Source organism: Brassica napus, chromosome C3, assembly GCF_020379485.1.
Source record: "Brassica napus cultivar Da-Ae chromosome C3, Da-Ae, whole genome shotgun sequence".
Lineage (NCBI taxonomy): Eukaryota > Viridiplantae > Streptophyta > Magnoliopsida > Brassicales > Brassicaceae > Brassica > Brassica napus.
Window position 1 is genome coordinate 61,818,592 of NC_063446.1, and position 72,089 is coordinate 61,890,680.

Consider the following 72,089-nt stretch of genomic DNA (forward strand, 5'->3'; position numbering starts at 1 on the left):
CAGTTAGAAAAAAACAAATGCAATGAGCCACATGACTTCTTTTGGAAAAAAGATTTGTATCCTAACATGAACACTCCTCTTTGTAAAATTAAATATAAAAAAATGTAATATTATTAATTTCTTATATTGTATATTTTCTTATTCTAATTTTTGAGTTTATTTATTTAACTTAATATTATCATTTCTTATATTGTATATTTTCTTATTTTAATTTTCAAGTTTATTTCTTTAACCTTTTTGTAAACTAAACGTAAAAAAATGTAATATTGTATATTTTCTTATATTGTATATTTTCATATTCTAATTTTCGAATTTATTTATTTAATTTTTTATATGAAATGGTAATATTATATTAAGGACAGTTACAAAAAAAAAATGCCACGTGTCATTTTTTGGAAGAAGTTTTTTTCGCTGAAGTGGACGCTCTCTCGAGCCTCAAAATGTTCATTTTATTAGTATAGACTAGGAGTTAATCCGCGCTACGCGCGTAGCTATTTTGATTTTTAAATGTTAACTATATAGCTATTCATTTGGACGTTGTATTTTGAACAACAACAAAATTATAAATTGTATGTTTGTGTGAATAGTTATTTCTTTTGAAAAAAACAGAAAACTATACATTTTTCATATAGATGTTTCATATAATTTTCCATTTTTTATATTATATATTTACTTATTAATTAATTTTTTTTAATTTGTAGGGCAATTCTTTCAAATAGTCGTTTTTCAGTTTTTGTCACAAAATAGTCATCAATAAGGAAATGACCAAAATAGCCCATTTTATTTTAAAAATTTTAATATTTCATTTTTATTTTTAAAAATTTGAAATCATATCCACAAAACTACACCCCATAACTCTAAACTCCAAGTCTAACTTAACCTTATAGCATAAATGTATTTTTACTCTTTAAAAATGTTTAATTCAGATAAATGTTTAATTTAGTTTTTCTATTTTTTATATTTTATATTTACTTACTGTTTATCTTCTCTTATTTTGTATAGTTATTTATTCTAAATTTCTTGCTTTTATATCAATCATAATATTACGATATATATTTAATATAATATTTTATTTCTTATATACTATATTTACTTCTTATTTATTTTTCTTATATTTTATATTTACTTATTATAATATATAACATTTCTATATGATTAATATTACTAACAATAATATTAAAATATTACATAATATTAAATTATAAATCTATTATAATATTAGAATAAAAATAAAATATCTTAATAATATTACTTATTATTTATTTTTATACTAATATTTTTATGTCTTTTTTTTACATCAATCATTTACAGACTCATGCTGACTCTGTAAACCAAACCGGTAACTCTGTCCATGCGAAAGACGGTTGTTTCCTAGCATTGTGTGCTAAACTATCCGCCTTTTGATTTTCCGTATGAGGTACATGAACGATCTCTGAGTTTAGAAAGCTTCTTTTCAGCAGCTTAATGTCTTCCTGATAATTGTCAAACACTGGCCATTCTTCTGGTTCCGAAACAATCTTTACCAATTGAGAACAGTCTGTCGCAAATGTGACATGAAATTGCCGTAAATTCCTCATGCATTCCATTTCCCATATTAGCGCTTCTACCTCCGAATGAAGAGGTGAAAGACTTGCCCGGACAATCTGTGCCCCTAGCAATCCATCAAAACCCGCTAAAGTGATGTACCAACCTTGTCATGAAAATTGTTCTTTATCTTTCCATGAGCAATCTATGAAACACCATTTTTCTGGTATTGTTGGTACAATTCTTTTATGTACTTGATTTGCAACCCTCTGATTATTTGTTACATGTGCCTCCGTCCAAAGTGTTGATTATAATTCCGCTAGTTTAAGCGTATCTCTTGGATCAACATCCAAATTGCTAAAAACTTTGTTGTTTTGACCTTTACAATAATTACATTTTAAGATAGATGTTTAATATTTAACGTACTCTTTCCATATTTTAAAAATTGTGCATTTACTTATTATTGTATATATAATTCATATATTTATATATTTATAATATTTAATTATTATTTATTTTTCTATATATTGATGATTTCTCTTTCTTATACTTTATATTTAGTTAATATCTATATTTTATATTTTAAGATAGACTTTTAAATCTTAATGTTTTTTTCTTCTTTTAATGTAAAACAGCAATGTTTATTGAAGAAACTTGGACAAATAGTCAAATAGTTATATTTATGTTTTTTTTCTTTTTTTATAAAATGGTAATGTTACATTATGGAGATAAACCGTTTTTTTTTAGTGAAAAATAGTAATCTTACATATGTTTTATGTAGTTTTTCCATTTTTTTTATGTTGTATGTTTACATATTATTGTTATTTTTAAATGTAAAATGGCAAACTTACATATGTTTAATGTAGTATTTCCATTTTTTATGTTGTATGTTTACATATTATTTATTATTTTTGAAATTATATATAATGTTTTTTTTTTCAAAATAGTAATGTTACATTATGGAGATAAGCCGTCTTTTTTTTAGTGAAAAATGGTAATCTTACATATGTTTAATGTTGTTTTTTTATTTTTTATGTTGTATGTTTACATATTATTTTTTAAAAATAAAAATGTAAAATGGTAATCTTACATATGTTTAATGTAGTATTTCCATTTTTTATGTTGTATGTTTACGTATATTTATTATTTTCGAAATTATATATAATATTTTGTTTTTTTATTATAAAACGGTAATGTTACATTATGTAGATAAACCGTCCTTTTTTTAAGTGAAAAATAGTAATTTAACATATGTTTAATGTAGTTTTTCCATTTTTATGCTGTATGTTTACATATTATTTATAATTTTCGAAAATTAGTAATATTAAAATGTAAAATTATATTTTATGCCACGTGTCATATTTCGGGAGAAGTTTTTAAAAGGTCCCTTTTATTAGTAAAGTTTAAGATAGATGTTTAAATCTTAATGTTTTTTTCCTTTTTTCATGTAAAACATCAATGTTTAATAGAAGAAACTTGGACAAATAGTCAAATAGTTATATTTATGTTTTTTTTTTATATAAAATGGTAATGTTACATTATGGAGATAAGCCGTTTTTTTTAGTGAAAAATGGTAATCTTACATATATTTAATGTAGTTTTTCTATTTTTTTATGTTGTATGTTTACATATTATTGTTATTTTTAAATGTAAAATGGTAATCTTACGTATGTTTAATGTAGTATTTCCATTTTTATGTTGTATGTTTACATATTATTTATTATTTTCGAAATTATATATAATGTTTTTTCTTACAAAATAGTAATGTTAGTGAAAAAAGGTAATCTTACATATGTTTAATGTTGTTTTTCCATTTTTTATGTTGTATGTTTACTTATTATTTTTTTTAAATAAAAATGTATAATGGTAATCTTACATATGTTTAATGTAGTATTTCCATTTTTTATGTTGTATGTTTACGTATATTTATTATTTTCGAAATTATATATAATATTTTGTTTTTTCATTATAAAACGGTAATGTTACATTATGTAGATAAGCCGTCTTTTTTTAAAGTGAAAATAGTAATTTTACATATGCTTAATGTAGTTTAAATTATTATATTATATATTTGTGTATTTACTTATTATTATATATATAATTCATATATTATATATTTACATTATTTACTTATTATTTATTTTTCTGTATATGTATTTCCATTTTTTGTACTTTTTATTTACTTAATATCTCTATTTTACATATTAAGATAGATGTTTAAATCTTAATGTACATTTTCCGTTTTCTTTAAATTGTATATTTCCATTTGTTATACTATCTATTTACGTAATATCTTTATTTTAAGATATATTTTTAAATTTTAATGTAATTTTCCATTTTTGAATTGTGTATTTACTTATATCATATATTTACTTATTATTTATTTTTCTTTATATTGTGTATTTCTATTTCTTATACTTTCTATTTACTAATAATTTTATATTTTAAAATAGATATTTAAATACTAATGTACTTTTTTCATATTTTTAAATTGTGTATTTCCTTTTCTTATACTTTCTATTTGCGTAATATTTATATTTTACATTTTAAGATAGATGTTTAAATATTAATATATTTTTTCCATTGTTTTTAAGTTATGTATTTCTTTTTCTTATACTTTCTATTTACTTAATATCTATATTTTACATTTTAAGATAGATTTTTAATATTTAATGTACTCTTTCCATATTTTAAAAACTGTGCATTTACTTATTATTGTATATATAATTCATATATTTATAATATTTACTTATTATTTATTTTTCTACATATTGAGTATTTATCTTTCTTATACTTTATATTTAGTTAATATCTATATTTTATATTTTAAGATAGATGTTTAAATCTTAATGTTTTTTTCCATTTTTAATGTAAAACAACATTGTTTAATAGAAGAGCTTTGACAAATAGTCAAATAGTTATATTTATGTTTTTTTCGTTTTTTATAAACTGGTAAGGTTACATTATGGAGATAAGTCGTTTTTTTAGTGAAAAATAGTAATCTTACATATGTTTAATGTAGTTTTTCCATTTTTTTATGTTATATGTTTACAAATTATTGTTATTTTTAAATGTAAAATGATAATCTTACATATGTTTAATGTAGTATTTATGTTTTCTATGTTGTATGTTTACATATTATTTATTATTTTCGAAATTATATATAATGTTTTTTTTACAAAATAGTAATGTTACATTATGGAGATAAGACGTCTTTTTTTTAGTGAAAAATAGTAATCTTACATGTGTTTAATGTAGTTTTTCCATTTTTTATGTTGTATGTTTACATATTATTTTTAAAAAATAAAAATGTAAAATGTTAATCTTACATATGTTTAATGTAGTATTTTCATTTTTTATGTTGTATGTTTACATATATTTATTAATTTCGAAATTATATATAATGTTTTTTGTTTTTTTTTATAAAACGGTAATGTTACATTATGGAGATAGGCCGTCTTTTTTTTAAGTGAAAAATGGTAATATTACATATGTTTAATGTAATTTTTCCATTTTTATGTTGTTTGTTTACATATTATTTATAATTTTCGAAAATTAGTAATATTAAAATGTAAAATTATATTTTATGTCACGTGTCATCTTTCGGGAGAATTTTTTTCGCTGATGTGGACGCTCTATGGAGCCTCAAAAGGTCTCTTTTATTAGTAAGGATATCATTATTATTTTCAAAATTATATATAATGTTTTTTGTTTTTTTTTTATAAAACGGTAATGTTACATTATGGAGATAAACCGTCTTTTTTTTAAGTGAAAAATGGTAATTTTACATATGTTTAATGTAGTTTTTCCATTTTTTATGCGGTATGTTTACATATTATTTAAAAATTAGTAATATTAAAATGTAAAACTAAATTTTATGCCAATAAAATGTAAAACTAAATTTTATGCCACGTGTCATCTTTCGATAGAAGTTCTTTTTGCTGATGTGGACGCTCTATGGAGCCTCAAAAGGTCTCTTTTATTAGTATAGATGTTTATCTTTTCTTATTTTGTACACTAGGGATTAACCCGGGCTACGCCCGAGATTTTTTTTTTCCTAATTTAAGTTGTTAAATTATTTATATTAAGGTTATGATATATATTTATATAAATGATAAGATGCTTGTCATAATTAAAATTTACTTTTAAATTTTAACACGTTAAATTAACATATTTTTTACTATTTAAATATATTTTTTGTAATTTTGTTGGCTATCTATTTATCATATTTAGCAAAACTATATGTTGAGTGTTGGAATAAATGTTTTAAATATTTAATTAAACTGCAGAGTATTTTCGGATCGACCACATGCTCAACAATCGATCGATCCGTAAAAAGATGGTCGATCTCCTTGGCTAGGTAAGTATAATTTTAGCAAAAATATCTTTGATTTTCATATATTAAGTATATAACTATTCTTTTGAATATTGTTTTTTTTAAATGTATTTTTTGATTAAATTATTATATTATAATGTTTATGTAAATATTTTTTGTGATGTTTGAATTTGTGTTGTTAGTATAAAATGGTAATCTTACATATGTTTAATGTAGTTTTTTCATTTTTTATGTTGTATGTTTACATATTATTTTTAAAAATAAAAATGTAATATGGTAATCTTACATATGTTTAATGTAGTATTTCCATTTTTTATGTTGTATGTTTACATATATTTATTTTTTTCAAAATTATATATAATGTTTTTTGTTTTTTTTTTATAAAACGGTAATGTTACATTATGGAGATAAGCCGTCTTTTTTTTAAGTGAAAAATAGTAATTTTACATATGTTTAATATAGTTTTTTCATTTTTTATGCTGTATGTTTGCATATTATTTATAATTTTCGAAAATTAGTAATATTAAAATGTAAAACTATATTTTATGCCACGTGTCATCCTTTTGAAGAAGTTTTTTTTGCTGATGTGGACGCTCTATTGAGCCTCAAAAAGTCTCTATTATTTATTTTTCTATATATTGAGTATTTCTCTTTCTTATACTTTATATTTAGTTAATATCTATATTTTATATTTTAATATAGATGTTTAAATCTTAATGTATTTTTCCTTTTTTTATGTAAAACGGCAATGTTTAATAGAAGAACTTGTACAAATAGTCAAATAATTATATTTATGTTTTTTTTCTTCTTTTATAAAATGGTAATGTTTAATTATGGAGATAAGCCATTTTTTTAAGTTAAAAATGGTAATCTTTCATGTGTTTAATGTAGTTTTTCCATTTTTATGTTGTATGTTTACATATTATTTATTATTTTCGAAATTATATATAATGTTTTTTTTTACAAAATAGTTTTGTTACATTATGGAGATAAGCCGTTTTTTTTTAGTGAAAAATGATAATCTTACATATGTTTAATGTAGTATTTCTATTTTTTATGTTGTATGTTTACATATATTTAATATTTTCGAAATTATATATAATGTTTTTTGTTTTTTTTATAAAACGGTAATATTACATTATGGAGATAAGCCGTCGTTTTTTTTAAGTGAAAAATGGTAATTTTACATATGTTTAATGTAGTTTTTCCATTTTTTATGCTGTATGTTTACATAATATTTATAATTTTCGAAAATTAGTAATATTAAAATATAAAACTATATTTTATGCCACGTGTCATCTTTCGGGAGAAGTTTTTTTGCTGATGTGTACGCTCTATGGAGCCTCAAAATGTATTAATGTTAGAACCAATGCAAGTAAATTTGTCTAGGGATTAACCCGGGCTACGCCCGAGATTTTTATTTTTTTCTAATTTAAGTTGTTAAATTATTTATATTTAGGTTATGATATGTATTTATATAAATGTTAAGATGCATGTCATAATTAAAATTTATTTTTAAATTTTAACACATTAAATTAACATATTTTTTACTATTTAAATATGTTTTTGTAATTTTTTTGGATATCTAGTTATCATATTTAGCAAAACTATATGTTGAGTGTTGGAATAAATGTTTTAGATATTTAAATAAACTGCAGAGTATTTTCGGATCGACCACATGCTCAACAATCGATCGATCCGTAAAAAGATAGTCGATCTCCTTGGCCAGGTAAGTACAATTTTAGCAAAAATATCTTTGATTTTCAAATATTAAGTATATAACTATTCTTTTGAATATAGTTTTTTTGAATTGTATTTTTTGATTAAATTATTAAATTATAATGTTTATGTAAATGTTTTATGTGATGTTTGAATTTGTGCTGTTAGTATACTTAACCTAGACGATATTGTTTAACAATTTATTTTTTCAGAAAATAGAAAATATTGATATATCAAAACGTATCTAATACTTGTTAAATGATAGTATAATGTAAATTACATCTATTATTTGAAAATAGCCATTTTTTGTTTTTATTTTTTTTAAAACAGAAATTATTTTTATTTAAAAACATTACACATATAATATAATAGTTTAAGTTTGGAAGATTAATCTATATATATAAATTATGTATATTTTTTAAAAAATAATTTAAGATATTATATATTGAGTAACTGAATAAAAGCTGAATTTTTTATCTTGAAAATGAAATATTTATATTTTTGTCTTCATGTTATACTCCCCAATCCAGCATTGATATTTATAACTCAGTATGTTTTTTAAAAAATTTAGTTTTAAGTAATAAACAAATTAAATAAATTAAATTCATCACCTATAATGTTCTGTAAGCTATATTTGAAAACTCTCTAAAATTATATTTTAAGCATAATATTACTATTATTTAATTTAAGTTATTTAAAGCATAATATATGCTAAACCAACTTAAATTATATTTACAATAGGACCATCCTAAACCGGTTAATAAACCAAAAACAATACTAAACCAATATGAACCAATACCTGATTCGGCGAGGAAAGAAGTGTTTACTTATATTATATATTTTACATTTTAAGATAGATGTTTAATCCTTAATGAACTTTTTCCATTTTTTTAAAAAAATTGTGTATTTACTTATTATTATATATATAGTTCATATATTATATATTTACATTATTTACTTATTATTTATTTTCCTGTATATGTATTTCCATTTCTTGTACTTTTTATTTACTTAATATCTATTTTACATTTTAAGATAGATGTTTAAATCTTAATGTACATTTTCCATTTTCTTTAAATTTTATATTTCCATTTGTTATTCTTTCTATTTACGTAATATCTATATTTTAAATTTTAAGATATATTTTTAAATCTTAATGTAATTTTCCATTTTTAAATTGCGTATTTACTTATATTATATATTTACTTATTATTTATTTTTCTTTATATCGTGTATTTCTTTTTTTATACTTTCTATTTACTAATAATTTTATATTTTAAGATAGATTTACATTTTAAGATAGATGTTTAAATACTAATGTACTTTTTCCATTTTTTTAAATTGTGTATTTCCTTTTCTTATACTTTCTATTTGTGTAATATCTATATTTTACATTTTAAGATATATGTTTAAATATTAATATACTTTTTCCATTGTTTTTAAGTTGTGTATTTCTTTTTCTTTTTCTTTCTATTTACTTAATATCTATATTTTACATTTTAAGATAGATGTTTGATATTTAATGTACTCTTTCCATATTTTAAAATTTGTGCATTTACTTATTATTGTATATATAATTCATATATTTATATTTTATAATATTTACTTATTATTTAGTTTTCTATATATTGAGTATTTCTCTTTCTTATACTTTATATTTAGTTAATATCTATATTTTATATTTTAAGATAGATGTTTAAATCTTAATATTTTTTTCCATTTTTAATGTAAAACGGGAATGTTTAATAGAAGAAACTTGGACAAATAGTCAAATAGTTATATTTATGTTTTTTTATCATTTTTTATAAAGTGGTAATGTTACATTATGGAGATAAGCCATTTTTTTAGTAAAAAATGGTAATATTACATATGTTTAATGTAGTTTTTCCATTTTTTTTTATGCTGTATGTTTACATATTATTGTTATTTTTAAATGTAAAATGGTAATCTTACTTATGTTTAATGTAGTATTTCCATTTTTTATGTTGTATGTTTACATATTATTTATTATTTTCGAAATTATATATAATGTTTTTTTTTACAAAATAGTTTTGTTACATTATGGAGATAAGCCGTTTTTTTTTAGTGAAAAATGATAATCTTACATATGTTTAATGTAGTTTTTCCAATTTTTATGTTGTATGTTTACATATTATTTTTTAAAAATAAAAATGTAAAATTGTAATCTTACATATGTTTAATGTAGTATTTCCATTTTTTATGTTGTATGTTTACGTATATTTATTATTTTTGAAATTATATATAATATATTTTTTTTAATAAAACGACAATGTTACATTATGGTGATAAGCCGTCTTTTTTTTTAAGTGAAAAATTGTAATTTTACGTATGTTTAATGTAGTTTTTTCATTTTTTATGCTGTATGTTTACATATTATTTATAATTTTAGAAAATTAATAATATTAAAATGTAAAACTATATTTTATGCCACGTGTCATCTTTCGGGAGAAGTTTTTTTTTGCTGATGTGGACGCTCTATGGAGCCTCAAAAGGTCCCTTTTATTAGTAAGGATTTGTCTATTCTAAATTTCTTGCTTTTATATCACTGATAATATTACGATATATATCTAATGTAATATTTTTATTTCCTATATACTATATTTACTTATTATTTATTTTTTTCTTATATTTTATAGTTATTTATTGTAATATTACGATAAATATTTAATATAATATTTCTATTTCTTATATTGTGTATTTAGTTATTATTTATTCTACTATACATTTTTCATATATATGTTTAATTTAGTTTTTTTATTTATTAATTGTATATTTACTTATAATTTATTTTCTTTACATTGTATATTTACTTATTAGTTTAATGCAATGTTTCTGTTTATTTATTTACTTATTATTTATTTTTTCTTATATTGCAAATTTACTTATTATTTATTTTCTATTTTTTTAAATAATAATGACATGTGTCATCTTTCGGGAGAATTGTTTTTGCTGATGTGGACGCTCTATGGAGCCTCAAAAGGTCTCTTTTATTAGTATAGATTTTACAATGAAAATGTTATACTATCTCAGACATCTTTGTTTCTAAATGACTATAAAAATTTAGTATCACTATATATTTTAAACAAAATGTATAGAATGATCGGAAAGCAAAAAAATAAATATCACATCTCTATACAAATTATAAACACATAGAAAATACCAACCTCGTGAGGTTACATCTTCATATAGACAGTAGACATGAGTGTTTCTAATTGCCTTTATCATTTGAGTTTCTGAAATCCTATTTGTTGTCTTCTAGTTATCATCACCTCTTTTTTTCTTGTGCTGCAGTGCGTCTCGGGTGTTTTTCTGGTGTAAAGTGCGTCTCGGGTTTCTTAAGAGTCTTCTTGTACGTTTGCTTTGAGGCGAGCCTTTCTTACTCCTGAAATATCACCATCACACAAATAATTAAGCATATTACAGCAAACTGAATATTGATTTAGTTTATTTTCAAAACGTTATATTTACGTCCGTTTTTTCACGATGCTATGTAGCTTTTGACTGTAAATATAAAATCAAAAGCAAAAAATCTATAAGTAGAGTAGAAGAGGGAAATGTTTATGAAAAAAGAAAGTCAACATGAAGCAAATTATGGTTTGAGCAAGGAGATTTTAGGTGTTTCTGGAGTTACCAACCTGGACTTTAATGTTCATATACCAATTTTTGGAGTACGCTCCGCCTAGCCATCCTCAACAGATTTGTGTTTTTCTCAAGTCTTTGAAATGATTTTTTTGAAGATTATTGTTATGCCAGTGTTCAGCCAGAAACTATGTCGATGTGGATCCATAATTGTAGATTCAACATTGTAGATACAATCGTTCAATCTATCTAGTTAGAAATTAAAATTTCATCATACCTCGGAGAAAGTTAAGAGCAGTTAGAAATAAAAAAATTACGAAATTTACAGTTTCTAAAAGCAAAGTAGAGGTGAATTTAAGCTAATGGTATCATAAGTTAAACCTTATCTATAGAAAAAGATTAACTGCTCTAAAAAAATCGTGGAATCATAGGTGTTTTGGAATTGTTATTAGAGCATCTTTATCCAGGGATACTAGAGGGTTCTTAGCGTTGGTTCCGCGTAGGATCCATTTTTTTTTTAAGAAACCGGTTACCAAAACTACCAAATAATAGTCGGTCCTTAAAGGTTTTTTTATACTGTTTGCGGACTCCACTGACACGTGGCGGTCAGCTATTGGTCCGTTTTTATTTTTTTTTCTTGTAAATTCGAAAAAGTAAAAAAAAAAAAATTAAGAAACCTCAAATGGGTTTATGGGATAATGATGCTCTTAGAGATTTTTTATTTTATTTGTATAGAAAAATATGAACTATGCAAGGGATATGAAACTTTTTCTTTTGCCTTTAGTTTTTTTGCATTTAAAAAAATTATTAAATATGTGATTTGTCGAAATTTGACACGCGAGTGGACTTGCGTTTTAATATATAAAAGATTAAACATTTTTTATTAATTAGTTAAAACTACAGGGATATTAAACAAACATAATTAGTAAGGAAAATAGAATCTGTGAGATAAGATTCCTTCCTTCTTCTTCGATCGCAATTCTTCCTTCTTCTTCGATCGCATTCCTTTGTCGATCTAAACCCTAAATCCCCAAATCCTCTCCTCATTGAATCTGAAGAAAAACCGAAGCTCTGTGTTGCTTAAAAATTGAAGCTTTGATAGGAAAAAAATCGCGATGCATCGCAGTTTTTCGGCAGCCGCGACGCCGCCGCTCTCTTCCTCCTCCTCTCCTCCCCCATCCTCCGGCGACTTACCCGAGATCCCCGATGCCTGGTACGGCAACATCCAGTACCTCCTCAACATCTCCATGATCGGCCTCCTATGCTGCGTCTCCATCTTCCTCTTCCTCAAGCTCCGCAGCGACCACCGCCGCATGCCCGGTCCCTCCGCTCTCCTCTCCAAGCTCCTCGCCGTCTGGTCCGCCACGTGCCGCGAGATCGCTCGCCACTGCGGCGCCGACGCCGCTCAGTTCCTCTTGATCGAAGGCGGGAGCTTCGTGCTTCTCTTCTCCATCGCCCTTTTGGCTCTCTCCGTTATGCTTCCTTTGAATCTGTACGCGGGGACTGCTGTGTTGAGCGACGAGCTTTCGAAGACGATGATCACGCATATCAAGAAAGGCTCGGCCTTGCTCTGGCTGCATTTTGTTTTTGTGGTTGTTGTTGTGGTGATTTCGCATTTTGGGATCTCGGCGATTGAAGCTAGGTTGAAGTTTACTAGGTTTAGAGATGGGAATGGGAATGTGAGTGACCCCAATGCGGATTCTACTGCTGTGTTTACTGTAATGGTGCAGGGCTTGCCTAAGAATCTAGGGTCTGATAGAGTAGAGTTTGAAGAGTGTTTTCGGCACAAGTATCCTGGCAAGGTTTATAAGATTATTGTTCCTATGGATCTGTGTGCGTTGGATGATCTAGCAACGGAGTTGGTTCGTGTTCGGGACGAGATCACTTGGTTAGTTGCCAAGATGGACTCTAGGCTGTTACCGGATGAGTATGAGAATGAAGGAGCTGAAGGAGTATTGTCTTATGTGTTTGCTTTGTGGGTTAAGGTGAAGGTTTTGTGGGCTCGAGTTACGGAGAGGTTTGGATTTACAGATGATGAGAAGCTGAGGAAGCTGCAAGAGTTGAGAGCTGATTTAGAGTCTCAGTTAGCTTTCTATAAAGAAGGACGTGCACAAGGCGCTGGTGTTGCGTTTGTGGTGTTTAAAGATGTTTACACAGCTAACAAGGCTGTTCAGGATTTCAGAAACGAGAGGTCGAGGCGGACTGGGAAGTTCTTCTCTGTCACAGAGCTGCGGCTTCAGAGAAACCAGTGGAAAGTAGAGAGAGCACCCTTGGCAACTGATATTTACTGGAATCATCTGGGGTTGACTAAGATCGCTCTTATCGTAAGAAGAGTGATTGTTAATACTATTCTTCTGTTGATTCTTGTGTTTTTCAGCTCTCCACTGGCCTTGATAAGTGCATTGGTGAGTGCCGGGAGGATCTTTAATGCTGAAGCGTTGGATAGTGCTCAGTCTTGGCTCACTTGGGTGCAAACCTCTGGCTGGATCGGTTCTCTGATTTTTCAGTTCATGCCCAACGTGTTCATATTCGTTAGCATGTACATTATCATCCCTTCTGCTCTCTCCTACCTTTCCAAGTTCGAGCGGCACCTAACTGTCTCAGGTGAACAAAGAGCAGCTCTCTTGAAGATGGTTTGCTTCTTCCTCGTGAACCTCATCGTGCTAAAGGCTCTCGTCGAGTCGTCGCTTGAAAGCGCGTTCTTGAAAATGAGCCGCTGCTATTTAGACGGTGAGGATTGCAAGAGGATTGAGGAATACGTGAGCCCTTCCTTCTTATCAAGGTCATGCGTCTCTGCTCTAGCTTTCCTCATCACGAGCACGTTCTTGGGAATCTCCTTTGATCTACTCGCTCCAATCCCTTGGATCAAGAAAAAAATCCAGAAGTTCAGGAAGAACGATATGCTTCAGCTAGTCCCCGAGCAAAACGAAGAGTACCCTTTGGAAAATCAAAGTAACCTTGAGACGCCGCTTCTCCCTGAAAACATGTTCGAGTCTCCAAGATTCGGCGACGTTGAACCTATGAGCCAAGACCTCGCTGAGTACCCTATCAGCCGAACCTCACCGATTCCAAAACAAAAGTTCGACTTTGCACAATACTACGCCTTCAACCTCACCATCTTTGCCTTAACAATGATATACTCTTCGTTCGCTCCACTCGTGGTCCCTGTAGGCGCGGTTTACTTTGGTTACAGATACATTGTTGACAAATACAACTTCCTATACGTGTACAGAGTCCGCGGCTTCCCTGCAGGGAACGAAGGGAAGCTCATGGACACGGTTTTGTGCATCATGCGGTTCTGCATCGACCTGTACATCGTCTCCATGCTGTTTTTCTTCTCTGTCAAAGGAGATTCCACGAAGCTTCAAGCGATTTTCACGCTTGGGTTGCTTGTGATGTACAAGCTTTTGCCTTCGGATACAGAACGGTATCACCCGGCTCTACTCAGGAGTATTCAGACCGTCGATAGCATCGTCGACGGGCCAGTTGATTACGAAGCTTATTCTCAACCCAACTTTGATTGGGACACTTACAACAGATGATGTTTCTGTAACCTTATGACTTATTAGTTTTGGTCTTTGACCACCATATCGAGTTTTGGAATCTGTTTCTCTAAGTTACGGATTCTCTTTGTAAGTTTGTATATCCCTTTTTGTGTATAATCCATCTTTTGAGAGAATTACGTTTCTTGCAGTCACTACTATCTCTTGCAATTTATAAACGGGATTTTTTATTTATGCATTAGTTAATATCCCATTTTTTTTCTGTTTAAATGTGATTAAGAGGTCAGAAGAAACAAAAATTAGCAATTGCCTCTACATGGTGTCTTTCTTATGTCTGCTCAGATTTCGACTTTGGTATTCTTATGCACTTAACAACCGAATATAAGAATCCAGAGCGTGTTGAGGCATGTGTCACATTCGGGGTTAGTAGCAATTAGCATCTCTTCACTTTATACTTCTTGTGTGCTCAGTTTATTTTCTTGACTGTAAGTTTCCTCTCTTATGTTTACTAAATCACTTTGCACAGTCGTTGTGTTCTGACTTATGAATTCTGTGAATGTCTCTAACGCAGGCTATGATATGGAAGAGACAAAGACAACTCTTGCCGGAGCAAACATAACAGAGGCCACGGTGCTCCGGGCTCATAATAGTTCCTCGGAGCCACACAAAACAAACCAAACCAGATCATCTCCAAAGAGTAGCTCTTCCTCTAACCAAAGATGTAAAACAGTAGAGCCGCATAGACTTTTCAGAAATGTGCTAATACTACTACGACTTAGCAAAAAAAAAAAAAAACTTCTACTACGGTATCATAACGAGACTATAGAGAACGGTTCCGTCTGTTCAGGATATGTATGTTCTTCCACTCAAATCACTATCAAGTTAACTCTAGTTCTGGCAAATTATAACCTTTTTTATGTATACTAGGTAGTTGTCCGCGCGTACATCATTTTCGTTTTAAGTTTAGTATAAATACAGTTACATCATTTGATAACATTGTAATAAAAACTTACAAAGTTTGAGCTTGGAAAGTAGCTAGAGAACTTGGTGTCCACTTATTAATATTCTGCTGATGATCTTCTTTGACTATAAGCTGTATCAAAGTTCAATATTTGCACAATAAATTTCAGAGGTAAATTAGAGTTTGGCATTTTAAATATAATAAGGGAGTGAGAAAGAAATCATGCATATTGATCCGAGGGGTTTATGGTTTATTTGGAAAAATATAAGAAAGCATGCAAGCCAGAATAACTTTAAAAGAAGATGAATGAGATGAAATCACGTGAAAGGAATATAAAAAGCATTCAGCTTAATACTACAACCAACAATCGAGGGTTACTTTCTGTTGTTCTTCCCCTCTCAGGATTCAGGAAGTAATGTTAGTGTTTGAAATATACCTGATGTTTTTGAGTCTCGAAGGCTCTGGTTCGGTGATGAAGCTTCTATAATTTGGGAGCTCCTAGAATCACTCTCTCCAATGGATTCGATACTGATTGTCTTATCTCTCACATCTTCTTCTGCGCTTTGTAATGAGCTTATAAGATGTTTTATCTTTTATAATCACGTGAGTAACTTAAATCAGAAAAATTCCAACACATTGCAACATTTTTGCTGCCTTTTTCATCACGACCTGATTGATCTTCACATTGTTTATGCTCGGCGAAAATCTTTCCAAGGTCATTTACTTTCATTTTCAACTTGTCAATTTGTCATTTTAAATTCAGGTAAAATAAAGTCCCTAGAATAAATGATAACTTGTATATTTTTGTTTTAGTCAAAAAACTTTAATCCTTTTAGATAGGGAAAAAACAGTTGTCACTTATTAAGTTGATTTTTGAAAATTATTCATATCACATAAACAATATTTGAGAATAAAGATACAATTTAGGTTTCATATATATATATATATATTAAGTTATATCTTTTAGGTAACATGTTACTATTTATTTCATAACATTTTGGAGTGAATTATTTGCATATTTTTTCTATATTATTTAAAATTTTAAAATTATTTGATTAATTGTTCTTTGTGGCAAATCGAACTAATGATTCCATTTAGCTTCTTTTTACTATATTTACGTTGCCTAAATATTAGTACATTTTCCATTAAAATTATACGCCACATCATTTAAATTTGGACCATATTTATAAGAAGTTGCTTTGGTAAACAACTTTTTTTCAAAAAAAAATCGCAATTGTTTTATTTCCACATAAAGGAAATAAACAAACAATTTGTTCACAGTAATTTGTTTTGGCGATATATGAATAAAAAATATGACACTCTATTTAATTATTATATGAATAAAAAATATGACACTCTATCTAATTATTCCCTATCGCTAAATCAATATACTTATAGAACACAATTAAAGGGACTTTTTATTGTATCCTTGAAGTTGAATTTGGTTTCTTCGAGATTATCTCGGTTTTACACAGAAAGATTTTGAATCAAGAGGGACCATGATTAACCTCAGTCTCTTAATTGAGGTTCTTAGCTTTGGCTAAGAGACGATTCTTATATTTTCTTAGATTTTAACTAAGAAGAACTAAAAACTGTCTCTTAAATAAGAGATATAAGAATCGTTTCTTAGCCGAAAAATGTTAAAAAAAGTATCAAATCATGAGTTAAGAACTCCGGTCATGCCCTATTGTTTCAAGAAGCCATATGGAGTTCTCCTTTAGCTACAAACACTTTTTATTCTGGTTTAAAATACATTGTCCACAATTTAGTTTTATTTGGATGTCGTAATCTTTACACTGTTTAAGAAATTTTTAGGTACAAAAAAGAACTTAGGTTTCAAATGAAGTGGCCAACATGGCCACCACTTAAAAAATCATTTCCATTTCTCAAATTCCATTAAAAAAGCTCAAATCCCATTAGCCAATTTTTTTTTTTTTTTGGTAAAACCCATTAGCCATTTTTTATAAAATAATTATGCTTATTGCATCTTGTGTGTGCTTTTGTAAACTCCCACATTCACAGCTGGTTTGGATTAAGCTGGAGGTTGTCAAAACAGCTAAAGCTTTCTTTTTTTTTGAATGAATCAACTAAAGCTCTTTATTGTCTGCTTTATAACTTGGCCGCCCAATTGATGTGCTTCTATACCAAAATTTGCATTCAAACACTTTATTGGCTTGTTTCAACCTGCTCACGCCACATTGCAAGCATGCTGAATCATTTTAAAATTTTAGTAACTCTTACTATCCTCAGCAAGGACTTTGGGATGAATCTTATAGGGAAATACTTGCTGAAGTTGAAATACTTGATTTCTCTATTGATGTCGGACTCCTTAGATAGATTAAGATCCATGGAAAATGCAGCTTTCAATGGTAACCTTTAGTAGATTCTACTTATTTTGAATGTTCTCTCATCTCATCTTACGCCCTGCCCCTTTCTAATGCTGCAGGTTCTCAATGTCTTTTACTCTAAGCAATCATAAATGTTTTTTAGTCTCAATTGGAATAGTACTTGTTGGCTCTGATAGCCCATTAGTTTGGACTGTTTTTGGAGTTAGAGATCACATTTATGCAGCACACTCTGTTGTGTAAGTACTTGAACTAATATAGTATTGGCCCTGATTCTATCCGACTACCAACATTATTTAATTCTGCTTAATTAATGTTTTTTTGTTGAAAAACATTTTTCTTTGGTTTAGGGAAACCTAACAGTTATTGTTATCTTTGCTCTAAAATGTCAATTTAAACTCATCCAGATTCATCATCTGAATTTCATGCTCAAACTCTTTCTTAAACACAATCTTTCTCTTACAGACATAAGTATCATGTATCCCCCAACTATTTATGTCCTTAGTCATACTCATAATTTTTTTGCAGCCCAGATCAGATTAATGCTAGGTGCATCATCCAACCATGGCTTCACCTATACTTCTGCTTCATAAAGCTTCTCTAGCCAGCCTTGATGATCTACAACTTGATATGCCAGAGTCCGGTAATGCAGCGTTCCCTCTACAACTTGTTCTTTCTGATGTTCAGAGTTTTCAAGGCTCCTAAGACAAATGTTGTAGTATAAATGATTTTCGAACCAGTTCTGAGGGATATCAAAGCACCGAAAATGCAAGTACTTACTTAATCTAAGTGCAACCGATGATTTAAAGGGGTTTTAAACTACTACTAATACTAGAAAGCAATTACAGAATGATACTTTCTTGACTAAGGGAAAATAGAACTCATGGGCATAGGGATTAGACCTTGGGTGATCAAGTATCGAACTAAGGATGGCAAATGATCAATCAAACTATCGACCTTAAGCCTAGACACAATTCTAAGCAAGCTCTATGTCTAGATGAATGCTCATTTGCTAACATATCTCAAACATCAAATGTCTTTGGTTGAATAATATGAAGGCAATCATTACTAATAAGTCTATTAGCTATCTTAGCACCTTTAACAACAAATGTCTTTGGCAAAGTATATTAAAAGCCTAGGAGAGTTGTCTCAGGCATTTCATCAAACACCTTTTGGGTGAGAAATGCTTATTGATCAACTTTTGAGTGGCCAACTCAGAAGATGCATTATGAATACTCTACTAGCAAGGAACAAGAATGATCTACACTAAAACATCCTAGAACTAACATAATCACCCTTAATCTCCCTAACCCAAGAATTCAAAAAGTGATTACTCACTAATCTTCATGATTCCTCTTAAACCCATATTGTATTTCATATTAATCATGTAGAGAAATAGACAAGAAATCAACAAGAACACAAGATCAAAGCAATGAAATCTGAATCAAAAGAAGTTTTACAAGTTGTTCTTCTCTAGAAAAGAGATCTGGTCTCTGGTGGCTACAAAAGGTACTTAAAACATAGGTTTTGAAAAGTAAAAACGTGCATAATGAAATGACCAAAAGGCCCTTGAAAAAACATGAATTCGGCCAAACAAATAGACGCGGAGCGACCTCGGCACGTCGCTGCGAGAGGTAGTTCCCGGGTCATTTCTCCTAGAGCGACCTGGCTGTGTCGCTCCGAAGACGTCGCTCCCGGGTCGTCTCCTCGCGAGTGACCTGGCTGTGTTGCTCTGAAGACCTCGCTCTGAAGACGTTGCTCCCGGCTTGCTCAGAAACCATAAACGCGAGCGACCTTAGGGTGTCGCTCCCGGCTTGTTCGTCGCTCTCAAATCGACACAACTCGAGCGACCTCTGGGTGTCGCTGTGGTGAGGTCGCTCTAGGAGCTGGAGCGACTTCGCCTTGTCGCTCTAGGAGGTCGTTCCGAAGCGTAAATGGCGAGTGAGTTCATGGCGTCGCTCCGGTAGGTCGCTCTGGCTGGAGCGACTTGCGATAGTCGCTCTGGGCTTGTCGCTCTGGCTGGGTGCGACCTTGGTAGGTCGATCTGAGAGGTCGCTCCAGGCAGTGCTCGTCCAAAGATCACTCTAATCACCTCCTTTGAGCTCCAAATGCACCCAAATGTCTCCAGGAATTCCATGTGGTACTCCAATACCTAATAGAGACATATGTATGCAAAATGCAACCTAGACATGGCTAAATCCTAATCTATATGATGAAAATGCACATGAATAAATGGATAAAACAATGTAAATATGCAAGATATCAACTCCCCCAAACTTATTCTTTTACTTGTCCTCAAGTGAATTTTCCAGAACTCATAGGGAGAGAGGTTTGAAGGTGGGAGCTCATAGCCAAAAGAAACACACAAGCACTCAAATCAACATCTAAATTCAGCATTAGTACACCCTCTCTTATTATACTCTAACTTCTCTAGGCCTATCTCAACTCTTTTCATCCCTACACTCATCATCATGCATTCACACATGCAAATCAGCCAAGTCTCAAGTTCATTAAGCATAGCATCAAGTGAATTCTTGCAAATGGTCAATTGGTCCATATCATTTGGGTAAAGGGAAGCTTTTTAATCAAGTGAGTCAAGGGGTTCAAGATATATGATATTTAAGATGGTATACTCTCAAGACAAGTAGCCTTGACATTGCACATAATATATCTAAGAAATGGATCAACTCATGCATACAATGCTCAATCCCCATTGTTCTACCCTTTTCCCAAACATATATGATACACATTCATTTCCCCATTCCAAACCCAACTCACATCTCTCACCCAAGGACTCCAAAAGCATTTCCCAACATAAAACTCTTCTTTTTTTTACAAGGGATTTCTTACACTTTTTGAACACCTCTTAGCTCATACTGATTTTGCTAGCCCCTTTTTCTTTATTTTATTTTTTATTTTTTAATATATATATTTTTTTATATTTTTGGGGAGCCAAGACTTTTCACAAATTTAGTTAGAAGTTTCTCTACTTATCCCATAAAGACTAGTCAATTAAACACAAGAGTTCACTCTTTTCCTTCAACTTTCTCATACTCCCAAATCACACTTTACAACACTCACCCCCCATCCTATGGCTAGACAATAATGTGCCTAATCTAGCAAGAATGAAGATCAAGCATTGTCGTTCCCGATACTCACAACATTATGTGCATGTAAGACTTTCCGAAAAAAGCCTCACTCATCAATCAATGAAGGCTTAAAAGGAGGGAAGGGCTTTGGGAATGGTGTACCACTCGAGTTTGTCAAAAAGATTGGCATAAAGGATGTGACAACTCAAGTGTGTATATCCATGACTCAGTACAAAAGGGACCATAAGCAAGAAGCATTAAGTTCGTTCAGTTCAAACAAGGTTGTAGTTGGCTTCAAAGGTTGAGTTTCAGCAATCAACAAGTTTCAGGAAGAGTTTTCAAGGCTCGAAGAATACAAGTCTTTTTGAGAGGTGCATAAGCTACTCAGGTGCAAGGTAATGTTCTTTACAAGGCATTCAAATCATTGCTCCCAATGCAAGTAAATGCAACCTATATGCTCTAGACTCTCCTAGAAATGCAAATGATGCAAACTAAATGATTTTTTTATGCAAATAGGTATGCAATGCATGACTCAATGAAACAACATCAAAGCAAACATGATCAAATATTTGGTACCTCCCCCAAACTTAAATGACACAGTCTCTGCGTTGTCAAGGAGAGAGAGATATCCAAAAAGAGAAAACTAATATGCAAAAACGAAATGGTATATACAAGGGAAAGTAGTGGGTTACCTTCTATGGGGAATGAGTAGAGGGAGATGATCCCTCCTCGTCGTCCTCAGGTGGTAACTCTTCAAGGTGCTCATCAGCAGGAGTGCCCATATCTTCAATGTAGAAGGCTTGCCCGAACACAGTTGGTTTCTTCATTTTCCCCTTGATGTCAAAGTGGAGGATGTTCTCTTTACCCAAATGGAGATCAATCGTGCCTTCCTTCACATTAACAATAGCTCCTGCTGTAGCTAAGAATGACCTTGGTAGGTCGCTCTGAGAGGTCGCTCCAGGCAATGCTCGTCCAAAGATCACTCTAATCACCTCCTTTGAGCTCCAAATGCACCCAAATGTCTCCAGGAACTCCATGTGGTACTCCAATACCTAATAGAGACATATGTATGCAAAATGCAACCTAGACATGGCTAAATCCTAATCTATATGATGAAAATGCACATGAATAAATGGATAAAACAATGTAAATATGCAAGATATCACTTTCGCCTTCACCATTCTCACAATCTCAAACAGTGCATTCTACGAATGTAAGGAACCGAAGGAACATCAAACTCACACAATAATCAGATCACTTTGAAAACATAAGCACATATATAGAAACGTACTCAGAAAATCAGCAAATGAAAAATACGAACGTCTTTTTAATCTGATTAATATTTCTCAAAGTAAAAAACTGTACAATATAATGCTTTTTTGAATCTCAAGATCAGACTGAAATACGCTGAAGAAAATCTATTAAAAAAACTACTGATGAAACAAAAACAACAATTTTTTTGCACCTCTTTTGGTTGTTTAAACGGGATAAATAACAAAACGTGAGGCTAGAGATCAGATGGCACCGATTGTATCATTGACTGGTACCTGGGTACCAAAATATACAAAGAAACAACAACCATCAAATAAGAGTAATCAAGAGAAATGCACTTGTTACTTCATTGATTCTATAAAGATCAGATATAAGCAAAGAAGGTATGCCAGAAAGAGAGAGATTTACAGGGAGTATCCGAGGTGGCGGTGCCTATAAGATCGAGTGCCATAAATTCCGTTCATCTTGATGGAGCTTCATCTTCTCCCGCTTATCCTGTTTCAAACGGCACACGAATGTACACATTAGATCATAAGCAATAAGCTTTTACTGTCATAACCGATTTTACTGTAAATTTCATGTTTGTGTAAAATAAATGCATTAGTATGCTCTAACAGACTACTCTCAGTGGCTAATTATCATCGGAGATATTTGAACAAATTCATAATTTACATCGAGTTCTGCATTTTGTCGGATTCGTATAATTTCGCCGGTGTTTTGGTGTGCATTTTGCCTGATCATTGGAGCTGCAATTCGGCTGTTTCATGTCTTTGGAAGCGGTGGCCAAAGCCTTTTTCGATATTATGGCAAATGATGCTTTCGATGGAGGTTAACAGATGTGAAGTTATATATAAGGAGAGAAGGAAAGGGATTCCAGAGGGCTACATCGCACTAAAAGTAGAAGTTACGGAAAAGGATTTATTAGTTGGAGTTGTGGTAATAAATGTTAACGATGGGAATCACAAGGATGATAAACAACAGGGAAGCTGAGGGGATAGGCACGAACGAAAGGATGAATTGGAAGAGTTAGGTTGCGACTATGTTGTTTTATCTGCAGAATTTTTGGGGCTAAAGCATGAGTCATTGAACCAAATAAATTGGAATTATTGAATATTTCGGCTTGGTACAAATAAGACCCAAGTAGATTACTAATTTCGTGCATATTAAGAGAAGTGACATGACAACTTCATTGGATGAGAATATTTTGGCTAAAGTGCATAGTTTTAAAAGCCTTGAATTTAGTCCATTTTATTTAGTCGCCACTTGTGAACCTTGTTTCTTGTATAGAATGGGCCAATATTCATTATGTGTTGGTGTCTTGATATTCTCTATACAACCTTGGAATGTACGAAAAGATAATGAATTGGTATTATATACATACATATATGTTCACATTATCGGTTAAATATATTTTACAGAAAAAAATCGTATTCTAAATGGTAGTACTGTATATGAAAGATTTGTAGATATATCGATGATGTAAACATTGTTACACCAGTATGAGTCCATGACCATGTCTACGAGACTAGTTTAGTAGATTAGTTGTAAGAAATAATACAGATTAAAGGCGAAAGTTCACATTATAAATATGTTAGGTGTGTATAATGATTTAATAAATATCTAATTTGCTGTAACATTGACATTCTTTTTGTCAACAAATAAAAATGACAGCATTACCAGACCAATATATATGATTTAATAGTCAACTTAATTATATTTGAAACAATACAAAGTCTCTCCTTACCAAATATCTTAAACTAGTGAATAATTAATATCTTTGTAAGAATTAAAGTTGTCTATATTAATTCAACAATAACCATGGTATAACCACCGCCAGTAATATGTAGATTATAATTCTAAAATATATAAACGGTAGACACAACAAATCTATCCTGAAGGTAATAAAGCTAAAAACTTTTTTTTTTTTTTGCTAACATATAAAGCTAAAAACTTTGAAAAATGTTATGGTTAAGAAAATTTTAACGAAATGTTTGAACATTATGATTAGGAATCAAATCTTCTAAAAAAATTATATAGAAAATCTATTAAATGAAAATTACAACCACATGAATTCCAGCTAATTCTAAATATATAAATGGTAGATATATACAACAAATCTATCACGAAGGTAATAAAGTTAAGGACTTTGAAAAAGTGATGGTTAAGGATTTTTTTTCTATGAAACATTAGAACATTATGATTTAGAAACAAATCTTCTGAAATATTTTATACTATTTTTTTTAATAGAAAACATACAAAATTAATAACACATGATTTTCAGCTTATGTAAAAAAGAAGTTATAAATTTAGTGGACATAAATGATTTTTAACAGTTTGACCTATTTTAAGAGTGTAAAAAAAAAATCAAACCAATACGTAAGCGACACGTATAATGTTTAGTCACTAAATGCAAACGTCAACAATCCTCCAATAAGCATCACATCCAATAAGAATCAGAGAAGAGTAAAAATGTGTGTGTTTTTCCCCTTGCTACTCTAAAGGGCAGTCTCGTAACTTCTCAACTCCCACGTTACTCGGTTAGTAAGAAGAAGGAAAAAAACGACAAATAAAAAAACAAGAGGAACGGAGAGAGAAAGAGAGAGGAGACGAAGACTGCTGCTTCCAGCTTCCATCGTCGTCTTCTCCTTGTGGGGAATAGCTTTTCATTTTGCATTACTCAAACCGTAACCCTAATTCCCTGTGTCTACGTCGGACTCTTCTCACCTCTAACTCGATACTCGTTTTGATTAGACTCAGCTTCATCGACTGTTTAACAAACCCTAATTTGTGACCCCCCCCCCCCCTGATCATGGCCTCCGCCGCTACCACTTCTTCTTCTACGTCTCCTCGTCACGTGAGCAGCCCTACTGCTGCCCAATCACGCCGGCAGGTTTCCTCTCCCTGGACTCAAATCGTCCGCGGCGAATCAGAGCCGCCGACGATCGCCGCCGCTGGGGAAGATAAATCGGAGGGAAATGCCGGGAAGAAACCAGTTTGGAATCGGCCGTCTAATGGGGCTTCCGAGATCGGACCTGTCATGGGAGCTTCGTCGTGGCCAGCTCTTTCTGAGGCATCCAAAGCTCCTTCGAACAAGCCTTCCTCTGATTCAAGTCTCGGCGATGTGCCCTCGTCAGTTTCTCAGGTTTGGTTGACTCTCGTGAGACCTTGGTTGTTGAAAAAAACTTATAAAAATGATATCTTGGTGGAATGATTAACACACTGTGTATTATAGAGATTGGTGAGGCTTCTTGGTGTGTGTGGTGGTCTTTAGCAACCTTTGTAGCTTTCTGTATCTTGCATATTAACGAGTTCCTGTTTGAGATGTTTGTTTCTGTTCAAAGTTCGCTCCTTTTTTTTTTTTGTTTTGTTTTGAACCTGTAATGTGGAAAACGAAATGCTTAGCTTTTATGTTCGCCTTCACTTATGCATGACGACACACTTTATCTTGAGCTAATAATGAAAATGATTCTCTATGTCTTTGATGTAGGGAGCTGCAAGTGCTTCTGCTCCTGCACCGAAGCAAGTCGGCCGTGCAAACAATCCCAACCCAACACCAAACCACTCGCGCCAGAGATCATTTAAGCGGAATGGCGCCTCTGGATCCACTGCTAATGGTACTGCTTCTCAGCCATCATCACATGGTTCACTTGTTGAAGGCACTTCGCACAATCCCTCTCCTAGAGGCCAAAACCAGAATAATGGCTTTGCATCACAACCCCATGGTGGTGCTGACAACCAACGAGACTCGCACAGGAACCAAAATGGTAATCATCACCACCAGAATCATGGTGGCAGGCGCAATCAGGAGCACGGGAATCACAACTGGAATTTCCACAGAAGCTTTAATGGGAGAGATGGAAATGCACAATCACCAAGAGGTGCTCCAGCATTTGTAAGATATGCACCACCGCCACCACCACCACCTGTGCAGGCAATTACTCCTCAGTTTATGGCAGCTCAGTCTTTTGGCAGTCCTGTACCATACCCTCCTGGTGAGACACATTGAAAGATCACTTCTTTTGAATTTCATTTAATATTTTTTCTAACGCTGTCTTCTTCGTTTCAGAATTGGCACCACCGTTTTATCCAGGCATGCCTTTCGTCGCTCCTCTCTCACCTGGTCCAGTGTTCTACCATGTCCAAGATCCTCCTTTAAACATAAAACTACAGAATCAAATACATTATTATTTTAGGTAGTAACTTCATATTGAATTTCTCGAATTTCTCACTGCTCAGTTCTCTTCTGGGAAGGAGTAATTCAGATTTAAATTTTTATTTTTGTTACAGTGAAGAGAATTTGATTAAAGACACCTATCTCCGTGACCAAATGGATGATCAAGGTTTTGCCCCGCTACATGTGATTGCTGGTTTCAGAAAGGTAAATTTCTTTATGGATGTGCCGCCTTGCCTATTGGTCTCATTCACTTTTCCCTGATTATGATATCTAAACAGTGTATCTTATTTCATTGCAAAGTTTAATACTTTCGGGTCACTAGAACTCATTTTGCTTGTCTCAAACTGAGGACTAGGGTGAACTTGTATTCAATCTCGTAAATTTTTAGATACATCTAGTGACTGTTTATATAAAGCTTGGCCATGCATGTACATACTTTCAGAAAATGGGATCTGTTGTTAAGACAGGTGATATATGTTACCAGTTGATGAATTTATTCATATGTTAAGAAATTCGATTATGAATATTTCTTTTGCTCCCGTGTGATGTGTTATATAATGTTAAACTTGAAAATGTATGACTAATTCACTGCGTACTTGGCTTTATCTCATCAATATTCATTGCTTTTGTTTTTCCTTCTCTTAATCCTAGCTACTATACATTTTGTTGCTTAATACCATATCCAGATTATTTGTATTATTCTCTGTGACTTTTAGCTATCTGTGCTGCTTCTTTCTTCTCCTTCAGGTTGCGGAACTTACAGATAGCATCCAGCAAATAGTGGAGGCTCTACAAGGTTCACCTTTTGTTGAAGTGCAGGTATTTTCTTGTCTATGTGACCTTTAGTGTTATCTGTTTTGAAGCTGAATGTATAAATTCATTGTTATATGTTCCTCCAAAGGCATATATGGCATTGACATTTGCTTTCCTTCTTGTGTGCTTTGAAAACTTATGCCTTTATTTAATTGCACATGTTTTATTTTCTATGTTAGGGTGACAGAATAAGGAAGCGCCACAATTGGCAACATTGGTTGATTCCAAGCCCTCAATCTGTTGATGCAGTGGCAAGCCGAGTTGGAAATTTATCGATTGGTCAGAGCTCAGCAGAGCCAATTGGTGGTTCAGGTAGTCAGCTGCAACCTCCGGAAGCAGAAAACAAAGCTGTTGCAGATGGTCAGCCACAGTCTTCTGGTGCTAATCCAGTGAGCAACAGGAATGGCTCGGGTGGTGCAAACCGTTGAACCATCACCATGTTTGGAGCTGTTGGTTAGTGTTCGAGATGAAGTATATTATTTTGTCCTGCCCAAAAATCAGGAAAAAAACAATAATTGAAGAGGAATTCAAAAAAAGGTAAAGGTAAGGCATAAATCCAAAAAGAGAAAAGAGACTCATATAAAAAAAAACAGAGAAAGGATCAAACATTTGTGATTCTTCTAGCTAGCGGAAACTTTTGCATGTTTATGTTTTTTGGTTTTGGTTTTGATTATTTTTGGATGTTGCTAATAACTTTCTTTAAGTTTATGTTACTTTGTTACTTACAATGGGCATTGACGCTTGCTTGTAACCATTGTTATGTTATGGGATTATCGATTGTTGTTTGCAGTAATCTTATGTTATTCTTTTTCTTTCTAGACATTGATTATCGATGGGGAGATTAGTTATGAGAAAAGTCTAAGCAAAGTGGAACTGGATTTTCAGAAGACTCGTGAATCTCTTATTCCTCTGTAAATAAAATGTGTTAGAAAAAGGAGAGCAAGTGTGTCTTTAATTAGTCTTATCTCTAAATGTGTAAAAGGAAAACAACAAGCTATAGAACAAAAGCATGTATCAATCGGTGCTTTGATGTGAATATGATTGAACAAACACGTGCTTCACGCTCTGCTGACGTTGTACTTTTGTGTTATTGTGTAGGGCATGTTTTTTAATAAATGAGTCGCTTTATGATTAAACAGTTTAGCAACATCATGTGATGTAAAAGAACACTCAATTGCATAATCATAAGTTTGGCATACATCGATTTTAAAATTTCATAAACAAAATTTCAATGGTAATTAACAGAAACAAAAGATGTTCATCATGTGATTCAAAACTATATCACATGTGTGCAAATTCATATTGAGATATTTGGTTTTCCGCATAGTAGTTGTTCATTTTTAGTCTACTTAAGGTTGATTTTTCAAATAAACTTTATTAGATTATTGCAGCGAATTAAGTTTTGCGTCCCTACTAGTAACTAGAGACATCTATCCTTCGTAGTAAGTGAGAAATGACTTTACTCTAAGATGATCTACTTATCATTCAAAGCCATGCAGGCTCTACGTAATATAGTCATCACAATTGGTAACTAAGCAAACACCAACACTTGCATATATCAAAATATGCTTTATGTTCACCTAAATGTGGAAAAAAAAACTGAGACAACCCAATAATAGGTTCAATGTCACAATCTCCATATTCATAGACTATAAACTCTAATTCACAAAAACATACAAAACATATAGAAAGTTGTCCAAAATTTCTTACCATTTGGAGATGTCAATTCCAACCATCTCCTCGTATCCAACGGTTAGCATTCTTTTAGCTCTTTTTTTTTTTGTGAAGCAGCATTCTTTTCGGCTTTTAGCTCTTTCTTTTTTTTTTCTTTTTTCTTTTTTTGATCAAAAGGCTTTTAGCTCTTTCAACTCCAATTTTTGCTTATTGCTACTTTTAATAGTAAATTATTACGACTACTGTGTGCACGTATGGTCTATGGACAACCTACGGGCATGTGATTATTGTACGGACTAGCGACACTATAGAATCCAACGGTCATTCTTATTGTTCGTTGAATTATGATTTGAACATAAATGAAAATCAATAAATACGAATATCATCAGTTCAAATCACTTGTCCTGACTGATTTCGAGTCTATCAACCTTTTTCTCTGCAAGCGAATTTACTTTTGTAAAACCCTTTTACTTCTCTTTTTATCTTATGTAGGGCGCGACTGTATTGTATCATTAGAGTAAAATAAAGGAAGTGGAAATTTATTTCGGTCCATTTTTTCTGATTTTATCCAGTCAAGTGGAAAACATTTCAACTCATTTACTCTAACACAGTGAAAAAAATAAAGGTAAATATTCCTTCAACTTTTGTTGGATGAAAACATTACTCTGGATTTGACGGTTCTCTTTCCATTCATTTTCATCTTTTCATTTCTTCTACTTTACTCTACTAATTATCGGTCGCAATCTTATTTTTGTATACAACGAAATTACTTTTATAATTATAATTTTGAACCAACTAGAAAGAAACAAGGAATTTTAATTATCTATAGAACTATATATTATATCAAACATCTGTAGATCTCATCTCAACATGTCAAAATGATGATTAAAAAAAATTAGACATCAGTTGATATTATGTTGATCTTATTTAATATGATCTTATTCCAAAACTTATTGGTAATAACCACAATTATATTATTATAATCCATAACATATATTGTAATCAATCTTTCATTCGTGAACTAAAAAGTACTGATTTTTATTAGTGAAATGAAATCTTTCGTTTTTATATTAGTTTTTTAAAAATCTTTTTTCGGCTTACATTAGTTGCACTTCCTTTTCTGAGCAACTGGCAAGCATGTTTTCCGTTTATATTCATCGTTTTAAACGATATTTAAAGACAGAGAAAGAGATCTGAGAGAGTTTGTGACTGAGCAATATAATGCTGACACCTGTCCAATCCCATGAGACATGACTTGTCACGCTTTCTCCCTCTCGTACAACTCACAAGCTCTGCATAGCTCAGATATATGTGGGTCCGATATATATACCCAACTTGGAGCTTTCATTTTATTAAAATGTTTTATAATCTGTTGGCTCTAATATATAATTCCGTTTGTTCAAAAAATACATTTCCCGATTGACATAGATTTCAGATGAATTTTTCTTTTTTATTAACGGTCAAAGCAAGTGTTGGTAAACTAAAAGAACAACCACCGTCAATGCATACAAACCAAAGTATCATCAAATATTGAAATTTTAATTAAAAGTCTGTACCATATACAAACCAAACGTATTTAAATAAGTTTAATTATTATCGATTTCAACAGTTGTCTAAACCTTTGTTTTGGCCTAATATCTCTGTGGACAAGCTTATTCATCCTTTGTGTGCTACATTACATGCCCAAATTAGATTATGAAATGAAGTTTCTCGAGTAAGAAAAATGTTCAGAACAATACAAAAGATCGCCGGGTTTCTCAGTTTTCGGCCACAAAACAGTAATTAAAATCGTAATTGTACGGAAATGAATTAGTTTATCTTGTTAAATAGAATCTCAAGAGGAAAAATATATACATTTATAATACTATCAACTTGCAGCAAAGAAAGAAAGAAATTTTTTGCTAGATATGCACTTGGAGACTAAACATAGATACAAGCGGACACATAATTTCGAATACCTAGATAGATCATAATAGAAAGACAATGTTCTCATGGTTTTAACTTTTAAAATATGTAAGTTTTTATAAAATATGTAACTTTTAAAATAGAGGTATGGTTTGCGTGTCTAGCATCCATGCCTCATTGAGTGACTTTCATGTTGCTCACTCTTCTTGTTTCCCTTGCAATTGCATAACAAGTAGTCGATATCTCGATGGTTTGGTGTTTTGAGATAATAGTATATATTTCAGTTTTAATTAATGATTTGTACGAGTTTTACAATCGATTTATTTGACATATTTTATAATTCAGTTTAAAAATGTATTTCTTTCGGATTAATTTTATTAAATATTTTAATATTTTATTCGCTTCTGAATAACCCGGTTTAATTCAATATTTCACCACCCGTAGTTAACACGTCGCTCTCGAGAGAAAGGACGAGATGGGTGTTACAGTTTTTATAATATGCAATTGTGATTGGAAGAAGAAGAATAAAGCAAGAAAGAAATAAGTAAACACTTGAAAGTTGAACGTGGTTCAAAAGGACGCGATCTTTTAAAAAGTGAGATTAAACAAAAGTTTTAATTATTTGCCTGTATTTTTCAAGCATCTCTTCCCCACCCACTCTTTACATTAAGGATCATGACAATAGTTTACTAACTTCACTTTGAATTATCAACATTTTTATCTTTATAAAAAATCTTCAAAATTACATCAAAACATTAGATACATGGTTATGTAATTTTTCTTCCTCGTTTAACATTTTTTTGTTTGAATAGTTTCCATCTCGCTGTCTCTTCTTCTAGACCCCAACCATCATTCCAGAAATGACAGGTGAAAGTCAAGAAGCTCTCTAGTCTCTTTCTCTCTCTCCAAGACAATTAACACCAAAGCCTAAAGTTGTGTTTATTAGTTCTCTTTTCCTATGCTTTCATCAGCAAAGCATCAAAGAAAGCATAGAGTCTCTGCTCCAAACAAGAACAAGATTCTCAACAAAGTTCCTTCCATTTCATCCTCATCATCTCCTTCACACTCCCAAGTCCAGAAGAGATCTCTAATCACCATGGAAGAAGTTTGGAAAGACATCAACCTCGCTTCCATCCACCACCTTAACCACCACAGCCAACATCCACAACACAACCATGAGCCAAGGTTCAGGAGCCATAACCACCAAAACCAAAACCCTAACTCCATCTTCCAAGATTTTCTCAACAGACCTTTGAACCTGGAACCAACCATACCCACAAGCCTCAGTGGCGATGCCACCACCGGCACTGCTCTCTTCGGCAGCTCTCCTTTGGCACCTCCTGCAACTGTTCTGAGCTTGAATTCCAGTGCCTGCTTCGAGTTTCTTGATAACCAAGATCCTCTTGTTACCTCTAACTCCAATCTGCATAGCCACAATCACCTCACAAACGTTCGTTCGGCGGGCACCCCTTTTGAGGCTCTGGTTACATCCACTTGTTTTGGTAAGAAAAGAGGCCAAGAGTCTAATGAAGGTTCAGGGAATAGACATCATAAGCGTATGATCAAGAACAGAGAATCTGCTGCTCGTTCAAGAGCGAGGAAACAGGAATGTGCCTCTCCTCTCCTCCTCAGCTAACCTTTTACTTGAAAAAGAGATATGGCTTTACCCTCACAATGAAATGATCTAAAAAAGGTTTTTGGATTTTGATTCTCATTTGCAGGCTTATACAGACGAGTTAGAGCTTAAAGTTGCTCACCTGAAAGCAGAAAATGCAAGACTAAAGAGACAACAAGATCAGGTAAACAAGAGAGAGAAGTTCTCGAACCATCTCCAACTCACCTTTATTTTTATCTCTATATTTTTCTCTAAAACGGAGAAACTCTATAAATGCTCAAGCCTCTATAATAAAGTTCTTCTATTTATAAGATATACAGGCAAAAAATAATTTTTCTCTATATTTATAAAGTGTATACCTCTGTAACATTCTATTATAGAGGCATACATAGAAAAGTCTAAGTTAGAGATGCTCTTACTGTATTTCTATTTATTTCCCCATATGTAGAACTCATAATAATAGTTCAAATCCTTACAGATAAAAGTAAATAGACATCCTTTGCATTACTTGAACTATCTTTGTTTTACACACGTTTTTATCCAATGAAAGTTTGAGAGTTAAGATTCTGATATTTAAGTTCTTTGTATGTGTGTTTGTGCAGTTAAAAATGGCGGCAGCAAATCAGCAACCCAAAAAGAACACACTTCAAAGGTCTTCCTCAGCTCTATTTTGAGAAATCTACAAGTCCTTTCTCTTTTGGGGATTGAGAGTCTTTCATGAAGAAGTGAAAAAATAGAAAAGTTTGTACCTCTTTTTATTAGCTATAAGTATCAGTAAGCTAGATTTGTAAACCTAAGATATTGCAGGGTAAATAAGTTGGTAAAAAAAAAGAAAGAAAAAACAGAAAGAGGAAAGGATCTTTCTATCTCCTAAGGCATAGGAACAAGTTGATCAAAAAAAAAAAAGGCATAGGAACACCTGTCTGGGGCCTCTCTCTTGTTCTGTCATTTTCTCATGTACTAACTTGTATTTTTGTAGTAATGCTATTTCCTCTTCTAATGTTAGTTTTGTTATAAAAAAAACTAGAATTTTATTGTATCGAAGAAATTTAAATAAGGGCAAAATTTTATACCCGTATGAGAAGATAACACTGATAGCAAGAGAGGATGTGTTATTAGAAGAAGAAGGAATGGTGTGATTACAATCGATCGAAACGATCGTTTATATAGAAGAGAAATTCACTGTGCAAATAGTGCAGCGGGCCCCATATCTTTTATATTTTTCAACGTTTGCGGCTAATCTTTCATAACACTCCCCCTTGGGGACCGGTGTCACCATCCACTCTCGCTTAACGTCTATGTTGCCTCGTTAAAAACCTTTCTAGGAAAACCCAATGGGAAAAACCATAGTAAGGTAAAAAGAGTACAACTACGTAAGCTCCCCCTCGAATGAGCAGTCATAGATCCTTCTGATGACGCATTCCAATGTTACGAACATGTTTTCTGAATACTGAAGTCGGAAGTGATTTTGTGAAGAGGTCAGCTGCATTGTCGCATGATTGGACATATCTTATTTCAATCTCTTTCTTCTTTACGAGCTCTTGAGTGTATGAGAAGAACTTCGGATGAATATGCTTCGTTCTATCGCTTTTGATATATCCGTCCTTTGTTTGAGCAACACATGCTGCATTATCTTCATATAAAATAGTTGGCTCCGTATTTTCGCCAATTCCGCTGCTTGAACAGATGTGCCGGCTCATTGATCTCAGCCATACACATTCTCTACTTGCTTCATGGAGTGCAATGATCTCAGCATGATTTGAAGAAGTAGCCACGAGCGTTTGTTTCTGGGAACGCCAAGATATAGCAGTGCCTCCGATCGTAAAAACGTATCCTGTTTGCGATCGGGCTTTGTGTGGATCTGAAAGATATCCTGCATCTGCAAAACCAACCATTTGACCTTTTGAACTTTTAGGATAAAATAAGCCCAAATCAATTGTCCCTTGGAGGTAACGAAAAACATGTTTAATCCCATTCCAATGTCTTCGAGTTGGAGATGAGCTGAATCTTGCCAAAAGGTTCACAGCAAATGATATATCAGGCCGTGTACAATTTGCAAGGTACATCAGCGCTCCAATTGCACTTAGATATGGTACTTCCGGACCAAGTATCTCTTCTTTCTCCTCAGGTGGTCTAAATGGATCACTTTCAATATTAAGTGACCTAACGACCATCGGGGTGCTAAGAGGAGTTGATTTATCCATGTTAAATCGTTTCAACACTCTTTTAGTGTATGTGGATTGATGCACAAATATACCATTTTGTGAATGTTCTATTTGTAGGCCAAGACAATATTGTGTCTGTCCAAGATCTTTCATCTCAAATTCTCCTTTGAGATAGTCTGATGCCTTTTGTATTTCTTTTTGAGTTCCGATAATGTTAAGATCATCAACATATACCGCGATTATCACAAATCCGGATATTGTTTTCTTGATGAAAACACATGGGCATATAGGATCATTCACATATCCTTCTTTTGTTAAATGATCACTGAGACGATTATACCACATACGTCCAGATTGCTTTAACCCATATAATGATCTTTGCAATTTTATTGCACATAACTCTTTAGGTTTGGAACTTAATGCTTCTGGCATTTTAAATCCATCAGGAACTTTCATGTAGATATCAGTATCTAATGATCCATATAGATAAGCTGTAACAACATCCATGAGACGCATCTCTAGATTTTTATCAGCTGCTAGACTCATCAGGAATCTAAATGTAATGGCATCCATAACTGGAGAATACGTTTCTTCATAATCGATTCCAGGTCTTTGAGAAAAACCTTGAGCCACTAGACGAGCTTTGTATCTCGTAATCTCATTTTTCTCATTTCGCTTTCGAACGAAAACCCATTTGTACCCAACTGGTCTCACATCTGCAGGTGTGAGTACAATGGATCCAAATACTTTTCGTTTATTAAGCGAATCAAGTTCAGCTTGTATTGCATTTTTCCATTGTTCCCAATCATGTCTCTTTTGACATTCATAGACAGATTTTGGTTCTGGATCATCGATTTCTTCATTTATTTCACTTGACACAATATATGAGAAAGCATCATCAAGGTCATTTTGTTCATTTCTATTCCATATCCTTTTATTATGGATGTAATTAATAGAAATCTCATGATTATCTTTCGATTCATGATGCTCTGATTCATGATGCTCTGATTCATCAGAATCCTTATCATTTATTTCTTCCAAAATATTTTCTGCTATTTTGGGTGCATCATATATTTCAGCTTTCTTTTGTTTCCTAGGATTCTTATCCTTAGAACCAACAGGTCTACCACGCTTCAGGCGTGTTTTTGGCTCTCGTGTGTCATCCTCCTTTTCTTGTTCATTTGGCATTTTGATACGAGCAGGAGCATTTGCAGCTGGTATATGAGATTTAGTTACCGTCTTGGTATCTACAAATGCATCAGGTAGCTGGTTAGCTATACTCTGTAAATGCATAATTCGTCGAACTTCTAGTTCTGACTCTTTAGTAGGAGGATCAAGATATAACAATGATGGTACACTCCATTTTATATCACTTCCAACATTTTTGTTTTCTCCCCCTAGAACTGGGAATACATTTTCGTCAAAATGACAATCAGCAAAACGTGCTGTAAAGACGTCACCAGTCTGTGGTTCTAGGTATCTTATAATTGATGGGGAATCAAAACCAACATATATTCCCAATCTTCTTTGTGGTCCCATCTTTGTACGTTGTGGTGGTGCTACAGGCACATATACCGCACAACCAAAGATTCTAAAGTGGGAAATGTTTGGTTCTCGACCAAACGCTAATTGTAGTGGGGAATACTTATGGTATGCACTCGGTCTGATCCGAATGAGTGCTTCTGCATGCAAAATGGCATGTCCCCATACAGAGGTTGGAAGTTTTGATCTCATGATCAATGGTCTTGCAATCAATTGCAGACGCTTAATTAAAGATTCAGCCAAACCATTTTGCGTATGAACATGAGCAACCGAATGTTCAACTTCAATTCCCATTACCATACAATAGTCATTGAATGCTTGGGATGTGAATTCACCAGCGTTGTCTAGTCTAACTCTTTTAATAGTATAATCAGGAAACTGTGCTCGCAGTTTGATTATCTGAGTTAGAAATCTCGCAAATGCCACATTTCGAGATGATAATAGACAAACGTGTGACCATCTACTGGATGCGTCAATTAATACCATAAAATAGTGGAATGGTCCACAAGGTGGGTGTATAGGTCCACATATATCGCCTTGAATTCTTTCAAGGAACTTTGGTGATTCTTTATCGATTTTGGTTGGCGATGGCCTTACGATCAATTTTCCTAGAGAACATGCAACACATGTCATTTTATTCCCTTGAGAAATCTCCTGGATTTTCAGTGGATGACCATGTGAACTTTCTATGATTTTACGCATCATTGTAGTTCCTGGGTGGCCAAGGCGATCATGCCATAACGTGAACTCTTCTGGGTTCCGTTCTACTACAAGATTTGATTCGATCTCATCGATATAAGTATGATGTAACCCCGAAGGAAGCTCTGGAAACTTTTCCAATATGTGTTTTCTGCCACATTTCTCAGAAGTTACATACATGTATTTCTTTCCATCCTCAGTTGCAGACTGAGTATCATATCCGTGAAGATATATGTCTTTAAAACTCAACAAATTCCTTTTAGAACTTGGAGAATATAGAGCATTATTTATGGAAAATTTTGTTCCATTCGGTAAAGTAAAGTTTGCTTTACCAGTTCCTTCAATCACGTCTGCAGGACCTGATATTGTATTGACGACAATTCTTGTTGGTTTTATATCAGAGAAATATCTCTTTTGTCTCAGAATAGTGTGCGTTGTTCCACTATCTGGTATGCATATTTCACGAATCCGTTTCTTGGATTTTGCTTCATTAGCATTCTGATCCATTTCTGAAATTGTCATAAATATAAATAAAAGAAAAACATAAAATTCATTCATATAAGGAAACACATAATAATTATACAATAAGATGATGTTAAAAACATCATTATTTGTTTAAAACATGAAATATAATAATTATACATGGTAATACTGAAAACTATTCAATACTCTTATCATAGGCATTTCGATTCTCTTCAGGAGTAATCTAGTCCAGCTCATTAGCGAAGTCGGAGGATTCAAGGTATGAAGTCCCTTCAACATTTTCTGTGAGGTTCACCTCTTTAGCCTTTCCTTTTATGGACTCTTGATATAACTTGCACAAATGTGGGGGAGTACGACAGGTACGGGACCAATGTCCCTTACATCCACATCTGTAACATACAGTCTCACTTTTCTTTGTGGTATCCTCTTCGGTTTCTTTGCCTTTAGGAGGTTGTTCAGATCTAACCCATTTGTTAGATCTAATACTTTTAGGATAGTAAGGCTTTCCACGTTTGTTGTTGAAACGCCGACCACGACCTCGGTTGGTCTGGTTTCTCCTTCCCGAATATTCTACCGCCGTAGCATTCACTTCAGGAAATGCCTTGGCTCCCGTAGGTCGGGAATTATGGTTTTTGATTAGTAACTCATCGTTCTTTTCAGCCAACATGAGTGTTACCATCAATTCAGAAAATTTGGTGTACCCACATTTTCTGTAAATTCGGGATAAGACGTTGTGTTCTTTGTGGAAAGTATTATATGTCTTGTCAAGCATTTCTGCTTCGGTGACAGGGTTACCACAATATTTTAATTGTGCAACTATCCTCAAGATAGTGGAATTGTAATCTCTAACCCTTTGGAAATCCTGAAACCTCAGGGTTTTCCACTCTTCAAGAGCGTGAGGGAGATTGATTTCCTTTTGATTATCGAACCTATCTTTCAAGGCTTGCCATAGTACGGCTGGGTCCTCAACGTCTCCATAGTCGTGAGTTAGATTCTCATCTAAATGCTTCTTCAGGAAGATAATCGCTTCGGCTATATGCTCGGGTGGCGATTTGTTACCGACTTCTATCGTTTCAGTTATCTTTTTTATTACAAGATAAGGTTTCACATTTGTGACCCATCTGACATAATTTTCGCCGGTTACTTTCAGAGCCGGGAACTGGAGTTTCTCGATGTTTGCCATTTGAATTTCTAAAACACAAAATAATAATTTTATTAGAACTTCATAATTTAAAAACCGTTTACATTAATCATACAAGCAATTACAAGGAGAAGCGATGTAAAGAAAATTAAACCGATATTCATCTTAAATTCACTCGGAGTAAATTCTCCAACGAATAAACCATAAATAGAAACACAAATAAAAATGGCACATAAAAACAAAAGTGCGCGAATCATCTTTCTTGAAATGAAAAATCGGAGGAGAGCGATTTGAAATTTTTTGAGAGAAGATGAAATGTTTTGGATGATGAAATGGAGTGAAAATGAGTTGTATTTATAGATGAAAAACACTGTTCATAACCGTTGGAGAAAGGGGAAATTTTTGAAAAAAATCTTTGTGACCGTTGGGGTTAAATCGAGTGCACTAAAAATCAGTCTGAAAATATCGCATTAAACGGTCAATCAAATCTATAAAATTTCATAAAAGTAAAAAAATATGACAATAAAATCATGCGACGGCTCAGCCGATCAATGCAGAGTAATAAATAAATTATACGGCGGCTCGGCCGACCAATTAATAATAAACAGAATATAAGGCGGCTCAGCCGACCAATAAATAATAAACAGAATATAAGGCGGCTCAGCCGACCAATAAATAATAAACAGAATATGAGGCGGCTCGGCCGACCAATAAATAATAAACAGAATATGAGGCGGCTCTGCCGACCAATAAATAAATTAAATTACTAGTAAATAATATAGGCGGTATTCCGGCCATTATAACATGATATATAAAAAATAGTAGAGGCGGTATACCGACCATTATAACAGGGTATAAATGATACAAATAAATTTTACCGAATCGCAGAGTGATCGTGCTGATAACGTGTTATAAAAAAAACTAGAATTTTATTGTATCGAAGAAATTTAAATAAGGGCAAAATTTTATACCCGTATGAGAAGATAACACTGATAGCAAGAGAGGATGTGTTATTAGAAGAAGAAGGAATGGTGTGATTACAATCGATCGAAACGATCGTTTATATAGAAGAGAAATTCACTGTGCAAATAGTGCAGCGGGCCCCATATCTTTTATATTTTTCAACGTTTGCGGCTAATCTTTCATAACAAGTTTGAAATTTTTACATATATTTTGTTTTACTGCTTAACCAATTTGGTTCTCAAAAGAGGCAAAAGGTTTAAGTGGACCAATAGACAAAACAGTGTTTTTTTTTTTTTGTTGATAAACCCTACCGGCCACTTAGATGATGACTATTCCAAAGAAAAGTGAGAATGGGACCAACCTACCACTGAACATTTATGTTTCTCCCTGCCCCCATTATCACAAAAGGTCCTTTCCTTTGGCTGGCTACCATATACGCCTAACAGCTTGAACCTTGAAGCGCTCATTGCCTCCACAAGCTTTTCTCTACTCTTCTCCACCAATACAAACAACCACACCTCTACGCCTGAGGAACCAAGAGAACCCCCACAATATGACTTACAATCATCTACCATTACATTCAGCTGACCATCTCCGCCACAATCAAAACCTTAAAAATGAAAAAAATGTGGAAACCCTAAAAGGAAATCAGACGTGACCAAGAAGAAAGAATATGAATGTTGTTGTTAACGCACGTGAGGACGAAAATGGATCGAGAGAAACACTTAGAGACAGTAAGTAGAGAAAGTGATGTCCACAAATAATTAAGCGTTCTCTTAATGGAATCATCTCTACCATCAAACTTCCCGATTGTTTTACTTCATTTCTCTTTTTACATTCTTTTTTTTACTTTTTGTAGCACTCTTTTTACATTCTTCTGTTCTGTTTTTTTTTTTTAATATAACGTTTCTATGCTCAAAAATACTAATTCGTTATATTGAAAATCCAATAATTAACGTAACTCTTTATTTGTCCAATAAAGATTCCAGCACACAATTTAATCCAACAAATACAAGATAGATTATTATGAACGAATCTACTAAAACGTAAAAGTCAACTAAAAAGGAACTTAGGGAATTACCCAATCAACTAATTCTGCAATCAAAACTATTATATGTCTCCTACATAACACCGTAAAGGCCACCAACATGTCTAAACAAATTACGTAGCAACTAATAAGTAATAACTATACTATATAACTACTCAATCTAAAACAAATTGATCCTTAGCACTTTAGGACCACACACAAGCTTAGCCGTTCTAAAAATAATCATCTCGGACTAATTAACTCTTTCTTGTGATCATCTTTGGTTGATGATCTGTTCTTAATTTCTCTTAGATGAATCGAATGATGCTGTTATTAAAATCAGATCCGCACGGCTTTCACCAAAGGCGTTGAACCGCCCTAAACGCGACAACCAAAACACCAATCGAAAACACCGTAGTAGAGAGAGTTGGGGACGCGTTTGGAGATGCAGCAGAGTAGCTTACGGCTTCGGTCTCAAGTCCTCCTCCCTTCTTTGCACTCTTCACACTACAAAATTACACAGGCGATGCATCTATTTAAAATAACGTTTATATAATGTTCAAAGAAAACAACCTTATATAATTACTTGCGAGTTGTGATATGAACAAAAGAGCCGTGTCGGACCACACATGGGCACCGACGTTTGTAAAAAAAAAAATATATGCCAGAAATTGAAAACATTATATATTTTCTATTTTAATTTAATTTAATTTACTAATGTTGATATCATTATATTCCAACTGGTGAAAAATGAAATGTCGTTTTTTCTTATGATTTCACAAATCGACAGAAAAACACGGTCCATTATGAAAACATTAAAAAGCATGTGTCATGATTTTTATACGGTGATTTGACCTCTTCCATTTTTCAAAACGTTACAAAAAAAGTGAAATTATTCATCTCAAACATAACCATTTGTACTCAAATATTCTAATTCATGTGTTCCACTTGATGATTTGAAGACAAGCATAACTTCTTGTAATGAGTATGAAAATAAATATTATTACCTTGGGTTAGGAGAAGGACAGAAAGTGATGACGTAATCAGCTCCGCCGCAAGTGAAAGTGCTAGTTCCGTCGTCGTAAGCGTAACTATAAGCTCTCGGACACGCGTTTTTGAAGAACAGCGAGTACTCGCTTGGCTTACACGTGTCCGGCGTTCCAAACGCGCCGCTACAGCAATACTCCGGCGTCCCAAACGCCTCACAAGCGCTTTTGCAAGCTACTCCTTCAGTCCCCGTCGTCGCCACTTTCAGCTGCGCAGGACACGGGCCGTTGAGCTCCGCAACGCAGCCAGTGGTGGTGCAGTTCCCGGAGACGCCGCCTTGTGGGACGATCGTCATAGGAATGTTGTATCCGTCGACGAGACTGACGTCGTAGAAGTCGAGACCACCGGCTCCGTTTAAGGTGAATTCAGCTAGCGTCGCCGGAGGTGCGGCGCCGGAACCTGAGCATTCCACGGCGGATAAGCCGCAGTCGCCGGTGACGCAAGTGAATTTTCCGGTGGCTGCGTCTTGTGTGCAGAGAGTACGACCCCAAATACGGCCGGACCAAGCGGCGGGGATTGGGATGACGCGTATTTCAGTCTGGTTTAAAGAGAACCCGGTGGTGGGTAAAGGAGCGGTTCCGGCGCCGGAGAGAAGGCCAGGCCAGACAGTGTAGCTGCACTGGTTAATGACGGTGAAAGTAGTGGAGGAAACGCCATAGATGAAAACAAGAAGTAGAAAAAGAAAGAGAGAGTTTTGCGATTGACCCATTAGAGCAGAGAGTCACCAGAATCTAAATATATGAACTTTTTTTTTTGTTTTGTGTGTCGCCGAAGATGAATTTTCCGGTGACTCTGTTTCTGCTGTGGTGAGAGATGTTTGAAGGGTGTAAATATATATGGAAAGAAAAAAGAATATAGAAACTAGAGTGAAAAAAGAAAATGGAGATAGATTGGTTTTGGGGATTGAATCTTTTTAAAGGGCTTAAGATTTTTTTTTAGAAAGGTCGGTTTTCACGTGAGCCCATGCCGCCTTTGTCTATGTTAGTCGGCCATTGTGCCGTACAAGGTCACGTTATTATTCTTTTTGTTCATAAAATATGTAAGAAATTTTTGTTTGGATCATAGGAAATAATATTATTATAGTGCTCGTAATTGTTTATACGTATGATTCGTGCAGTATGCCAACATGGGTTGCATATCGATATGAATTATGATCAGTCTTGATGTCGGTGATCTACATAGAGCTTGTCCCTTTTGATTATTTATATATACGTAACTATATTCACCGATCCATTACAGATTTTTGTTTTTTTTTCATAATATGATAGGGGCATAGGGAAATAGTCGCAATACCCCATGGCCATCACTAACGCAGACAAAAAAAAATTGTTCACCACTAACGTAGACTAATGACCATGTATGAACATGTGTAGTACGTCGTTTGTATGTCGCGGGGAGAGAATTTTCCGGTAAGGAAAATTTCAATGAAATAGCTATTTTCACAAAAGAATTGAATTATATTAAAACATAAACGTATTGGATGAAAGAGACGGTGAGCAGAAAAATGCTGAAAGAGAAGTCGTAGTGTATGATGCATCCTTAGATTCTTCTGCCCTCTTCTCTCTTCCAAAGGACGGGTCTTAAGAGTATGAGTATCTACTATCCACCCAAGTTGTGTTGTGTTGTGTTGTGTTGTGTCGTGTCACTATTAATTATTATAATTATGTCAAGATGACAGAATAAACATATATAATGAATGATTTTGATTTTTCTCGAGTAGTTTTAGTATTTGGAATGTAGAATAAAAGGTTCAGGAGAGGAATACAAATTTTATTTTATTTATTGAGTTATTATGGGAAAGAGACATAGTGGCTAACGTTGGATATGGATTTAGTAAGATTGTTTTACTAACAAACGAGAAGGTGTTGGGTCAACGACATTCGAAGCTTTAGCTGTGTGCGATGTGGAGATATATCAACACGGTTGGTTCATGCTTCTTTCATTGTTACAAGTTATTTATGTTTATATACAACTTGGATTAGGTGCTATGTATGTTTCTTTCAATAGAAACTTACTCAATTCCTAAAGCATTTATATGCCGATTATGGCCTTGATCGTTGTTTGCATTTGCACTTACTTTTACGTTTGGTTTGATATTTGCCTAAAACTACAAGTCTACAACATTTGTGTTACAAAATTAAAAAAAAAAGTCTACAACATTTAATTATTAGAGGTTATGAAACCGGTTTCATGTTATCAGTAATATATTCCGGTTATGCTATCTTGGTTATAAGTTTCGGTTTAAATAGGTTTAGTTTTTATGGTTTATGTTTAGATCCTTTGTGTTCAAAACAATTGCTCACTCTTTAGCAACCCTAGAATCTGAAATGGTGTCAGAGCAAAAATTCTTCCAATTTTTCATTCATAATCCGCCTAATGTTTTTTCAAACTTTTGTTAGTTTTTAGTCTCATTTGATTAACCATTTAACCATTTATTATAACCTTTACTTAACAAAACTTAACCATCTTTAACATGTTCTCCTTTTGTGAAAACTATTCAAATGTCATCAACATTTGATCCCGAACCCCAAAGTTCTCTTATAAACCAACAATTATTCCAAGAGACATCTAAAATGGCAATGGAACCTTAAATAAATAATTGATAAATACGATGTGAGAGCAATAGGAGGGTTTTGGTATATCGGTTCCAATCATCCAACGAGATGAACACCATCGGACGTGGCTGATGTTTAACCTAATCAAGTTTTTATACATGTGTCTTACTATAATCTTACCAATGATAATTCTTTTTTCTTAACAATGATAATACTTGATTGTGTGGCTTTATATGGACAGGAAAAGGTGAACAACCAAACTTGGGCTTCCAGCTACTTCCATTAGGCAAATTCGTCATCAGTCTTTATTAAATTTTGCTAATAATGACTGTAACTTTAAATTAGATTAAATAAATATAAATTCTAAAAAATGACAGAGACATTCTCTAAATGGCTGGTGGTGGTGTAAAACAGATAACAATATCAACATATCAGAATGGGATCATTCCTTAAACTCGTTCAGTACTAGACTCTGTCTAAGAAACTATATTCTATGTACATGTATATTTTGTTATACTTGTTTGAATGACATCATAGCGGATTGTGGAATGTAAAACAACAGATTCTAAGATGGTAAGGAGAAATAGGCATGATGAAACAAAGAGACATAATCAATTTATTCCTCGATACAAAACAACTCTATTTTAGTTATTGAATTGTGATTTGTGCAATTCTAGTTTGTATACAATGTTGTATTTTTATAATACAAAATTTAGATTATTACATTTTCTAATTTAAAATAAAAAAGTTGAGAAAATAGCTATTTAACAGCTTAGGAGAGTTTTGAACACTGAAATGTTTATGAAATTTATATTGTTAAGATGTGACTGAATAAATTATATTGGGCCCAAGAGACATTGCATTCTTTTGGGTAAGGCTAGTTGGGTTTTCTTCAAGTGTGTTGTGACATAATGTTAAAACCAACTTATTTCTGCCCCATGATTCATATTATATATTGAGATTCTAAAAAAAGACTATTACAGAAATCTGATTAAATTACGTTTATGATTTGATTACATAAATATTCTCTTCTTAAATGTACTCTATTGTTATAGGCTTTTAGTTATAATCAAGAATGATTGTAAGTAGTATTCCTACTGATTAAAGTAGCATCTTATATATTAAAACATAAATCACAACTTTGATTCATGTATGATTTTTTTTTTTTAAAATGGATCCTCATTAGAAATCAGTTATCATTCATTTATTACTAATACTATGGTTTAATAATATATCACAACTAATATAACCATAACTCCTACAAAACCGGAATGGTAAACATGACCAATTTTTAATCCTTATTAAATGTAAAATCAATTTATAGATAGCCAGGATGTAAATCATTATCAAACCAGTTTGTGGACCAATACATTATCCTATTGTTATTACTAGGGTCTTTGCCCGGGCTACGCCCGGGTAAATTTCTTCTTATAATTTTTAATTAATTTCCGTTTGTTTATTTTTTTTATAAAAGCATGTATATATATATTATTTAAAATTGACTACCAAAAATATAAGTAATAATATGCAAGTTAATTTATTATGTTGTTCAACAAATTTGAAATGAATAAACTGAGGGGTTGATTGGTAATGGTGGTAAATGTTTTAAACATCCAATTTTTTCTAAAATTGTTTTTTTAAAAACAATCATATTTTAGCTTTTAAAACTAAAGATACAGAATAAACTATTTTTTCAAAAAATAATATATTAGTTTTCAAAATCAACTTTTCTAAAGATTTTATTTAGTGCTTTAAAAATAAATATATAGCAAAACAATTCACAGCTTATTTTTTAAAGTAAAAACAAAAATTACAGAACAACCAATCAACCCCTCACTTTTTGTTATTTATTTATTATTAAAATTAACGAAAAGTGATGAATAGTCAATATTCTTAAGTTTCAGCTAATCCAACTAACACAAACCAAACTAATCCAATTTTTTTTTTAAACACCACCCAAAAATAAGCTTTAAATCATATAAACCGGACCATCACTCTGTAGATTTGGAAACGATACATAAAATTTAGAGTATAATATAAGATTGGTGATGCCTTGCAAGTGTGTATAATTATGCAATGAGTATGCAAAAGCATGTTAAAAAGCCAATATTATCTTAAAAACAAACTCTTGTTAGTGTGAATAGCTCGATCGGTATATGCTTTCATCTTCTCGTAATGAAAATTATGTCTCAACCTCTCTGCCACTCTTCAAGTTAAAAACTATGTTTATCTTAACTGGTCTTGATTAAAATTGTATGAAAAAAAAACAGAGTAGACATGGTAGTCTGTTAGTGGATCTACATTTATTCTTGTAGTATCCATCCTCTCCAACTATGCAAGTTGTGTTGGTGTGCTCTCTTTTTTTCTGTTTTTTTTTTCTGAGCTCAGTTTTAATTGTATATTTTCTTTTAAGTATCTATTATGCAAGCTGCGTTGATGTGCTCTCTCTTTTAGATTGTGTTTTTCTTTCGTGGTTTTGAAATATGATAGTTGTGACTATTTGGATGATCGCATCACCCAGACTTTATGGGTGACAAAATATATGTGTATTAATAAGGAAATATAATTCACCCATACTATAATTTTTGACGGTCATGACTACTTGATTATATATGCTTGAGACATCAACTAAGATTCAAATTCACATGTTTAAGTGCATTTGCGAGAAAAATTATTGGCTAGGGGTGGGCGTTCGGGTACCCATTTGGGCTCGGTTCGGGTCTATCCGGATTTCGGGTTTTCGGGTTCAAAGATTTCAGCCCCATTCGGATATTTCTAAATTTTGGTTCGGGTTTGATTCAGATCTTTGCGGGTTCGGTTCGGGTTCGGATAACTCGTTTAAATTATTTTAAAATTTTAAATTTTTTTTATATACTTTAAATTTCTCAAAATCTATAAACAAAACAATATATTACATATAAATTTGAATATCATATGTCAAAGTATCTAAAATTAACATATAAATTGGTTTGGTTTTAATATTTTGATTGAGAATCAATAGATATTTTAAGTATTGTTGGTGTTTTGAGTATACTTTAGCTATTTTAGACATGTAATTTTGACCATTTGTATATATTTATAAGTATTTTGAACAACTTAAAAGTATCTTATATATTTTGATGTTCTTAATATATATTAAATCTAAAATAATTAATATATATATATGTATATAAATCAGTTTCAGATATAATCGGGTACCCGAAATATTTCGGTTCGGATCGGGTTCGGTTTCGGTTCTCTAAATACCAAAATTTTAAATCCATTCGGATATTTAATCAATTTCAATTCGGGTTAGATACTACTTTTTCGGATCGGGTTCGGTTCGATTTTTCGGATCCGGGTTTTTTGCCCAGCCTTAGAATTGGCATTCATAATTGTATATTTTCATTGTGTATTTTATGTTCGTTTTTGCAAGAGCAGTATATTTTGAGGTTTATGGTCTATAATATTAGAAGTTGTATTTTTTCTTACAACTTCTAATATTAAAAAAAAAAATATATTAGAAGTTGTAAGAATTATGTTTGAGGTGTATGTGGGGTTTTTATAGTATTTTTTTATATAATTAGTAATCCTTAATATGATGGTTAATTATAAGTTGCTCTAATCTATGGGTCTTAAGTGTATGGGCATGTATATTCAGCACTCGGCTTAACCCCTTTTTGCATGTGAAAATATTAGCCATAGACTGAACACCTATAAAAGTATCTTAGGTTAGAAGTGAAGTTTGCATTATAATATGGTAGGTATTTTATAAAATGAAGAAAACACATAATTTTTATGAATAAATAAACTTATAATAGTAACTGTACTTTAAAATGTTTAATTAATTTTAATTAAAAATCGCATTTATTTCATAAATATTTCACAATTATTTCAAAATTATTCTAACTATTTATTTTAATATTTATTTTAGAAATTATATGATGTCGAGTCATTATAATAATTTTGAATAATAAATATTTAGTTTACGGTTTTTTTTTAATTCTGTGGTGTTATAAATAATAAGTAAAATAAAGTTATTTTGGTCTCATTTATATATATTTTCATAAAATAATTTATTTTTTCTTTTTTGTTATACAATTTTCCTTAAAATTAATGTTTTACACGATATAAAAGAAATAACTTATTCATTATAACTAAAAATATTTTAAAATATATAATCTGAAACAATAACTGTATAGTCTGATTTGTTTGCATCAGGCAGTTCGATGAGCTGGTTTTCATCAGTCTTAACGTATGGTTAATAATACGTAAGGAAATACAGCCAGACATTACAACAACAGGATATGCATAAATCTCATAGTTTGATATCATGTTCAACTTTGCGGCTCATATTATACGGGTTTTAACTATTAAGTTTAGTAGATGTCATTATAGCTTTTAACGATGATAACATGTATTACAAGGTAAATTAACGATTGTATAAAACATGAGCCCTAATAATTAAACTTTATACTTTTAATATTTACTTGTTATCATACTATTCAGGCTCCAATCAAGATTAAGGTTTATAATAAAAGCAATGCATTAATGCGCTAAAAATAAAATAATCATTAACTATACTCCAACACCAATAAATAATAATTTTAAAATTTAATGGTTCAAATGAATACAATATTTTTAAAACCAAGCCGGACACTGACTTGGCACTATATCTGGGTCAATGGCCGGACCGGTTCAACCGGGATTTAAAAATTTAATTCACTTTTAAATTAAGTAACTAAATATATAGCATAATACATAATTATTTTTATAAATGAAAATAAAATGTAAAGATAATGTAAACTAATTTATTTAGACAGATATTAAAATAAAATATGAAGTTTTATGATTTATTTCTTAAGAAATTACAATTTTTTTTATTATAAACTTAAATTTGAGTAAACTGGATTTTAGTATTGAACCGGATCACCGGTATTAGCGAGTTTGGTGCCGGTTCAACTTAAATCCGGTTCTTAGCCAAACTCGGAACCGGTTAGAAGAGTGAATCACGGTCCAACCGGTTCAACCGGCCGGTCCGGTTTTTAAAACACTGATAAACATATAATTTTTTTAAAAAAATAACATGTTATCTAATAAATCTAATCTGGGAAATTTTAACAAAAAAAATATATTATTTTCTCACATTTTGAATCAAAAGGTCACTACAAGAAAACATCAAGGATTCTGAGGGAAAAAATCGTCGGAATTTCGTCGGAATATCGTTATTCCGACGAAATTCCGACGAAACACGTCGTCGGAAATAATTCCTCGGAATTTCTTTTTTCCTCTGAAATCCCTCGTAATTTTCCGACGGAATTCCGAGGAAATAAATTTCCGAGGAAATTCCGAGGATCCCTTGTTTGTCGGAAAAGTCCTCGGAATATACCGAGGTAGAACTCCGTCGGGATAATTCCTCGGAAGTTCATCGATCGATGCGTGTTTGGACATATATACATCGATCGATAGGAGTATACCGACGGACTTTTTCCTCGGTTTATTCCGAGGAACTGTTCCCTCGGTATATTCCGAGGGATCCGTTCCTCGGAATTTCCGAGGGAGTTGTCCCTCGGAAAATTCCGAGGGAAATGTCCCTCGCTATATTTTTTAAAAAAAACGGATCGATCGATGCGTTTTTGTTCAAAAACGCATCGATCGATCTAGTGAAAAATATAATTAATTTCCTCGGAATGTAAAAAATATTAATTTTTTTGAAAAAATAAAATTTCTGAAATTTAAATTCGAAAATATGAAATTAAAAGTAAAATTGAAATCATATTAATTAATATTCAAAGTTTCACAAATAAAAATAAAACATTCCGAGATTGGGGAAAAAAAAACTACGGGTCTGGCACGTCCGGGAACACCTCGTTCGGGTACATCCTCTGCATCATCTCCATCATTTGCTGGTTCAGCCTCCTCTGTGCCTCATAGCCCGCCTGTTGAGCCGCCATCTGGGTCTCCAACAAAGATATTCGATCATCTTTGTCCTTCAACTGAGCCGTAAGTACTTCTGGATCAACAAAGGGCGGTGGTGCAGAAGAAGGAGGAACCGACCGGGTGCGACGACCCAAACCGAACAAACGTCCCTTCTTCTTTGGAACCGACTGAATAGAAAAAAGCCAAATTTAGAAATTTAAACCAAGAAATAAATGAATTGAACTTTAAAAAAAAGAACTTACGGATTCAACGATTTCGTTGATTCGAAACCGGGACAAGTTGGTCGAAGCCGTCGAAGCGTCATCCTCGGTTTGAAGCTGAGACACTTCGTCTACCACCTGAGTTTGGACCAGGTCGACCACGTCCCTCACAAGACCGTCATCAATCTGGCCGGTCTTCTTGTTGGTATACGCCCTCCTCATTAGGGCGAGATCATCGACCGGCTCGCCATCATTTTCTTCCGCCTTGAAAAAAACATAAAATTAAAGAAACATTAGAAATTAGAAGAAATGCACAATAAATTTAAATTCTGAAACTCAAATAATTGAAGAAAAAGCGGTTGAACTTACCATGCGATCTCCGAGAGTGGCAATAGATTGAGCACCCAAGTTATGCTTGTAGATGCCCTTCCCTTTACGGTCGCTCCTGCGGTTGGTGGAGTTGGTGGAAGAAGTTTCTTTCGTCTCCTCCTTATCCCAATGCGCACACAACTCCTTCCAGACCGTGTCGTTCATCGACTTTGGGACCTTTTAATTAAAAAAAAAGAAAAAGTTTAATAAATTAAAAAATAGTTTAATAAATTAAAAAATTGTTTAATAAATTAAATCGAACCTTATTGATTTCCCACTTCTTCTTCCACTCGTGGATCTGCTTCCCATAGTTGTCCATTACTTTATGGACGAAGTGGTGATAGATAAAGAGCGTCTCATCGGAATTCCAGTTGAACTCTTGCTGAAAAAAAAACACAATTAGTAGAAAATTTATATTAAAGATTAAAAATATAAGTAAAAAATTAGAATACTTACCGCAAACTGACGAAACCACAGAACCTGCTTGTCGGTTGGGAAGTGAGTGAAAGTCGGATGTCCACTGTCGAGGGCCGAGTACATCATACGGTTGATCCATGCGCTGATCCCGTTCCCGGATCGGTTGAACCTTATTAAAAGAACAAACGGTTAATAATGAATCCAAATTTAAAGAAAAAAAATGTTTAATTACCATGTTTGACCCCGTCCATGTGGATACGGAGTGAGATACGGAAGATGGTCACGACCGGGCTGTTGAACCAACTCCGCAACCCTCATCACTCCCGGAGGACCCGGAGGAACAGGAGCGGATGCAGCAGCGGGAGCGAGAGGAGCATGAGCGGGTGCAGCAGAGGGAGATGTATGGTTGGAGCTGTGGGGCGAAGGGGAATCCTGAAAATGGCTGGAATCCCGAGACTGGCTCCCCGTACCACCACGACCACGACGCTGTCGAGGCCGGGTCTGATCATCATGAGACCTGTAAATTAAAAAAATATATTTAATAAATACAGAAATATATAAATTAATTTTTTTTATTAAAAAAAAATCCCAAATAATTTAATCACAGAAAAAGATTTATATATATTAATTTTTTTAATAAATATATAAAAATAGTTCTAATAAACAAAAAATAGTTTTAATAAATAAAAATTGTTTAATAATTACAAAAAAATAGTTTTAATAATATATATATATGAAAAAATATTTTTAAATCCCAAATAATAGTATTTAATCACAAAAAAAGTTTTATAGATATTTAAAATGTTTTGTAAAATCCAAAAAATCGAATTTATATAGAAATTTTTTTTGTAAAATCCAAAAAATCGAATTTATATAGAAAAATCGTTTTGTAAAATACAAAAATCGATTTTATATACAAAAATCGATTTTATAAATACAAAAAATAAAAAAATTATAAAAAATTCTAAATCAATTCAACAAAACAAATTATTCAACCAAATCACAATTCTAAACCTATTATACAACCAAATCACAATCCTAACCAATCACCCTAACAAAAATCTATCAAAACTACACAAAAACCTAACAAATAGAACCTAAGAGAGTGGGATAGGGTCCTTACATGATTTGTGTAAGAGAAGAGGGAGATCGCCGGAGATATCGTCGGATTTCAGGGGGAAATCGCCGGAGAGAAAGAGAGGAGTCGCGCAGAGGAAGAAGAGAGAAATGGGGAAGAAGAAGGGGCTCGTGGTTATAAAACCTAGGGTCCGACGGACATTATCCGTCGGAATTCCGTCGGAATTCTAATTTCAATTTTCGCGAAATATTTGCCCGGTAAAATGAAAATATTCCGAGGAAATTCCGACAGATAGTAAAATATCCGTCGGAATTTCCTCGGAATATTCCGAGGAAATACCGAGGAACTAGTGTTTGGGGTTTCAAAACATCAATTTTTTTTGCCGTATTTCATTTCTTATACAATTGTAATGCATACCATTGAGGATTCTTTGTATACATGAGCATAAACCATGAAATAACAAATTTCAAAACTAATTGAAAGTATTCCCTTTACCGTTCATTAAAAGGTATAAGTGTTTCTCTTATGTTGCGAGATTTCGTTCATACAATCGGAAAAGTGTTAATTATACGGTAAGGAACAAATTTTTGACTTCATAATGAACGTAAGACACTTAATAAGGGTTATATAGGTGTTATTCAAACGGCAAAACGTTGTTTTCGGTTTAAAAACCCTATTTCCTCGGAATTTCCTCGGATTATTCCGAGGGAACTCCGAGGAAACCCTCTTCTTCCTCGAAATTTCCTCGGAATATTCCGAGGAAATTCCGACGAACTAGTGTTTGGGGTTTCAAAACGTAATTTTTTTTAAAAAAACGCATCGATCGATGCGTTTTTGAACAAAAACAAATCGATCGATTACTAAGATGGCCCGGGCCGTAAGATTGTGATCGATCGATGAGAGTATCCCATCGATCTATCGACAATCTGAATTGTTCCTCGGAATTTCCTCGGAAAATCTTGTATGTTTTTTTAAAAATGCATCGATCGATGCGTTATAGAACAAAAACGCATCGATCGATTACTAGGATGGACCGGGCCGTAAGATTGTGATCGATCGATGAGAGTATCCCATCGATCTATCGACAATCTGAATTGTTCCTCGGAATTTCCTCGGAAAATCTTGTATGTTTTTTTAAAAATGCATCGATCGATGCGTTATAGAACAAAAACGCATCGATCGATTACTAGGATGGACCGGGCCGTAAGATTGTGATCGATCGATGAGAGTATCCCATCGATCGATCGACAATCTGAATTGTTCCTCGGAATTTCCTCGGAAAATCTTGTATGTTTTTTTAAAAACGCATCGATCGATGCGTTATAGAACAAAAACGCATCGATCGATTACCAAGATGGCCCGGGCCGTAAGAATGTGATCGATCGATGCGTTATAGAAAAAAACGCATCGATCGATGCGTGTTCGGAAAACAGAATTATAAGGCAAAACCCGACCTTTTTTGGATCTAAACCTTAGAACTCTCATCCCCTCCGATTTCCCCTATAATTCGCCCCCCCCTTTCTCTCTCTATAATCATCCGATTTGAACAATTTTGGGCTCTATTCCACTTGATTTTTCGAGCTCTACCTGATTCCTACACTCGTCTTCACCCTAAGACAGGTATACTCCGCGAATCTCCACATTCTGAAATCGTGTTCTTGAGCAATTTTTTGGGTTTTGTGAATTTCTTATTTCCGTGTTGATTCCTTGATCAAATATGCATGAAACAGATGTTTAAACATGGAATAGAACACAATTGTCTGTGATCAACGAGTTTGGAACATGATTTGAGATGATTTAGGGATAGAGAATTTTTTTCAATTTCGTTTTTTTTTATCACAACTCGATTTCGCTTTTCATTTTCATGTTGCTTTGAGTTCTTAATTGATTATAACCATGTTGAGAGCAATGATTCTATTTTGTAGAGAATGAAGCGCACGAAAACATCAGCAAAGAAAAACACACAAGAAGAGGGTTCGTCACAGCTGGAGAAGCAAAGGCCAAAGAAGTGGGATAAGTCTGATACCACCCACTACAACAACATGAAGAAGGTAGCCGTTCCGGCTACACAACTAGCATGTCCTGAGACGATGACAATATTGGGAATCAAAGCAGACATTGAAGGACTGTTCCAGAACATGGGTCTAGGCCAACTATGCAACCTCAAGGAACCCACTTATCCGGAGTTGGTACGCCAGTTCATAGCATCCGCATACGTCACCCGTCCCGATGATAGCCATCAGGAAGGTTTTCTGGCATTCGTAGTGCAGAAAGTATACTATGAGGTATCTTTCACAGACCTCTGCGGACTATTTGGATTGAGTGCGGGGGAGAGGACATATGGTCTTTATTGGACTTCAGAGCTGTTGAACTTCTGGGAAACGATTGGCACAGGGGTTTATAGATCTTCTCAGGCAAAGGAGTCACTTATCCGGAGCCCAGTACTGAGATATGCGACACGCCTCATTGGCTCATTGCTATACGGGACAACCACAGCCGCATCAGTCACGCAATGGGAGTTGTGCCTCCTGTACCAAGGTGTGAGGCATTTGCTACCGGCATTTGGAAACTCTACATTCCCACCTGCTACTGCCTTCAACATGGGAGCGGTGCTGGCCGCAAACTTAGCAGGATACAAGGGGAAAGTAACCAAATCCAAGAGCAATGCATGTGGATTTGGTGCAGTGATTACTCGGATCCTTAGACATGTGGGTGTAGACTGCGAGAACCAGCAGGTAGCACTGGACAGATCGAACAACATTGCTTGGAACTACCTGGATGTCATTTCTCTAGTAAGTAAGGAGTTCATAGCTGGTCCCCACTCGAGGATCGATCGGGATGGTCCTTACGTCTACGTATTCCAGGACCGAGCGAAGAAAACACTCTACTGCCACCTGCCTCAGATCGGCCTGACTGCTCTACTTTCAGAGGCTGCAGTTGAGTTCCTACCCCCTGCTACCGCACTAGTAGACAAGCCATCCTTCTTCACGCCAAAATATCAGACCAAAGGCAAGGGCGTGGTTGATGAAGAAGGACAAGATGAGGCTGCACAAGCCATTCCAGATGATTCACAACCCCATCAGCTACTCCCATCAGACTCCAGCCAGTACAAGCTGCAAGAGCTTCCACCGAACGCCACTTCGCGCCAGCAACAACATTGGAGAGATCAGAGCATAAAGACAAACAACGACATGCTACACAAGATCTGGGCTGCCATTTCACGTATCAGGCCGTGTCGTTGCCAAAAGGATGATGTAGTTCATCGGGACAACTCTCCATCCAGCTCTGGTTCGGGTTCGAGTGGTACACACAGGGTAAGAAAGAGGTCCAAGAGACCCAACGATGCAGGAACATCTGGAGCAGGAGACGAGGAGTAGGAGCTATCACCGGCTATTTTATTTTCTTTTCTATTCTAACGTTTTATGGTCTTATTTTCTGTTAATTTTGAACTGAGTTTTTTTTTAGGTTTCTTAATTATGAGTTCGTATTTCTTTTACATGGTTTCTTTGTTTTATTTGGTTGTGTTTTGTGTAGCTTTTAATTCGTATTCAGCTTTGCCTTGCTAGATAAACCAAATAACTATTATCCGAGGAAAGAGGTTATATCAAGTGTTCCTCGGAATTTCCTCGGTATTTCTTAAAAAAAAAAAAATAAGTTCAATGGTAGTCTGTTTCCGAGTCATCATCACCAGATGAATCTGAATCTGGATCTTGGTGAAACTCTCCAATCACTGGTTCATCCTCTACGTGAACGACGGCTTCCTCTCCAAAGTCGGTTAAATCGACTACAAGGCCAACTCCAGCTAAATCTTCTGCTGCACTACAGTTGCCGGATGTGCTTGGTTGTAGTGGGTCTTCCAGCTCAGAACTTCCCTGAACTCGGCCTCTCGGGTTGAGTCTTGTAACAGTAACCCATGGATCATCTCTGTTCCTTACCCGGGGGTACTTGATATAACAAACCTGTAACATTTAGAAAAATTATAAATTAATACACATGATGATGAATCATTCTGAATAATTAACATTTAATTACCTGATCGGCCTGGGAAGCAAGAATGAAAGGATCATAATATTGCAGCTTTCGCCTCGAATTTACTGATGTAACACCAAATGCATCTGTTCTCACACCTCGATCTGGGGTGTTGTCGTGCCAATCACAATAGAAAACAGTACAGCGCAATCCAACCATGCCCAAATACTTGATTTCCAAAATCTCATGTATGTGTCCGTAGTATACATCATCTCCTGATGCAGAACAAACGCCAGCATCATAAGTCGTACTCGAACGTCTCCTCTTCTGAGTTGTGAATGCATATCCTCGAGTACAAAATCTCGGATATGACTTCACAACAAAGTTTGGTCCAACGACCATCTCACGTATCCAATCGTCAAATGTTTCACCTCTGGCCAAACCAGCAGACACCTATTAATAGCACATATATATATTATATCAATAAATGTGAATTAGTATAAATATGTGATAAAATATATTTTAATTTGTTTAAAGCACTCACATAAGTAAACATCCATCCAGTAAATTCTCTCTGCTTCATTTCTTCTAGTTCGTCCTCTGTGGCGTATCTATACTCGAACCGCTTTTCTGCCATGAAAATCCTGTATATGATGACAATAATGTAATTAATTAAGATTTAAATTTCAACTTGTTAAAATAAAAATTTGTAAGCTCATTTATTTACCTCTCATATTGAAGAACGTCTTCGCAGTTGGTGAGCAAATATGTTTGCAAATGACTGCGCTCCTGCTCAGTAAGTCGACGGTCCTTTGGTTTTCCGCTAAGTCGTCCAACGTCTGTGAAAATGTCTGGAACCGTAACATGATATGTTGCCCGTTCGCCTCTATCATCATGCCGAGCAGGTCTTCTGTTTTTGGTCTGAACTTCTGCTGGAAAGTAGTACTCGGCAAAGTTTGAAGTTTCTTCATTGATCATCTGTGCGACTATAGAACCTTCCACCCTACTTAAATTTTTCACCATCTTCTTCAAATGGAACATATACCGCTCATACAGATACATCCATCTATACTGCACAGGACCACCAAGTTCCAATTCTCTTGCCAGGTGAATAACAAGATGCTCCATAACATCAAAAAATGAGGGAGGAAATATCTTCTCAAGGTTGCACTGAATCACGGCTATGTTAGTCTTCAAATTTTCAATACCTTCAAGAGTCACTGATCTCGTGCATAAATCGCGGAAGAAACCACTTATCCCTGCAATTGCTTCATGAACATTTCGTGGTAATAGTTCCTTGAAGGCGAACGGAAGGAGGCGCTGCATCATTACATGGCAATCGTGGCTTTTCAAGCCAGTAAACTTTCCTTCCTTTCTGTCGATACAGTTACGCAAATTTGATGCGTAACCGTCTGGAAATTCCACATCGTTTGAAATCCAATCAAAGAACGCATCTTTTCCCGCTGCATCAAGTCGGTATATGGGAAAAGGAGCCCTACCATTCTCATCAACATGAAGTTCTGAACGAGCACATATATCGACTAAATCCAGTCTTGACTTCAAATTATCCTTTGTTTTACCTTGAACATTAAGGATCGTGTTCATGAGATTGTCAAAAAAGTTCTTCTCAATATGCATGACATCTAAATTATGCCTTAGCAGATGATCCTCCCAGTATGGCAGATCCCAGAAAATACTTTTTTTGTGCCAGTTATGTAGTTCTCCAACAGCATCTACCGGAAAACGCTCATGTCCACCGACTTCTGGCGTCCTTTCTGCACCAAAATCTCTTAGTTGTATCTTCAAATCTTTCCCACAAATTTCCGGAGGTGGACTGTCAAACACCCTCTTGTTCTTCGTAAACAAATTCCTACTCCTACGATATGGATGATCAGGTGGTAGGAATCTCCTGTGACAGTCAAACCAACACGTTTTCCTTCCGTGCTTTAGTTGGAAAGCATCAGTGTTATCTTGACAATATGGACATGATAGCCTTCCATGCGTTGTCCATCCAGACAACATACCATATGCTGGAAAATCACTTATTGTCCACATTAGTACTGCCCGCATTTGAAAGTTTTCTTTACACGAAACATCGTATGTTTCAGCACCTTGAGCCCATAGTTGTTGCAACTCATATATTAGTGGCTGAAGAAACACATCAAGTGATCTCTTAGGATGCTCTGGTCCGGGAACGAGAATCGAGAGAAACAAAAACTCTCGTCGCAAGCACAAGTTTGGGGGGAGGTTGTATGGTGTAAGAATGACGGGCCATAGAGAATACTGTCTTCCACTCTTGCCAAACGGACTGAAACCATCAGTACATAATCCAAGGTAGACATTTCTTCTCTCATACGCAAAGTCGGGATACTTTGATTGGAAATGCTTCCACGCTTTTGCATCTGAAGGATGTCTGATCTCACCATCTGTTGAGTGCTCCGCATGCCATCTCATTGGTTGCGCTGTGCGTTCAGACAGATACAACCTCTGCAACCTTTCCGTCAAAGGTAAATACCACATCCTTTTATATGGCACTGGAACTCTTCCACTCGTATCTTTATAACGAGGCTTTCCACAAAATTTGCATGTAACCCGCTGTTCATCCGCCCTCCAATAAATCATGCAGTTGTCGCTGCATACATCTATTACCTGATACGATAAACCAAGACCAGCTACGAGTTTCTGAACCTCGTAGTATGAACCAGGAGCTACATTATCCTCGGGTAGAATACCTTTTACAAAATCAGCAATCGCATCCACACAGTCTTCAGCCAAATTATAATCTGTTTTAATGCCCATCAATCTTGTAGCAGATGATAAAGCTGAATGACCATCTCTGCAACCTTCGTACAATGGTTGCTTTCCAGCATCCAACATATCATAAAATCTCCTAGCTTCTGCATTGGGTAAATCTTCCCCTCTAAAATGATCATTTACCATCTGCTCAGTACCTACACCATAATCTACATCCGTTCTAATTGGTTCTTCTAATCTAACCGCTGGCTGAGGTTCACTAGTACTACCATGTTCATAATCAGTTTCCCCATGATGATACCAAATTTTGTAACTTCGTGTAAACCCACTCAAATATAGATGAGTCCAAACATCCCACTCTTTAATAACCTTTCTATTTTTACAATTAGAGCAAGGACATCTTAACATACCTGTTTTTGCTTCCGGTTGTCGGTGAACTAACCCCATGAATTCAGTTATACCTCGTTGGTATTCTTCCGTAAGCAATCTCGTGTTCGGATCCAAATGAGGTCGATCGATCCAAGAACGAAAATAATTTGAAGAAGACATATTTTTTATGAATCAAATTCGTGTGTAAATAGAGTAAGAGGGAGGATGAAGATATGAAGTGAATGAAGAGGAAGAGGAGTGCTTGTATTTATAGTTTAAATCCTGCCGACATACCGAGGAAATTCCGACGGAATTCCGACGGACAAAACTAGTTCGTCAGAATTTCCTCGGAATTTTGTAAAATCCCCCAATGGCTCTCCAACGGCTATAATATTTCCTCGGAATTCATCGGTTTTTTCCGAGGAACACAGTTTTCCTCGGAATTTCCTCGGAATATTCCGACGGACTGTAGTTTCCTCGGAATTCCGTCGGTATATTCCGAGGAAATTCCGAGGAAACCCAATTTTGTGTTTCCTCGGAATTTCCTCGGAAATTCCTCGGTATATTCCGAGGATTTCATTTTCTGTCGGAATGTCCGTCAGAATATCGATGTTTTCTTGTAGTGGGTTTAAAACAAATGTATAAGTAAAAATAAATTAGTAGTGGAAAGTTAATAGGTAGATAACTCATATTAGGAAGATTGTATGACAAATATAGTACCCAAAAATTGGAGAAAGACAAAAACATAGATAACCAATACGCGAAAGGAAATGAAGATGCATAAGCATTATTTAAATTTTGAGTAGTGTGTTTATAGTTCTTTCTAGTCTATCTCAAGCCACACACGTCTTCTTAACCACCTCGGAAGATGAGTTGGCCGTCTTCTTCTGCGCACACCAACTGGATCTGTATCAGCATTGAACGGTGCCTCGCCACTGCTCCCTCCAGTTTCCACCTTAACACGAATTGGATTGCCATCTGGCATGTCGTCCCCATCATCATCGCTACCTATCTGTTCCAACCAGATGGTCATACATACATTCAAATGTAAATAGCGAAACAACATAATACTCATTATACTTACGTTGTCGACAACGTCAGAGACTGGCACACAGTCACGTTCATCGAGAATGAGCGTGATGGTGAATGTCTGATTGCTGTGAAGTTATATGTACTAACACTGAATTGGAAAGTGTATGACTTTGCTTCTATATGGGTAGTAAATGGAGGCATCTTAAAGTCCTCATGGTTTACTCCTTCAGCCTATTTGGCACAGGAAGTTTTGTAGATGTGTTAGTACTTGGTAGATGATAAACACGTAAGGAGACAGACGTGTATCTTACCAGCATTTGACCAGCTTCACTTGCTCTGAGGCTATGTAATTTCGTCACTACACCATCAAAACAAAAGAATGCACCTTCAGCAGTACCATCAGCAATGGCCGTCTCCACGCGATAGCTAAGGAAAAAGCATAACAAAGGCAAAGACAAAGTATTGACACGCATGAGTATACGTACGGAGAGAAATATTTATAAACTGTAGGCGTACCGGAAAGTCCCGACAGCATGAGCATTGTCGCATCGCACAAACGCAATAGAGGAGACAGTGTGATGCAGTTTTACTGCATTTGGAGCATGCAGCATAACACCACCCTTTGTCCATGTCAACGCGAGCAACTCTCCCGGTACATATGAAGTCAATGTCCTACATGTTGGATATCAGAATCACAAACAGAGCCACACCATTAACATCTACAAATTAAGACAGCTAGTTATTTTACCTGGGATGGAGCAGTGATAATAAATAATTGAGCTCAGCTATTGTCAGAGGCTCAACCTTTGCATATGCTTTCAGCAGTGTTGCTGCCAATGGAAGATCAGTGTCTCTAGCAACCAACCTATATAAATATACAGTGTTCAGATAGCTTAAGTATATGAATGCATGAACACACATACAATAACCAATTAACTTACTCGTAGAATCAGTGTCCCCCTGCATTTGTGATATAAAATGCTTCATATATTTGGAAGGGGGATATATATAAAACCAAAAAGGGGATCTAAAAGATACATGATCTGTTTTCCTGCAAAGAAAAGGAAGTACCTTTGAGTACAACATTTTGTCACGCTCCTTCATGTCTGCATCCTTCTTCTGGAGCTCTTTGAGCTGAGAATATAAAGCACTAACAGCTGTCTGTGGAGAGAACAACAAACCATAATCATCAGCAAGATCATACTATCAATAAAACCAATACAAAAAAAACTCCTAATGTTCAATTATACACTCAGGAAGCTGAATGCAAATTCAAATTCAAATCCAAACATTCTCACCATCGCGACCAAATCCATTCTCCAATTAGATCAATTTTAATAAAATTTACTCTATGCAAATAAAGTTAGACTCCTGTACATTGCCTCCGTCATTACAATTATTTGAAAGTACTTTTCTAAAGCTTTGCAGCCTCCTTTCTTCCTACTGATTGGAAAAAAAAAAAAACAGATTGAAGGCTCTAGATAAAGAGCTACTTCTCATCATATCAACAAACTCCTATAACATCATCTTCTGGAGCTTCCACCACCGTTACCAAAGGTAAAAATGCCAACGACCCTTAGCCACCTCCACGCAGCGTCTCATCCTCCTCTTTAACCACAAATGATTTCATGGAAAATCAATTAAATCATCACAAAGACTCAAGAAAATTAAAATATATACCAAAGACCAGAAGATATGTACTTGGATTTGAAGAAATCCATAGAAAAGATGGTTGAGCACGGGATTCATCATGAGCCGGAGGGGATCGGTACATTCGTGTCGAAGTAGAGCACGGTGATGTGGTTGTCCCTACCTTGAACATGGAGATGAAACGAAGGCGTAGGAGGTCGGTTCCTCCGTGTCGAATGACAATCACAATAATCAAGGGAATTTAGAAGGATGTGTTGAACCTCGTTGAGCGTTAATGAAGGTGAGAAGTTGAAAGAAAAAAATTGTGTTTGCAGACAAAGTTGAGAGAGACAACGGAAGAAGATGAAAGGGCTCAGAGGGAGATTCCAGTCTTGCGCGAGAGAGAAGAAGATAAGGGTTACGGATGGATCGATGCGTCTCTCTCGTTTCTCTAAAGCTACGGGCTTACGGGCCAAGCATAACGGAAAAAAAATAAGCTAGCCCATCAGCCCATCAGACGTGGAATAAAAAAGGTGACGTGGAAGCATGAGAGGAGCCCTTATTCTCCTTTTTGTATTGTATTGATTCTGAACATGCAATATAAATCAAATTTCGACTAACCCCTTAGACTAACGACGAACACTATACCAAATGAGTTTAATTAATCACCATATGTATACTGCGTTTATAAAACAAATTATATACACTAAATCTGAATTACAGACTAACTAATTGTGCCGTAATATTTTACAGGCACAATATATTATAATGTTAAAAATTTGATGTTTTTAACAGTATCCCAAATTTTTTTTATCTAGTACCAATTTGATTTAGTTTTTAACCGTATGTCCAATTTGATTTAACTTTTATATATATTTCAAATTGAGAAATAAAAAATGTGTAAAATAGTATTGTTACATAATTATGTTTTCAAAACAAAATTTGTTACAAGAATACAAAACTTGATTTTTTTTTATAATAATAATATCATAAATCACATAAACACAAGTATAATAGAGTTAGATAATACATAATACTAAACTATATTAATTTATTGATAAATTTTGTTTTATAAACTAAAATGATTTAGTATTACAACACACATTTAGCAAATTACTTTAATCTTTAGCTATTATACATAGGAAAAAAAACATTTGATTTGCGACCCAAAGGAGAAAAAGTACCTAACAAAATATCTTTTATACAAGGAACTGAGTGTTATGCGCGGGTGCTTCCTCGTGGTTACAATGCATCTTTTTTTGGGCAACAGTTACAATGAATCTATACATCAAAAAAATGAGCATGTCTTTCAGTTTTTTTTTTTTTTTTGTCACAAGCATGTCTTTCAGTTAAAGGATAAAAACATCTATGCATAAAAAGGATAAAAACATCTATGCATAAAGACGCTGCATCACTGAATATTACAGTACAGTAGTATTTGAACTTAACTTTCACGTGACACTGTCCTTTAGCTTCTAGAAGGATATTACAGTATGCAATATTTATATTAGGATTAAGTCTCAACAAATAAGATGAAATACGGCAATAATTTACGGCAGAAGAAAATCTAACCAGTAACCAGTTAGCAACATGAATTTTTTTTTTTTTTTTTTTGTAACTTAGCAACATGAATTACTTTTCCAGTTTCCACAATCTAGCGGGGCCGTACTTTTGTCGCCTCTAGGACCCAATAAACCTAAAGATGACGTGCGAGTTATTATTATGTTTATCATTTATCAACAAAAGTCATGCATATAATTTTCAATCAGAGAAAATTTTGTCCCAATAATGCTCCCAAGTTCCATCTCACCATGTCTAACAATATAAATAAAAGAAAGATTTTGTGGACATATCATATACAAATGTATACTCATAAGTTGTAACAACAGCTTACAATTTGAGCATATACGTAGAATGAGAATCGCACCAAACAAGGCGGTGCTACAATTTTTGATACCAGATTGTTTTTGTTTCCGTGACCACACAGCTGAATAGGTACACTATCGTAATGTTATTATATTAGAATGATCGATAAAAAGAGGACTTGGGACGGGATGTATCTATTCTATTAAAAAAGAATCGTTTTGAAAAAATCTACTTATATAAGGTTGTTAGATTTTTTCACTAGACTATTAATATTTTAGTTATCTTAAATTTATATTAACAATATATTACCATATATTTCTTTAACAATGATTTAATCAATTTAATAGGTGATATAACTAGATTTCCTAAATTTTCTGAGATTTGCCTTAAATAAAATATTTTAAATTTTTGTGACATGAATCAAAGCCATCTGTGATACTTATATATTTGCCGATCATATTTACAATATAGCCTAAAAGATAATTAGCTATATATTAATTAATAATAAATAATACTCATTTCTTTTATGTAAACAAAACATTGCGAGATTCACGAGTGGACTATCATTATTTAAACACATGACATATAGACTATGCAATCAGAAAATATTTACTTACGGTTTTAACAAATTATGGTTCACGACTTCACATAGTTTTGACTGGTAAAGCTAAAAATACACATATCAGACGCATATCAGACCTACTGAATACACAAATTTAACAATATTGATTTTTATATTTGTATATACTCCATAGAGTTATATTAAAATGATTTACAGTTATATATTTGTCAACCTTAGAGCAGTGTCCCTAAATGTGTATATATATAGAAGAATAATCCTAAACTCTAAATCCTGAAAATAATAAATACATATACTGGTGTATAAAATATATGGTCAGTGAAATTTTGTCTACCTTAATATATTTGCAAAATGGTTCAACTAATTCCCCTTAATAAAATGGTTCAAACAATATAGGTTCGTTAATACTTCACATCCACGCAAGGTGCAAAACCGCTATAACAATCACAAATGTTTTCATCTGTTCAATAGTATAGATATTCTTAATACTGAAAAATGTGAATCACTCAAAAATGTGAATAAAAATGTGAATTATTAATACTGAAAAAACTGAATCACTCAAATATTCTTATAAGAAATATTTAAATTTATCTGAATTATCTGATATTTCATCCAAAAACAAAAATATGACTTTTACCTGAATTATTTAAGATTATGCTTAAAGCGAGAACTAAACCAGAATCCAATTGAACTCAAGATTTTAACAGGTTTTTAAAATTGGTATCTAAAACAAACTAAAAACCAAAACAACTAAACTGAAACCAAACTCAAACTTATAAATAACTAAACAGTTTCTATATTTCTTGAATAAAAAAATCAAAAAAAAAATCGAATCGAATCGAAACCGAACTAAAACCTTAAAAAAACTGAATCGAAACCGAATGCGTAGCTTTAAACATATTAGTGAACTAACAAACAATAAGTTTATCAATAAAAAAAATTCTGCGCTTTTAAGCGCGGGTCAAAACCTAGTTGTTTGTTATAGTCAGGTTGGCCTCCACGTTTACTAATTCAGAATCTCTCAACTAGCACATTTACTAATTCAGAATCTCTCAACTAGCACTTGAAATCTATTATATTAAAAAAGAATCACTCTGAAAAAATCTACTTATACAAGGTTGTTAGACCTTTTCACTAGACTATTAATATTTTGGTCTTATCTTAAATTTATACTAACAATATAGTGCCACATATTTCTTTAACAATGATTTAATCAATTTAATAGGTGATATAACTAGATTTTCTAAATTTTCTAAGATTTGCCTTAATTAAAATATTTTAAATTTTTTTGACATGAATCAAAGCCATCTGTGATACTTATATATTTGCCGATCATATCTACAATATAGCCTAAAAGATAATTAGCTATATATTAATTAATAATAAATAATACTCATTTCTTTCATGTAAACAAAACATTGTGAGATTCACGAGTGGACTATCATTATTTAAACACATGACATATAGACTATGCAATCAGAAAATATTTACTTACGGTTTTAACAATTTATGGTTCACGACTTCACATAGTTTTGACTGGTAAAGCTAAAAATACACATATCAGACACATATCAAACCTACTAAATACACAAGTTTAACAATATTGATTTTTATATTTGTATATAGTCCATGGAGTTATATTAAAATGATTTACAGTTATATATTTGTCAACCTTAGAGCAGTGTCCCTAAATATGTATATATGTAGAAGGATAATCCTAAACTCTAAATCCTGAAAATAATAAATACATATACTGGTGTATAAAATATATGGTCAATGAAATTTTGTCTGCCTTAATATATTTACAAAATGGTTCAACTAATTCCCCTTAATAAAATGGTTCAAACAATATAGGTTCGTTAATACTTCACATCCATGAAGGTGCAAAACCGCTATAACAATCACAAATTTTTTCATCTGTTCAACAGTATAGATATTCTTAATACTGAAAAATGTGAATCACTCAAAAATGTGAATAAAAATGTGAATTATTAATACTAAAAAAACTGAATCACTCAAATATTCTTATAAGAAATATTTAAATTTATCTAAATTATCTGATATTTCATCCAAAAAATAAAAATATGACTTTTACCTGAATTATTTAAGATTATGCTTAAAGCGAGAACCAAACCAGAACCGAATTGAACTCAAGATTTTAACAGGTTTTTAAAATTGGTATCTAAAATAAACTAAAAACTAAAACAACTATACTGAAACAAAACTCAAACTTATAAGTAACTAAACAGTTCCTATATTTCTTGAATAAAAAAATCAAAAATCAAAAATCGAATCGAAACCGAACTAAAACCTTAAAAATAACTGAATCGAAACCGAACGCGTAGCTTTAAACATATTAGTGAACTAACAAACAATAAGTTTATCAATAAAAAAAATTACGCGCTTAAAAAACGCGGATCAAAATCTAGTTGTTTGTTATAATCAGGTTGGCCTCCACGTTTACTAATTCAGAATCTCTCAACTAGCACATTTACTAATTCAGAATCTCTCAACTAGCACTTGAAATAACTCTAAAAGTGATTTTTGGCAAAAAAATAACTCTAAAAGTGATGGCTATGTTTGGTTCACATTGAAGAAATCTTCTTTCATTGGCCATGTTAACGTGTTGTATAATATCAGTCATTTTGTGGGCCAGGTGATAAAATCACTTATGGATGCATTCTAATTATTATTCTTTTGTTAAATTGTATGCATTCCAGCAAATTGGCCTCGAAATGTATTGTTACAAACCGACATCGGTATATTATAAGCAAATCATATCATATAGTTTGTTTCTTGATTATTGGTATATTATAAGAAAATTATAACGTCAGTCATACAAACAAAACCTTAATCTTAACCTGGGCATAATTCATATAAGATTTGTTTCTTGATTACTTTTGCATCTGCATGGAAATGAGTATATTATAAGTTCTTAAACAAACATATTCTTAATTAATTTATAGATAACCGTAAGAACGAAATTAGACTGAGTTATATATTTTTCATTGACTAATATAAGGATTCACAAGGTAAAAACACGTAGATCCTACGTAACACGGAACCAAGGTTATAGCACATTAATCCACGTCCGTGTAAGCTAATTACTAATATTAACTACAACGTTAAGCCCATAAGTATCGCTTCCTATTTAAAACTCAGCCACCGAGTCAACTCGCTACCAGCACTGATCAGTTTCCCAGTTCCGACCAACGTAACCTCCCATCCCGGAGGTACTGACGGTCAAAGGACGGCTCCGCCGAAGCATCCTCCGATCGTAAACAGAGCGTTTCTCAAGATCAGAAAGCGTACAGTACGCCGCGTGGATCTTCATGAACTCATCCCCCGAAGAAGAAGAGTTCGTCCGATCAAGTCCCGCCACGTCGGGATGGCAGATCCTGGCCAGTCGCCGGTAAGCCGATTTGATGTCCTGGGGGCTCGCGCCGTGAGGAACCTCAAGAATCTCGTAGAGCGAAGCGGTGGCCGTCGTCAAACGCCGCTGTAGCTGATGCAGTCTGGGAGAGTCCTCCGCGCAGGTGTAGGAGAAAGAGGCGGATGCGAGAGGAGGCGATATCCGAGTTGCGCGAGATGGCGGAGATACGGGGGAGAGAGGCGGAGAAGAGAGGATTGTATTAGCGAAAGAAGTTGGAGAAGAAGAAAACATCTTTCCTATGGAAACGGCTGCGTTTTGCGCTTGCTGTTTTTGTTGGAGAGGGAAAGTCAGACTGAAGAAGTAGTGGAAGGATCTATTTATAGGGAGCAATTGCTTGATTAATACTCAATTAGTGTTTTAAATTGCACTAGAGATTTGACCGGGCGGTTTTTTCGTCTATAAATTTTAAATTTTTAATGTTTAACATTTTTGCTTAAAATTTAAAATTTATATTTTATAATTCTCTATCTTTAGTAACTTTTAAAACAAACATTATAATAAATAATAATAATAATAATAAGACTATTAAATAATATTTATAGTTAATTTTTAGGAAAAAATCATTTTTATTATTTTAGTATATATATTTTTGATTATGAGATAGTTTAACACATGTCACATTTTTAAATATATAATTGTCATGTGCCACAATCATGTTAATTAGCAACTTCGAAAAACCAAACTTTATATAATAAGATATGTTAGAATAATAATTATATAATTTTATACATTAAAAACTTTAAATATAATCAAAATATACATGTATTTATATATTGACAGATCGGATCAGATATCCGCTTCTCAAAATTTTAATATTTGTGATTTGCTTCAGATTTAACGGATACTGATTTTTAGTATTTGCTTTGCTACGAAAGTTTATGGATATCCGAAATTCCAAAAAATTCAGATCAAATCGAAACGAATAACGAATCGAATCAAATTTAACGGATAAAATGTCCAGTCCTATCTACTTGTATGGAGACGTTATTTCGACCATACATTGTTTGTTGGATATTGAGAAGACAGAAATATATTTTTAGAAGGTAGATGAAAAGTCTTTCTATACATCTAAGGTTTGCCTCCCACCATACAAACATATACTGTTAAATATTTATGCGATTTTCTTATATATATCTGTGGAGAAATTTCTCTTCGCTAGATTACACGATAAATGCCCTCTTTGTTTACCTATCGCGCGACATGCGATCTGCGATTGGTCGTATATTGCAAATCGCATATTGTTGTTCGTTTTGATGTTGCGCGACTGATCGCACGACCAGTCGCGGATTTCCATTCAAGTCGTCCGAAAAAACAGCGATTAAAAATTAAGAAAATTTTGATCGCGCGACTGGTCGCAGGTCGTAGATCGCAGGTCGCGCGACACGTAAACGAATATAGTTTTGGTCGCAGGTTTAGTCGCAGGTCGCAAATCACAGATCGTGTGATACATAAACTAACGTAATCTTAGTCGGAGGTCGCAGATCCCGCGATACATAAACGAACATGGCCAAGATAAAAATAAGTAATATGCATACATTCTCAGATTTATCTTCTAACGAGAGATATTATGGTTGTCTCATTCAAGGAAAAGTCGGTTATTTATTTTATTTCTTACTAATTACTATTCGTTGAAGAAAAGTCGACTGAATTATTTTATTTATATGGTGTAATAATTATTTAGGAGGAGGAGGGTAGTTCAAAAGAACCGGAATCACGGACCGGAAGGAGATTATTAACCTCATTTTTATAAGTGTCAAATCATTGACCTAAGGTTCGTGACAAAAAAAAAAGACTTAACCTAAGCCTTTGAATGTTAATAGCATGGTAACTTTTGAAAGAACAAAGTCAATTCACGTGGAGTTTCAGTAAGTCCATCAGTGATAGATTATCTAGTAACCAAATGATCCAACTACGTGTTATTTAAATTGATAGTTTCAAAGATAATCACAAGTTTAAGTTGTTGTCAAAACCATTACTTTGATGTCTTAAGGGGGAGAGCCGGCTCTTACCAACATGGCATTTGCCATGGGTCCATGGGTCTATAATTTTATATGTGTTGTTTTAAAACTTATTTAATCTGTAAAAATTATTAAAAAAATTCATAATTAAGTAAATTAAATTTACTTATTAAAAACAAAACAATAAAAAATATATATATTCACCATTAGTTTAGAGATGCTTTTTTTTATTTGTCTCAGGTCTTAGAGCACCTTCAACAATGATTTTAGGAGGAGTCCTAAAGATTTTAAGAAAAGGAAAATAAAATAAAATTAAGAGAAAATGTGTAAAAGTTCTAAACTTATAAGTTTTAAGAAACTATTAGTATACTCAAAGGACACTTGTCTATCTATGAGTGATTTAATTAGTTTTAACAAAATAAAAAATAAATAAATAATTATAATATTAATATTTTTTATTTTAGAAACTTATATAGTTTCTTGTTGATGGAGGTGCTCGTAGAGCTCAAGTTAAAAGAAATATAAAAAAGAAAAAATATAGAAAAAAATTATAAAATGGTTTATATTTTGTGTTTCGCCTGGGGTTTTTATATTAGGTAAGACGGCACTGGGATCAACTTATGAAAAATCTCCTGCCCATTTCAATCTCCCTTAGGCTATGAATGTTTCAAGCGGTTTACCTATACCGCACTGCAGGACAAAAAAATTGTCGCCATTCAACTTGGTTTTCTGTTTGTAAATATTATTTATTAAAAAAAAGAAAATAAATATAAAAAGTAAAATGCGGTACAAGGATAATAAAGGAACGCACGGAACGCACCTAGAGAAAAGAAAAAACCAAAAGGGTGTGTTCTCTTCTACTGTTTTAAACTAGTGCAATTAAATTTTTCAAAAATAAAATAATTGGCTATAAATCTTAATAATAACATATTAAACTTCATCTTTCAAATATATAAAATAATTTTAATATAAAATTAGTTTTAAAAATCATATTACTATAAATATATTATATTTATCCTGCAGTTATACTATTCATCACACATGTCACCATTCATACTTTGTCTCGAACCGTTTATTTTAGACAAACCGCAGTTGTTCCGCATCATGTGTTTCTCTTATACAAACCGCAGTTAAACCGTACTACAGTACTCAATCCGTTTGTCCCGCACCGCACAACCCGCTGCTACCATTCGGAGCCTTAGCATTTTTTAAGTTGATCTCGCATAGAGGCTAATGGTCCATATTTTGGCTATAGAAGATGGTGATTGAGTGATTGTTTTAAGCAAACTATTGTAATCTCTACTTCTCCAACCACGTGTTTGATTATCTTTGATACCCCAAAACAAGTGCTATAGCTTGCTATCAAATTCCAATTGGTGTGGTTAGTGCCGGTCGAATCAATTCTTTTTCATAAAACTTATCTAAATCTTGTGGATCATACTCATTCAGTCTATTTTTTTTCTTTTACCTTTAAGCTTAACTGTGAAGGATAATTAACACGTTCAACAAAAAATAAAGACACATTGTTCCGGTATTAAAATTAATCAAATAAGAATTATCTTCAAGAGTCAAGACTTTTGACATCTTTAAAAGCCAAATAACTTAACTTTTCTACTTTGGTTCGAATGGTGACTGCGGTTTTGATAATATAAGCGGTGCAGAATTGAAGTGCGGTACCGTACAACTGCGGTTTATGCGGTTTGCGGGAAAAATGCAGATTTGATTGAAAAAGTAGTGCGGTTTTGATAAAAAAAAATAGTGCGATTTTAATATAAAAAAAATAGTGTGGTTTTGAAGAAAAAATAATATAAAATTAATGTGAAATATTTCTGAAATATGTTTTTTTATAATTTACAATTTTCATTTATTTTTTAATTCAAAGTTGAAAATTTAATTTGGTATTGAATATATTAATATAGTTAATGTAAAATAAATATATTAATGTAGTTAAAACTATTTTTAGTAATTAAGATATAATATTTGTTTTTCTTAATTTAAAATACTAATATTCATTTCAAAAAAAAATTAAATTTATATATATATATATATATTCTTTACTTTTATAATTTTAATTACTATTTTTGTTGAAATAATTTTCTTAACTTTATATAAATATATTTATAATACTAAATAACGAAAAATATAATACAATAGAAAATACTATCAAATACTTTAATTTCCATAAAAATAAAATACCATAAAATTAACTATAATTTATCTTTATAATATATTTTACTAGAACTAATTACTGTAATTTTTTAAAAAATGATGCTATTTTTTTCTCTCTAAAAATACTAACCTAACAGAATTTATCCGTGAGCACTATTAGAAATTTAAATAAAATAAATTATTTATCGTATATTT

The 72,089-nt window shown here is 33.4% G+C and overlaps 7 protein-coding genes across 7 annotated transcripts; 3 read left to right on the top strand and 4 right to left on the bottom strand.

Annotated features, from left to right (window-relative positions):
- The first annotated feature begins 12,080 nt into the window (after nucleotides 1-12,080).
- On the top strand, nucleotides 12,081-14,914 carry LOC106382486 (CSC1-like protein At4g35870). The gene has a single exon (XM_013822511.3). It carries the CDS (start codon nucleotides 12,295-12,297, stop codon nucleotides 14,719-14,721), a length of 2,427 nt encoding a protein of 808 aa, XP_013677965.2. The 5' UTR covers nucleotides 12,081-12,294; the 3' UTR covers nucleotides 14,722-14,914.
- Nucleotides 14,915-24,909: 9,995 nt separating this feature from the next.
- LOC125583763 (la-related protein 1C-like) lies at nucleotides 24,910-28,129 on the top strand. Its single transcript, XM_048751257.1, has 6 exons — nucleotides 24,910-25,491; nucleotides 25,837-26,341; nucleotides 26,416-26,542; nucleotides 26,637-26,727; nucleotides 27,271-27,342; nucleotides 27,516-28,129. The coding sequence occupies exons 1-6, from the start codon at nucleotides 25,159-25,161 to the stop codon at nucleotides 27,762-27,764; spliced, it is 1,377 nt and encodes a 458-aa protein (XP_048607214.1). The 5' UTR covers nucleotides 24,910-25,158; the 3' UTR covers nucleotides 27,765-28,129.
- A 3,466-nt stretch (nucleotides 28,130-31,595) lies between these two features.
- Nucleotides 31,596-33,875, top strand: LOC125583764 (protein FD-like). The gene is made up of 3 exons (XM_048751258.1): nucleotides 31,596-32,521; nucleotides 32,637-32,714; nucleotides 33,133-33,875. The coding sequence occupies exons 1-3, from the start codon at nucleotides 31,874-31,876 to the stop codon at nucleotides 33,202-33,204; spliced, it is 798 nt and encodes a 265-aa protein (XP_048607215.1). The 5' UTR covers nucleotides 31,596-31,873; the 3' UTR covers nucleotides 33,205-33,875.
- A 3,767-nt stretch (nucleotides 33,876-37,642) lies between these two features.
- Nucleotides 37,643-38,602, bottom strand: LOC125583765. The gene has a single exon (XM_048751259.1). It carries the CDS (start codon nucleotides 38,600-38,602, stop codon nucleotides 37,643-37,645), a length of 960 nt encoding a protein of 319 aa, XP_048607216.1.
- A 1,870-nt stretch (nucleotides 38,603-40,472) lies between these two features.
- LOC106361302 (pathogenesis-related thaumatin-like protein 3.5) lies at nucleotides 40,473-42,479 on the bottom strand. Its single transcript, XM_048751260.1, has 2 exons — nucleotides 41,558-42,479; nucleotides 40,473-41,057 (listed from the first exon to the last, which is right to left on the bottom strand). The coding sequence occupies exons 1-2, from the start codon at nucleotides 42,304-42,306 to the stop codon at nucleotides 40,907-40,909; spliced, it is 900 nt and encodes a 299-aa protein (XP_048607217.1). The 5' UTR covers nucleotides 42,307-42,479; the 3' UTR covers nucleotides 40,473-40,906.
- A 17,413-nt stretch (nucleotides 42,480-59,892) lies between these two features.
- On the bottom strand, nucleotides 59,893-62,549 carry LOC125583766. Its single transcript, XM_048751261.1, has 3 exons — nucleotides 61,008-62,549; nucleotides 60,776-60,931; nucleotides 59,893-60,685 (listed from the first exon to the last, which is right to left on the bottom strand). Exons 1-3 carry the CDS (start codon nucleotides 61,361-61,363, stop codon nucleotides 60,478-60,480), a joined length of 720 nt encoding a protein of 239 aa, XP_048607218.1. The 5' UTR covers nucleotides 61,364-62,549; the 3' UTR covers nucleotides 59,893-60,477.
- A 4,769-nt stretch (nucleotides 62,550-67,318) lies between these two features.
- LOC125583767 (chaperone protein dnaJ 11, chloroplastic-like) lies at nucleotides 67,319-68,055 on the bottom strand. The gene has a single exon (XM_048751262.1). The coding sequence runs from the start codon at nucleotides 67,996-67,998 to the stop codon at nucleotides 67,513-67,515; it is 486 nt and encodes a 161-aa protein (XP_048607219.1). The 5' UTR covers nucleotides 67,999-68,055; the 3' UTR covers nucleotides 67,319-67,512.
- Between the last annotated feature and the right edge of the window lie 4,034 nt (nucleotides 68,056-72,089).

Coding starts and splice junctions, on each gene's coding strand:
- LOC106382486 (XM_013822511.3), top strand. CDS start 12,295: ATGCATCGCAGTTTTTCGGCAGCCGCGACGCCGCCGCTCTCTTCCTCC.
- LOC125583763 (XM_048751257.1), top strand. CDS start 25,159: ATGGCCTCCGCCGCTACCACTTCTTCTTCTACGTCTCCTCGTCACGTG. Junction 25,492..25,836: donor TGCCCTCGTCAGTTTCTCAG/GTTTGGTTGACT, acceptor TCTTTGATGTAG/GGAGCTGCAAGTGCTTCTGC. Junction 26,543..26,636: donor CAAATACATTATTATTTTAG/GTAGTAACTTCA, acceptor TTTTTGTTACAG/TGAAGAGAATTTGATTAAAG.
- LOC125583764 (XM_048751258.1), top strand. CDS start 31,874: ATGCTTTCATCAGCAAAGCATCAAAGAAAGCATAGAGTCTCTGCTCCA. Junction 32,522..32,636: donor GTTCAAGAGCGAGGAAACAG/GAATGTGCCTCT, acceptor TCTCATTTGCAG/GCTTATACAGACGAGTTAGA. Junction 32,715..33,132: donor TAAAGAGACAACAAGATCAG/GTAAACAAGAGA, acceptor GTGTTTGTGCAG/TTAAAAATGGCGGCAGCAAA.
- LOC125583765 (XM_048751259.1), bottom strand. CDS start 38,602: ATGGCAAACATCGAGAAACTCCAGTTCCCGGCTCTGAAAGTAACCGGC.
- LOC106361302 (XM_048751260.1), bottom strand. CDS start 42,306: ATGGGTCAATCGCAAAACTCTCTCTTTCTTTTTCTACTTCTTGTTTTC. Junction 41,058..41,557: donor TGTCCTTCTCCTAACCCAAG/GTAATAATATTT, acceptor GTAATTTTGTAG/TGTGAAGAGTGCAAAGAAGG.
- LOC125583766 (XM_048751261.1), bottom strand. CDS start 61,363: ATGAAGGAGCGTGACAAAATGTTGTACTCAAAGGTACTTCCTTTTCTT. Junction 60,932..61,007: donor TTATCACTGCTCCATCCCAG/GTAAAATAACTA, acceptor TCCAACATGTAG/GACATTGACTTCATATGTAC. Junction 60,686..60,775: donor CATGCTGTCGGGACTTTCCG/GTACGCCTACAG, acceptor CTTTTTCCTTAG/CTATCGCGTGGAGACGGCCA.
- LOC125583767 (XM_048751262.1), bottom strand. CDS start 67,998: ATGTTTTCTTCTTCTCCAACTTCTTTCGCTAATACAATCCTCTCTTCT.